Source organism: Cornus florida, unplaced genomic scaffold (genome assembly GCF_030987335.1).
Source record: "Cornus florida cultivar Cherokee Brave unplaced genomic scaffold, ASM3098733v1 CherokeeBrave_3.0.0_Hap2_Chr10, whole genome shotgun sequence".
In the NCBI taxonomy this organism is placed as follows: Eukaryota; Viridiplantae; Streptophyta; class Magnoliopsida; order Cornales; family Cornaceae; genus Cornus; species Cornus florida.
The window spans coordinates 40,850,256-40,922,344 of NW_026775580.1; the positions used below are offsets into that span (position 1 = coordinate 40,850,256).

The window sequence follows — 72,089 nt, forward strand, 5'->3', positions numbered from 1 at the left end:
TGACCTGTAGGTCGAGGATCTCAAGGCGAAAATAGAAGATGTAATGTAGGCTATGAAAGGGAAAGGTTCTGCCGCCATAGGTGACCTGGTACAGAGGATCAACTTTCCGTTCAGCTCCGTCGTTATGAAATGTCCCCTGCCTAGTAAGTTCAAGATGCCCTCGTTCGAAAGTTTCGATAGGCCTAAAAATCCCTTCAATCACCTGGAGACCTTTCAAGCTCTTATGCATTTACACGCCGTGCTGGATGAAATCATGTGCCGAGCTTTTCCTACTACACTTAAAGGATCGGCAAGAGTTTGGTTCAATAAGCTGAAACCAGGAACCATCGACACCTTCAAGGAACTGAGTAAGCAATTTGTGAGCTACTTCATTACAGGTCAGAGGCATAGGAGGACGGCCACCGGCGACTTACCTACTTACTGTGTGATACCCCTAGATTCTAAAGTCATGGGTGATCAAGTCCGAGCACAGATTCAAGAGATACCAAACAATTAAGTATATAAACAAGCATGAGTACAAAAGAATCTAAAGAATAAATAATTAAACTGAAAGAATTCTAAATAATAAGTCCTCAAAATAAATAATGAAATAATTCCATGATCCAAAATCTCCATTAATTAAACAACTCGAGAATCCACCTAGTGAACCCCTAATAAAATCCCAACTGAAAGTAAATAACTAAAATAAAATCCAAAGCTAAACCATGAAGGGAAATCCTATGTAATCGGAAGAGTGAGTGACTGTCTCTGCTCAGCACGAACAAACTCTAAGCCTACAATTGACGAACACCTGAAAAATAAGAGTGGGTCAAGCCCACGAGCAAGTTCTACTCTACTACAATCCAAACAGAGACCCAATGCGCATATACATCCTAAACAACTCAACAATAGCTAAATAGTCCATATATGTATAAATACACACTATAGGATGCTCATTAGATCATAGGTTTGTCTCAACCTGAGTAGAAGGTAACATACAAATCGCACATAAAGTGGGCATGGGTATCTAGACCTAACAAGGGACCAGATGTCTACTATGTCCAATTATCCATCCTAAGCGATATACGCACCCTAACCATGATCCTGAGACTCAAGCTCACATCACAGTATCACAATTATATATTTAAAATCCATCCAAACCAAGGTAATGTCATTCGACTATTTGTTGACCTGATATGAATATAATTATGACTAACTTTTATTGTTATTCAGTTCCCTTATTCCAGAGCAGGTAGGACTTAACGTTTCGAACTAATCCATCCCTAGTATGCCACCGTCCCATACCGGTGCATACAATCCATAAATCCACTAATTGATGAAATAATTAATAAGTTAAACATCAATTAAATCCAAACAAGTATAATAAAAATATGTAAACTAACATGATCTTATTATGCTGAAAATACATGATTAAAACGGTATAATCACTTACAAAAAATTGTTAAAATAAAGCTAAGCAATTTACATCATTCATATCTAGTAACAACCTGCAGATTTGTTAAAAACCCCGTATTGTTCAAATTCCCAGCAAGGCACAATTTATTAATCGTTCTGGAATTTTTCTAAATTATTCAAATTCCCCTAAAGGAGTCCCTAATTAAATTTGGAACCTCAACACTCAATTACAGTAGCTAAAACTCGCCGAAAACCATTAAAAATAAAAAAAAAATAAAATAATAAAAATAATAAAAAAATAAAAAAAAATAAAAAATAAAAAAATCAGCGAAGGAGCCGGCTCCCTAACAACGGGAGCCGCCTACTCCCTAACAACGGGAGCCGCCTACTCCCTCATAGAGCCTGCTCCCTTTGCTAGGGAGCCACCTCCCTACAACCTAGGGTAGGCTCCCCACTAAGGGGAACCGGCTCTCTCCCTCCTCTGCTTCGTCTTCCACTTCTCCGGCGACTTCCACACATCCAGTTCCTTTCTGTTAAGGTTCTTAGCAGTCCTAGCTAAGTCCCAAAAATATATTTAAGTTCATTATGTATTGCTAACACTAATTTAAACAACTATTTAAGCAAGAAAACACAAGTTCGAGCATATCAAAAATTTATTAACATTCATACTGTTATGATCAAATTTAACATGCCTAAAAGATAAATTCAACAATTCAATTACTCCTAGAATTATTTAGGCATTTAAAGAACACGAAGCCTAAGGGAGAGAGTTAGATATAGAACTTGCCTTTAGATTTCAGTTTGAAACCTTACATCGTCATCTCTGAGTTTTCCAACGACTGCCGACTACTGTCAAACCTTTGATTGCTCTGGTTCAAACCCACAAGCAATCCCTTCCTTCCTCCTTGGTCCGACCTTTAATCTATGGCCGAAACCCTAACTTTTCTCTCAAACCTCTCTGTGTATCACTCTGCCTCCGTGTTTACGTGACTAGGGTTTATAAACCCTTGGCAAACATATAACAACATATATATAGGCTTAAACCCAATTCTAATTATACTTAGAGAAGGGAAAGAAAAATAAAATAAAAATATAACTAAGTCGGCTAACCCTAATCCAATGTGATAACATATATATATGTATAAGCCTTTAAAATTATATAATATATAATATATACTGACACTCACAATATAATGTAACTATTAATAAAAATTAATAATTAACAAAAACCAGTATACACATATATACCCATACATATATGTATAAATATCCATAGATAAAACCAAACCCATTTATCTCCTAACCAAGTAGTCCATGAGACCTAAACGGTTGGTCCAGTACTACTATATATCCAAGCCCAACTCCATTTAATTTAAACAATAACTTTAAAAGTTCACATAAGCATATAATAATAAATCAATTAAACAATTAAGTAAACAAATAATCAATTAAACAATTAACCAATTAAACAAAAAGCCAAATAAACAAATAATGAAAATAACAATTAACCAATTAAAAAAATAGCCATATAAACAAAAATAATTGCAATAAAACCATAAAAGAAATACCGAGACTATCATTTTAAAATTAGGGGTATACCTGCTTACTGTGAAGTAACAAAAGGGAGAGTCGATTCGGGAATACATTACCTGATTTAACACAAAGATGTTGCAGGTAGAAGTGGTGGACGACAATGTGGCTTTGACCGCTTTCATGGGAGGACTCCAAACCTCCAAATTCTTGTTCTCCTTATCAAAAGAACCTCCCACTAGCATGGCAGAGTTGTTGATTAGAGCGCAGAAACACATGAACGCTGAAAACGTCATGAATGCACAGTAGGGAAATAAAGGAGAGGACAAGAAGAGGTCAGCCCCTAGCGCCAGGGATGAAAAGGATACCAAATATAAGATATCATTCTTCAGCCAAAGCGATAAGACAAATCGTGAGAATGACTCAGATAAGTATGCTGACTACACTCTTCTCAATATGTCAATTAACTATATTTTCTTACAGATCCAAGATAATGCGCCTTTGAAATGGCCATAAAGGATGAAGTCTAATCTAGCGAAAAGATCTCGAGATAAGTATTGCAGGTTCCATCAGGATCATGGGCACACTATGAATGATTGTTTTGACTTTAAGAATCTGATTGAGAATCTGATTCAAATGGATCACTTACAACATTTCGTTGCCAATGAAGGCACAAACTCTAATAAGTGCATTCTGGGGCAGCAATCAATTAGGGAAATCAGTATCATCTCTGGATAAGTAGACCTGGGAGAATCCAACTGGGCTCAGAAGGCTAGCGTGATAAAAATTGTCTTACAACTGGAATTAGCCTTATCAAGTCATTCAAAATAAAGACTGGGGGCATCTCAGTTAATCATTTTAAATTGAGGATAACTCTCTCACATGTTATTTTGTTTTCCAATAAAGTCACAATCACCAATGAGATAGATGACTCTTATTTTTTACGCAATAAAATATTATGTTTTCAGTTATCTACCTATGTGGTAATTAATGTTTTACAGAAAGTTAACAAAAAATCAAGCTCATTTACTAAAGGGACGAGCTGAGTGAAGCTCATAAAACCTAATTCCCTTACTAAAGGGATGAGCTGAGTGAAACTTGTAAAAGTTAATTCTCTTACTAAAGGGACGAGCTCAGTGAAGCTCGTAAAAACTAATTCTCTTATTAAATGGACGAGCTCAGTGAAGCTCGTAAAATTTATTCCCTTACCAAAGGGATGGGTTGACAGAAACCAATAAAGTCTACAAATAGTATATTGGATTTTCAAAAAAGAAAAATCCAATTTTACATCACTAAAAGTCATTGACCATGGGTTTGAACCTGTGCCCTTCCAAAACAGAACCTTGATTTGGTATCTGTATTAATTCCATAATTGGGAATAGTACCCAAGGGAAAAGTGCCCAAGGGTAAAAAAAATAAAAAAAATTACCTGCGGGAACATTACCCAAGGGAATAGTGTTTGAGGGTAAAAAAAAATAAAAATTTACCCGCGGGAACATTACCTAAGGGAACAGTACCCGAGGGTACAAAAAAAAAAATTCTTACCCGCGGGAATAATATCCAAGGGAAGAGTGCCCAAGGGTAAAAAAAAAAAAAAAATACCCAAGGGAACAGTGCCCGAGGGTACCCAAAAAAAAAAAAAAAAATTGTACCCGTGGGAACAGTACCCGAAGGTAAAAATAAATAAATAAATAAATTTTATATTCCCAAAGCCAGACGAGCAAGTTTGGGAATGGGGGGCAACTGATAAAGAGAATTTAAACAAGAAATAAGATGACGTGGTTCAATAGGGAAAGGATAACATTGGCAGAATTTGAAGTTCAAAGGGGTAAATCATATCCCCAACAAATCTGGCAACAAACGAATCTCATTTGATCTCGCAAACGAACTGAAGGAGAATGGCTATAAGAATGAGATTCTACCAGTCAATCAGGTATGACAAAAAATGATTATTAAATCCTTGCCTTTCTTTTAGACCTTCGGTGATTGACATGATCTTCGGAGAGCTCTTGGCAGGCACCACACTGGTGCCGTTAAGATTCATCGATCTTCTACTCTCTTTTTTGCAGGAAAACGGTGTCGTATCAAGCCGCGTGGATTTCTTCCCCAACAATATATATATATATATATATATATATATATATATATATATATGGGTTTTACCTCTTTAGCTTTCTGCATTTTCTTATTCATCTTTTTTCTGATCTGAGCTTCGATCCAAGAAGTCGATGGAGAAGCTACTTATCGCCGCCAATGATGGCCTGACCGGTGTATGCCGCACCACCGTCAAACTTGAGAGTGTGTATTAAGGCGAGGGCCAAGAGTTTTACATTTATAGAAGCCACTATTACCTTTCACTATAAATATAGCTAGGGCGAGTAGGGATCGTCCCAAGGGATTGTGAGGATCGAACAAGGTCGTAGAATTGTTATTAGGGCTAGTAGGTCGAGTGATCAAACAATTGGTTGGTTGGTTGATTAAATAACAACTAAATTAAACTAAGTGATAACAAAATAATGCAATTAAGAGTAAGTAATAAAGAGAGAGAGATCTTGGGGTTTAGAGATCAACACCAAACTATGCATTTCTATACCATTGACAGGTGATTAATGAGGGCTAATGGTGTGTTGCAATATTGGTATGTGTGTGTTTGGTTGTTTCAATAAGCAAGGATAACTAGTTAAGCATGTATTGTCTAGACATCATGTGAAAGGTACAATATATCTAAGCAATGTAGCATATATTGTCTAAACAACATGTGAAAAACACAATAGATCAAAACAAGTCATTAATCCTTTCATTAAGCTCACAATCCAAATACAACACAAGGATAAAGACATATGCTACTTGCATTCAAAAGCTTGGATCATCAAACAACAAGCATAGATTGTCCTCCCATTTAACACTACACTACAACTACACTACACCTACACTACTAGCATGAAAATAAACTAGGGGAGAGGCACAATCCTTCAAGGAATAAGTATGAACCATCAAGAGAATCATAAGAGCATTCCTTTAAGCACTATGTTTTGACAATCTCCAAATCTATAGCATCAATACACATAGCCAAGCATCAATAACACAAAATGTAGAGACAAGCACATGAACACCTATTCTAGCATACATAGACATATGGATAGAATGAAATGATCAATTGGAAACATTAAACCACATAAATCATTGAATAAATAAGATCTATATATATCAAAGTGTCAAAACATCAATTACAACACTAATCCCTCAATAATACACAATATTAAGATATAGAAAGCATGCTTGGGGCTAACTCTAGCCCCAAGAGGATGTCTAGCCACTCATGGTGATGTTGCTCTAACCCTTAAGCGCTAACTCCATGGTTGAAATCTACTCCTTGTTGATGAAGAACTCCAATGGTGTCTCTAGCCTCCTCCTCCTCTAAACTTTTCCTCCCTAAGAGATTAAACCCTAGAATTGTATATATCTCAAAAAGTGCATCATATTCCTTTTATAGGTAGGTCAACTGGCACACAAAATGAGCTGGGGTCGTGCAAAGAATATTCTCTAATGATTGGATAGAGGACGGATTGCACAAGTTGAAAATTTAACTTTTTCGCACTGGAGGAAGTTCGATCGATTGAACCTTGGACTTGGATCGATTGAACTTGATGAGATCCATCGAACTCAGGCTGGATCGATCCAACTGGTTGAGTTTTCTGAGAAAAGACAAATCTGAGATATTTTAGGGAGATATTTTTGGGAAAAGGACAAAAGTGGTTAGTGGGTGGTACAGTTGTGGATAGGATCAATCATTTGAATAAGGACAAAAGTGTTCGATCGATCGAAGGGTGGTATTGGATCGATCGAATATTTGGACTTTATGCTTTTGGGCCAAGGCTTAGATCTATCTTGAAGTGCTGAGATCAATCATTGTTCGATCGATTGAACTTTGAGCTTGGATCGATCGAACTTTGCTGCTTCCCACCTTTGGCTTCATTTGCTTTCTTCTTTCTCCACTTTGCTCCTTTCTTTGTTTAATCCCAGAATTATTTCAATTAAGCTCTTATTTGGCTGAGTTAGCTTATTTTCGGGATAAGTGTCTAAAAATGGAAATAATACGAAATCAATCTAAAACGGTAAGGTAAGATAGATAAAGGTGCTAGAATGCCTAAGCTTAAGGGGTTTAAATACGCGCTTTTCAGCGCTCATCACACTTCCAAACTTAAATATTGCTAGTCCCTAGCAATGAACTAGAAAGTAAAGAAATGAAATGAACAACTATACAACTATGAACTAGAAAACAATAAATGGATAACGCCACTTTCGTAGGGAACACGATTGCACTTAGCATATGCAACAAGCCTTTTAAACCCCTAGGCTACCCCTAGTGGACGAGTGAAGTCTCATGAGGGTTTCCAGAAATGGTACGCACAAACATTAAGCTCATTCTTTCAAAAGAGGCACCAATATTGCAAACAAGCATGGGGAGAAAACTACCTCAAGTATGCAATATTTCAAACATTTCTGAGCAATCTCCCAAAATTTCAACATCAAGCAAGCAAATATGGTCCTCCACACATTAAGAAAATGATCATGCAAATCAAAACAACTCTAGAATCCTTTTTGAGTGGACCGGCATCAAATGTGTTGCTATTTAAGCCAACTAAAGAATTAATCACATCATTACCCTCAAACTAACACACAAATCTACTACCGATCATCAAGACAAAAAGTGGACCTTTTATTAAAGCTTTGTTGTTCTAGGTGCGCTTATTCTTTTCACTTTTATATATATATATATATATAGGATCAAAGATGGAAGCATGGTGCAATATGTTGATCTATTAAGCTTTCTAGCGATTCATGAGGTCGAGCGTTAGGTCAATGACTCCCAAACCAGATGGCTTTAGGGCACTAGGTGTTCAAACACCCTTATGGACTTACAAGCTCAAATCAACTAGGCTACAAATCAAGACAACCTCCATCTAATCATTTCCCACTTCTCCTTTTTTGGGAGAAGTCCTCACTTTTTTTTTTTTTTTTTTTTTGGAATAAATAAGTTCAATTATTAACCTAGAGTTTGGGCCCTCCACCTTTCGGCACAAAAAGTTCAATGCTTAATGAGGTTAGAATCCCGGCTATTTAGTGAAAAGGGGTTGTTATCCACCTTTACCAAGAATGAAAGCTTTCAATGCACTACTAGCTCAATTGGGATATAACCAATTCAATAATCAACAAAGCATGTACCCCACAAATGAATGCTAGTGTGCGCCTGTGCTAGTGTAGAATCCTAGAATGAATCTCAAAGCAATCACAAAATCAAGATGATGTGGACCACAAGTGTAAGCAATATATCAATCTTTCGAAAAATTTACTCCTAAATGGCATCCCTAAGGCATACAAGGAGTATTGGACTCTCAAGTCAAATAATTTTTAAATTTTAAGCAATATAGTCCTCAAAAGATCAAAATCACAGCTAGATATGGACGAATCATAGAAATATCCCTCAAATACACAAGTCATGCTCAAAATTTTGAATTTAAAACTAACACTGTAAAGCACCATTCCCCCCAAACTTAAATGGCACAATGTCCTCAATGTGCAAAGAGAACAAAGGAAAGAGTATACCAGTGCAACTAAGCAAGAATGATTGGGACTGAAGTATCCGAAGTGGGTGGCATGGCCCCCCCAAACTTGGGATTAATTGTGGTCCTGAAAATTGGCACTTGGATAAACTCATCAGATAACAAAATGGGATAATCAGTGCATAGTGGACATGCAAGTGTAAATGGGATAGACAGATAAAGAAATGAGAGAAGTATAAGGGTAGTCCTGAAAATTGGGTAGCACTCTTTCACTGAAGTCACTATGATGCACCTGATGGAGTCAAACATACAGATATGAGAATATAATCATATGACTTCTATAGCAAAAACAGATATATAAAATAGATAAAGTGCAGGTACAACAAAAATATCAAAGCCGACAGACCGGTTGTAAAAATAATAGTACTGTACAGTGACAAAAATAAAGTATCAATAGGAGAGAGGGATCATGAGATAGAAAGGACTGGGAGCTCAGGAGGATGAGGTAGGAAGGGCAGGTTGGGCTCCGCGGATGTCTCTGGATAGATCTCGGAACATGGTCGCGACATCCGTGTGGAAGGCAGTAAAATCAGCTCTGTGGGCTATGAGATCAGCTCGGATGGCAACAACAGTATCCTCAAGCGTCTGCAGACGTACTCCAAAGCCGGGGGTCAGATCTGGAGCCTCAGGCATAGATGAATCAGAAGAAAACTCCTGAGTCTGCTCCTGCTCGTGAATGGGCGACCTGGCTGGAGAGTCCTGCTCTGCGTCGTCTGCAGGGCGCTCTAAGTCTATATCTATATGCTCTGCAGCTGGATGGACAGGTGTGTCATCCGCTGCGGAATCTGCTGCTACTGCCTATGCCTCTGCCTGGGCCTCCTCCTCCTCTAACTCCGCTGCAGCCACTACCGCGTGGTCCTGCAGTCTGGTAATAATGGATCAGTAGCTCTTGTCCCAGTCCTTCTTCAGGAAGTGACAGGAACCTCTCTCGGGGTGCTCCCTAGGATGGATGGGGTAGCGTTGATCTATGAGAATCTGGGTGATGAAGTGGCTGAAAGGAAGAGACTTAGCCCGTCCGGGCGTCTCCTTGCTGATGCACTCGTCATACAGCTTCCTCATCACGCTCCAGATAAGCGCGGGAAAGGACACCCAGTGCCTGGTGTAGAAGGCGTAGAGGGCTGTCAGATAATCGCCCCTCATCTGAATCTTGTGCCCCGCCATGTATATATTCCGATAGAGAATGGAATCGGTAAACCAAAGGTCATCTGGAAGGAATGTCCAGGTGGTGAAGGTCTTGCCACCGACATGGTGACCTGTAAGAAAAACCACCATATCGGCGTATGAAGGCCTGAATAGCCTCGGATATGTGTCCTGAAGCTCCGGAGGACATCTGTGTGGACAGCGGCAAGAGCGGGCTAGTGAGTCCACTGTGATGGTGATCTGATGGCCATCTACAGAAGTGACCAGCTCGGCTGTGGTACGTGGGGACGGTCGAACGTTCTGGTAGAACAACCGTACTAGCCGTGGGTAGACCGGCTCTATGACGGGGGCAAGAATAGCGGCCAGGCCCCTCTGTATGATGTCATGGTAGGCGGATCGGGTCAGCACCGATCTAGAGAAGAAGGTCGTGTCGAACACTGACTCGTGGTCGATCGTCATATGCGCGTATCTAGGCGCTGGCCTATCACGCTCCAGATGAGCTGGCTGAGCTGGTATAGGTGAATGCTCAGCTCTAGTCTGCGGTGGAGATGGTGATGGTGTAAAAGCAGGATGAGCCGCAGAGGTGGATGGTATATGGTCATCCTCAGCCTCATAAGATGGTGACTGAGGTGGGGTAGCCTATGCTGGCTCCTGCTATGCATAAGAGGGCTTTGCGAGCTCCTCTGCACGTGGTCTAATGTGTCAGTGGGGCCCGTGTTGCCTGTTGGCAATGGTCTTCCTCTTAACCATGGCCTGCAAAAAGAAAAAGAAAAACTTGCAATGGAAGTTAGTACCAGAGTAAGAAATTTTAAGCACGATATAGAAACATGTATGTCAAGTAAAAATAGACAAAATAGATATGACATGAATCTATGCAAGTGGCAGGATATGAAACATGCTAAACAATATAAGTATGAAATGCATCCAATGTGGAATATCACAGGCATTAGGCATATATGAGATAACATGAACATAAGATATGATGAATGAAGTATGTGTGTGAGATCTGTGAAGTTCGATCGATCATAAAAAGGAGTGAGATCGATCACAAAAGTTGGATCGATCAAAAATAAGTGAGATCGATCTCACAACTTCGATCGATCGGGGACATAAGTTCGATCGATCTCTCAAGATCGATCTGAGATACAAGACGATAAAAACTCAAAGGTCACAGATCTGTGACTTTGGAAGCACGGGGCCCACACGAACATGTTCGTGGGCCCATCAACACAACAAATCATCCAATCCCATCACCTAATCATGGCTCATACTCCCAAATCGAATCAAAGCATCAAAAATATATACACATATATACACAAATGCTTCAAGCTTCAACAATGGAGGATTTTGTCATGTATATAGTTTAAAGCATGTATGCACAAGATTGAAGCTTAAATCATGAGGGACATTCTCGAATCTTACCTCAAACAATGAGAGAAATGGAGATGTGGAAGAGTGAAGATGAATCCGAGAAGGGAGAGTGAAATTGATGCTTAGATGCTTGCCGAAAAGTTCACCGGAGGTGGGAGAGGTGATGGTGATGATGCACAGTGACGGCAACGAGAGAAGGGGGTTAGGGTTTGCAGAGAGGGTGAGATCGATCAAAGGTATCGATCTAGAAAACCTTCGATTCTATTTTTAAAAACATTCCCGACAGAGTTCGATCGATTGAACTTTAATTGAGATCGATCGAACTTTGATGAACTCTCTTCAAAGTATTTTTGGATTTTTGAAATTTTTGAAAAATTCAAAATTAAAATTAAAAATTGGAATTAAAATTAAAAATTATAAAGTAAAATAAAAATATATATATATATATATTTTTAATTGAATAAACAATAATAATTAAAAACTAATTAAAATTTTTCTAAATTTTTGAAAACTTTTTTAATTATAAAATGAAATGAAAATAAAATAAAAGTGAAAATATTTTTGGATTTTTGAAAATTTGAAAAGTCAAACCAAAGTCAAAATAATGAAATGAAGAACTGAGATCGATCGAAACAAGAGTTCGATCGATCAGACAGAGAGCAAAAATATGCAGGTTTTTGGCTCAGAAAATTGGTTAAGTGTTAGAACTTGAAGATTGATCGAACTTGAAAGTTGGATCGATCGAAAAACATTCAGATCGATCTTGGAATATTTCGATCGATGAGACAGAGAGGTGAAATATGCAGGTTTATACAGGCTCAAAAATTTTCTAAGTGTTGAGTCATGAGATCGATCGAACTTGGAAGTTGGATCGATCGAAGGTCTCTTGATTGATCTAAGAGTTAGTTCGAACGATGGGACAGAGAGGTGGTTTGGATGCAGGTTTCTGTAGGTTGAAAATTTTTCTAAGTGTTGGATGCAGAATGGAGTTCGATCGATCGAACTCAGGCTTGAGATCGATCAAACTATGCAGAATGCTCAATACTAACATGAAAGCTCATGCAATCCTCACCAAAGTTCCTTTCAATGCATATGAACTAAAAACAAGTATCTAGACTTCGCAAGAAATGAAATAAAAGATAGAAATGGGGGAGGAATAGGGTTTTGACACCCTACGAATGTTTTTGCAAGTCTTTAACGTCTCTAGCAAGACATTGGGCTCTTTTAGCCCGGATCAAAGATCTTATAATGCATCCCCTCTTTATTAGGGTGATAGATGCTTTGAACTCCACCTAACAAATGGTTCTTTGAAGAACTTGTTGGATTAAGCTCAAAAGAAACCTTTGGTCCCTTGTCTATGCAATTATAACTTTTGGGCTTCCATGCCCTTTCAAAGCAAGAATTTGAAACAAGATTTTGAGAATGCAAGGTTGAAAATGATCCTTTGGAAATTTTGGTTTTACACAAAAGTTCATTTCCTTGACATTGAAGATCATGACATTTATTTACAACATTAACCTCTCCTTCATATTTGTCAAATGAATTGGGCGTGGGATTAAAGATATTCAACTTCACCTTCATGTGGCCAAATGAGATCTTCATTATTCCCGTCCTACAATTGATGTTGGCATTGGCAGTTACCATGAAGGGACGGCCAAGGATAACGAGAATTTGGCTCTTAGGATTAGGAACCGGTTCCGTATCTATGACAACGAAATCAACAGGAAAGAAGAATTTGTTAATTTTAATCAAGATATCCTCAATTATACCCCTAGGCTTCTTAATGGATCGGTCGGCAAGTTGCAAAACTATCGACGTCGGTTTCAATTCACCTAGGCCCAATTTGATATAAACCGAGTATGGAAGAAGGTTAACACTTGCTCCTAAGTCAAAAAGAACCCGATTAATAATATGATCACCAATAATGCATGATGTAGTGGGTGAACCGGGGTCCTTAAACTTTGGAAGAGTGTTATGTTGCAAAATTGAGCTTACTTGCTCGGTCAAAACCATTTTTCTTGGTGCTTGGCTCTTGTTCTTCCGCTTTTGGGTGCATAAGTCTTTCAAGAATTTGGTATAAGCCGAAATTTGCTTGATTGCATCCAATAGTGGAAGATTAATTTTCACTTGCCTGAACATGTCCATAATTTTATTGGTTTTTGCCTTTTGCTTGTCTTTTGAAATGGACCCTTTTAAAGCATCCGGAAATGGAACTTTTGGTTCAAACACTTTTTCAGAACTTTCTTTTGAACTCTCTTCAACAAAAGAAGTTTTTAAATCATTGAGTTCCAAATCATTTTTCAACAAAACCTTTTCAACATCATTTTTCAAGACTTTCTCATTCACAAGGTCATGTATATGCAATAAAGGAGGAATGGGATGTGAAACGGGACGGGTGATAACTTGAGGTTGCACCGGTTCACTCTCTTTATTGGACATTCCAACTTGATTGTCCACAATCCTACCACTTCACAAGGTAGTCACCGCATTAACATGTTCAATGGTGTGGCCTTCCGATGAGGAATGGGTTTCCACAACACATTGTTACTTAGGTGGGGCATTAATAGGCATCTTTCCCTTCTCTCTTGCATTGAGAGTGCTTGCTATTTGCCCTACTTGGGTTTCTAGTTTCGCAGTAGATTAAGAGTGAGAATGAAGCAATTGAGTGTTAGCCTCTAAAGTGCCCAAAGCATTCAAAACTTTTTCTTCAAAGGCGGGACTTCTAGTATTACCTTGGGAATAAGATTGGTTGGGAAAATGAGAATTAGCAAATTGATTCCCTTATGATTGATAAGGTCTATAACCTTGGGATCCTTGGTTTTGAAGTGGAGGTGGAATGTACTTCCCTTGAAAACCGCCTTGGGAAGGGTTTGAGCCCTCTCCTTGGTTTTTCCAAGAGAAATTCGGATGATTCCTCTAACTTGGATTATAGTGAGTACCATAAAGATTGTTCCCTTGGTTCACAAAAGCTGCATTGACTTGTTCATTAGGTTCATTTTGCACTTATCCGTGAGGACAATGAGAAGTAGAATGAAGAACACTAGAACAATTCATACATGTTTCATTTGATGCACGATGAGAATGGTTAGGAAAGGAAGATACTTGGTTCGCCGAGTTTTGGTTAATAAAAAATTGATCAAACCTTTGAGATAAAGACTTCATTTCGGCGGCTATTTCATTTGAATGGTCGACTTGATGTAAGCCAACACTCTTCCTACCTTGTGAATTTCTACCATTCTTGGATGATAGTATTCTATGCAAAGAATTTTCACTCATGCTCTCATAAAGACGCCACACGTCATCCTCATGCCTATTAATGTATGAGCCACCCATGGAAACATCAACCATACCCTTATAGTTGTCCGATAAGCTCTCAAAGAAATATTGAACTAATTGTCATTTGGGCATGTCATGATGTAGACACTTCCTAAGCAATTCATTGAAGCGTTCCCATGCCTCATGAAACGTTTCTCCATCCCCATGTGAAAATTCTCGAATTGAGGTTCTCATGGCATTGGTCTTAGAAACCGGATAATACTTTTTTAAGAACTCTTGTTGCATTTTTGCCCAAGAAGTGATTGAAAAAGGCCTAAGATTGTTAAACCAATACTTTGCCTTATCTTTTAAGGTGAATGGAAAAGGTTTGAGTCTTAAAACCTTTTCCGGCATGTCCGTATATTTTACGGTGGAACGTACTTCAAGAAACTCATCCAAATGCTTGTAAGGTTCTTCACTTGGAAGTCCGTGATAGTTAAGAAGCATTTGAATGGTTTGTGGCTTGATTTCATAATGATGTGCTCTAAATGGAGGCAATTGGATGCATGTAGGTGCATTATACTCATTAGGCACATAATGGTCTCTTAAAGTAAGAGGTGGATTAGCTACTTGAGGTGCAACATGAACACCTTGGTTTTGAATTCCTTGATTGATGATGGGAGGTTGTGGAGTATACATTGGCCTTGGCATTCCATATGGAACTTGGCCTTGTTGTTGTGGTGGTTGGTGAATGAATGGCCTAGGCATGCCTAATGGTACTTGTATGTTCTCATTGTGCACATTGGGATGAATGATACCTTATTGGTCTATGTGGTCAAGGTCTTCAACATGATTATCATTATGGCCATCCATTGATAGATTGGCTCTATTTGAACTTCCTCTTCCCCTAGGGTTTCTAATGATAAATTCAAGATGCAAATCAAGAGGGACAAGAGTTGGTCTTAATGAACGACGTCCATGCATGCACAATGCAAAACACAGAGAATGACAAACACTATGCCATCACAACAATTTCAATTAGACTTCTTCCACAAACACTTAATTCATACTCCCATGCTTTAACAACAATAATGCAAAGAACAACTAAAAATAAGCCTCCACGCGGGCCGACGTTTTATTTAAGGGATTGAGTAAAGAAAGTCTCACAAAGGTCTTTTAGCACTTCAACTCCAAATTTAAAGCTTAGCTTAGCAAAAAAAATTTTATTTTTTTATTTTCAGCAGTTTTCCTTGCTTGCTTAGCTTGAATGTTCATTTGCTTGCTTTCTCTCCAACAATGCACCTAGTTAAGTAAGAACAACACAATAAGTAACCAAAAAGAAAAATAAAAGTAAAGTAAAGACACAATCAAAAGAATACTAATCCTAATCAATTCCACAAATCCGACGTTGCCTAATCAAATCCCCGGCAACGGCGCCAAAAACTGACCGGTGTATGCCGCACCACCGTCAAGCTTGAGAGTGTGCATTAAGGCGAGGGTCAAGAGTTTTACATTTATAGAAGCCACTACTACCTTTCACTATAAATATAGCTAGGGCGAGTAGGGATCGTCCCAAGGGATTATGAAGATCGAACAAGATCGTGGAATCGTTATTAAGGCTAGTAGGTCGAGTGATCAAACAATTGGTTGGTTGGTTGATTAGATAACAACTAAATTAAACTAAGTGATAACAAAATAATGTAATTAAGAGTAAGTAATAGAGAGAGAGAGATCTTGGGGTTTAGAGATCACCACCGAGCAATGCATTTCTACACCATTGACAAATGATTAATGAGGGCTAATGGTGTGTTGCAATATTGGTGTGTGTGTGTTTGGTTGTTTCAACAAGTAAGGATGACTAGTTAAGCATATATTGTCTAGACATCATGTGAAAGGCACAATATATCTAAGCAATGAAGCATATATTGTCTAAACAACATGTGAAAGGCACAATAGATCAAAACAAGTCATTAATCCTTTCATTAAGCTCACAATCCAAATACAATACAAGGATAGAGACATATGCTACTTGCATTCAAAAGCTTGGATCATCAAACAACAAGCATAGATTGTCCTTCCATTTAACACTACACTACAACTACACTACACCTACATTACTAGCATGAAAATAAACTAGGGGAGAGGCACAATCCTTCAAGGAATAAGTATGAACCATCAAGAGAATCACAAGAGCATTCCTTTAAGCACTATGTTTTGACAATCTGCAAATCTAAAGCATCAATACACATAGACATGCATCAATAACACAAAATCTAGAAACAAGCATATGAACACCTATTCTAGCATACATAGACATATGGATAGAATGAAATGATCAATTGGAAGGATTAAACCACATAAATCATTGAATAAACAAGATCTATATATATCAAAGTGTCAAAACATCAATTACAACACTAATCCATCAATGATACACAATATTAAGATATAGAAAGCATGTTTGGGGCTAACTCTAGCCCCAAGACGATGTCTAGCCACTCATGGTGATGTTGCTCCAACCTTCAAGGGCTAACTCCATGGTTGAAATCTGCTCCTTGTTGATGAAGAACTCCAATGGTGTCTCTAGCCTCCTCCTCCTCCTCTAAACTTTTCCTCCCTAAGAGATTAAACCCTAGAATTGTATATATCTCAAAAAGTGCATCATATTCCTTTTATAGGTAGGTCAAGTGGCACACAAAATGAGCTCAGGTCGTGCAAAGAATATTCTCTAATGATTGGATAGAGGACGGATTGCACAAGCTGGAAATTTAACTTCTTTGCACTGGAGGAAGTTCGATCGATCGAACTTTGGACTTAGATCGATCGAACTTGCTGAGATCCATCGAACTTAGGCTGGATCGATCCAACTGGTTGAGCTTTCTGGGAAAAGACAAATCTGAGATATTTTTGGGAGATATTTTTGGGAAAAGGACAAAAGTGGTTAGTGGGTGATACAGCTGTGGATAGGATCAATCATTTGAATAAGGACAAAAGTGTTCGATCGATCGAAGGGTGGTGTTAGATCAATTGAACATTTGGACTTTATGCTTTTGGGCCAAGGCTTGGATCTATCTTGAAGTGATGAGATCGATCATTGTTCGATCGATCGAACCTTGAACTTGGATCGATCGAACTTTGCTGCTTCCCACCTTTAGCTTCATTTGCTTTCTTCTTTCTCCACTTTGCTCATTTCTTTGTTTAATCCCAGAATTGCTTCAATTAAGCTCTTATTTGGCTGAGTTAGCTTATTTTCAGGATAAGTGCCTGAAAATAGAAATAATACGAAATCAATCTAAAACGGTAAGGTAAGATAGATAAAGATGCTAGAATGCCTAAGCTTAAGGGGTTTAAATACGCGCTTTTCAGCGCTCATCACGGCCCAAGCAAGTTGTTGGACCACGCACTCTAAGGTTTGAAGTCATTCGAGCGGTGCGCCGTCGATGGCGAGCCGAGCTTGTACTTAATGGTGGAGACTTACTGTAATTCGGGGAGGTTAGTGCTGGAGAGGGCAATTAAGGTTCTAGATGTGCCAAGTTTTTTTTAGGTATCGGCCTATTTTAGCATGGTGGTGGGCAGAGGCCATTGGAGACCACATGAAGATTCTAAGCTCAAAGAACTTGTTACCTAGTTTGGTCCTCTTTTAATTAGGCATTCTTCGGTATTGACCTCAGGATGGACTGGTGATGAATCCGCTGTAAGAGAAGTGAAAAAGAAAGAAAAGAAACGAGTTGAGGGTAAAAATGTCTAACATTTTTTTAAGAATAATAATGTATTTGAAATAATGGAGGGTAATTTAGGTATTTTATTTTATCATTTTAAAAAGAGGGGGTTTGAGAGCTAATTAAACCAAACGTTATTAGGTGTATTAGCAACTTTTACTTAGATTTAATATGTGAGCAAGAAATTGAAACTTCAGAGGGTGTGAGAGCATTTAACCTTATATATAATTGCTCAATTTGGGCTCATGTTGAGTATTACCTTGGAGGTGAAGCTGGGTTTGGATTGATGGTTGACTCTTCAACTAACTCATCTTACCCGATTTGCAAATTTAAATTTATTTGAGAAAATATGCTAAAATAAGCATCTCCATAAGCCCCTTTTCATCATTAAGCCTAATACGGGCTCTACATAGGGCTATAATTCGGGCGAGTTGGACGGATTTGAGGTATAACTTAAGCCTAACTCGCTATATGAAATACTAAAGCTTAACTCTAACGCTAACCTTATATTCAACCCGAGTCCGACTCATCATTCTATTTTTAAATTCGGACTTGCAACTCAGGCTTAGATTCCAGGTTAAAAATTTGGGTTACTCATATGACAAATTATAAACTAGGTAATCATTATTTAAAATTTAATATGATCTTGAATTAGTTTTAGATTAAATTATTCCAAAAAGAAAAAAAAAAAAATCTAAATTTATAATAAATTATAAACAAATTTTTAGAAAATTAATTCTTCTAAATGTTAACATACCAATAAGCCAAGATTTAACAAAAGATGTTGAAAAGAAAAAAGCCAATCATAATTTAAATATTATATATAATGTATTTAAAATAAAAAATATATATGAAAATAATATTAAAATTCGAGTTCGGGTTGACTCGGGTTGTTAGCACCTCAACCCAAAACCAATCATAATTAAATTCGAGTCGAGATTTTTCAACCTAGGCCCAACCCTAATTGTAAAAATGACTGTCTAAGCTCACAAAAAATCAGACTGGGTTCGAATTGGTTCAGGTTGTCCAACGCAAGTTGCCAACCCCATGATTGAAACAAACTCAATACAACTAAATCATGGTCCTCCTGGAGTCCAAATTATAATTTACTTCAAATCGTAGTGCTAATTTTAATTTGATTAGTGTAAAACTCATAGTTTAAGTGAAAATATTATTGGTTGTGCACTTGTGACACTTACGAATTAGTATAATTTGGGCTTTTTGATTTAAAAAATAGGTCAGTATATTAATATATGAATAATGCGAGCATGAGAATCTCTTTACAGACATGCAATCTCTTTATTTAATCAATGAATTGGGATAAAATATGTGACTAGTGTTATTTAATGAATATTTTATTTTATTAGTTAGGCAATGAGAGGTCAAGATTGAGGCTATGAAATTGAAATCCTTAGAATTGAAAATAAATAAATAAATAAATAAAATAAAAAAATTTCAAATTTTACTAATTTTAATTTTAATTCCAAAGTTGTAATAGATGACCGCGCAATAATTTATCGTGTCTGAATTAATTAAACCAAAATAGACGACCGCTGAATAATTTCTCGGGTGCCAAACTAATGATGTCTTTTTAGTTTGTGAAGTAAAAAAATTTAAATTTCTTGAAATATCGGAATTCTGCTTGCGAACGCATCTCCCTGCTGTCTATTTGGATCTCTAAGTAGAGAGAGAGAGAGAGAGAGAGAGAGAGAGAGAGAGAGAAAGAGGAGATGACTGTGTTTCACTTCTTCAACTGCGCAATTCTAACCTTCGGTCCTCACGCCGTCTACTACTCCGCAACGCCCTTGTAAGTTTTCGTCTACATCTTCGAGTAAATTTTTTATTTAATCTTGTTTCTGCCGGTAATTATCTGCAGATCTGGTGTCAATTTATTTTCATCAATATCTGCCGCAAAAACCCTAAATATGAATTGTGTTGTTATTGGGCGCTAAAGATCAATTTGAGAAACAGGGTGATCCCTTTTCCTCTGTTCTTTTGTCATCAGTATCCAATTTATTTGCATTTTATTACTGGTTCGAACACTAAGGCACACAATAGCTATTACATGATTGTCAATACATTGATGTAAAATGTTGAAGAAGGAATTAGATATTATGAATAGTAGAGATGTGCCTTTAGCGCCAGATGATTTGATATAGCAACGCTTCAGTGTCTAGATGGAGTTTATATGATGGTCATTGTGATATATTACGTATAGTGTAGGGGTTATGAATGTAGTAATTGACATTAGCAAAACGTTGTGGTCGCCGGACTTTGTAGACCTTGCGCACATTGTGATATATTATGTATAGTGTAGGGCTTATGAATGTAGTCATTGATATTAGCAAAATGGTGTTTACGAGATTACTGTGGTCGCGGACTTAGGAGCCCTTGCGCAAAACAGTGTTTGTGGTAATATTATCAAGATTATGGTTAATAATAATTCAAATTCCTTGACTAAGTATGTTGCATGATCGAGGTATAGTAGAAGTGCATCTGACATGACAGTTTTTCATTGTTGTTTACGCGGGCATACCAGTTATAGCTGCAAAGACCGATGACCTTGCCGTGTTGAACTATTAATGGTCCATCCATGCAACTCAAAGTATACATTTTTTAAATACTCCAGCATGTCACACTATCACAGTATTGTCCAATTGAATTATTCTGTACGCTACACATGTGAGTTCCTTGTCAATGGAAAATTTGCGTTATTTCCCAAATAAGTAAATTTTTTGTGGGTTTTACTTGATCTCAGTGTGTATGTGTATATATTAAAATATTTTTTTTGATAAGTAAAATTTCATTAAAGGCACTGCCGTCTTGAGCACTCCCAAAGAAATGTGTATATATAAATATATATATGAGTCGTGTGCAAAAAACACCCCTATGGTATGCATATAGTGCATATAACTCCCTACGCGTTCCAAAAACTCCCTAACATTCAATTTAGGTGCAAAGAAGGGCCTGACATCACTTCACCGTTAACAAAGATCTGAAAATACTAATATACCCTTAGTATAGATGACAAATTAGAAAATAAAAAAAATAAAAAATTAGTAAACGACAAAAAGGGACAACACAACACGATGTCGTATTGGATTGTCCTAAAAGGCCGGTCGCCAAGTCGCCAAGTCACCATTAGTGGTGGTGTGCCGGCGCCATTGGGTGTTAAGTTTCTTGATCTATATATAAATATGTATGTGTAGGCGAAGCTAAATGCATAGAAATATATATATATATATATATATATATATATATGAGAGCCATAACTTGATCAATCCATACCCACCAACCAAAATCAACACCAATAAGACGAGAGCATAAATTTATGAGAAAAACCATGTCACCTCTGGTTTTCACAGATCCAGATTGTTTGTCAAGGTCTTGACCAAGTATCAAAGTGAAGGTGATAGTGCCGTTGTGAGGAGAAGGATTGGAAGGTATTGTGATTTTCTTCATTTTGTTCATGAATTCCTCATCCCCACTTTCAACAAACTCTTCATCCCAAACTAAACCCACTTCATTTACCCAAAAAATAAACCCACATCAGAAGTTAAACCATCTGCTTCCACAAGTGATGGATAACTAATTACATACATACATACATACATACATACATACATACATACATATATATATATATATATATATATATATATATATATATATATATATATATATGCAAGAATAGTTATATTTCATCGTTCACAATATATCCACACTCTTCAATCCATCAAAACAGAGCGAGCAGGAAATATAGTTATAATTACATACATGTGTGTATACATATACATGTGTGTATATATAATTACATACATGTATGTAAGTACAACAATCAGTCCTTCCCCTCAAAAACTGAGGAAAGACAGAGCTAGGCCTCATAATTCTTAGTTGATCCAGAGAGACAGAATAGAAGAAGGCCTCATGGCTTTGCAAAGGAAGTATCTCATATGGTGTTGCTATGGTGGTTAGCAGTAGCAACAACCACACAAGCATCCCAAATAATTCGACTAATGTTAAGTTAATCTTGGAACCCAATTTGAGAGGAGAGAGAGATAGTAGAGACTAGAGAGTGGTAGAGACAGTAGAGAGAGAACATGCTTAAGGGTATTTTTGGAATTTCAAATATTAAATATGTCATGTGCAACGCACATGACTATTTAACCGTCATTTTTTAACGGTAAGCCCTTGTTTGCTATATTTTTTAAAATTTAAGGGACTTGTATACACAAAATAAAAGACGAGGGTGTTATTTACACAAAAAGTTAACCTCGGGTGTTTTTTATACTTTACCCTATATAGAAAGAGAGGAGAGAGAGAGGACATCCTTTTGTAGTATATGTGCTACAGCCTATATGTATATATAAAATGCTTCCTTAGTACATTAGGTGTTTTTGTGCAGATCGGAGTATGATACACTTGGTACTTCTGTTAAAGCTGCTCTTGTTTACCTTGGAACGGCATTAGTGAAGGTTAGTAAACAGGCTAAATACACAATGGTGCAATGCTGCCATGACTTTTCATTTGATTAATTGAGTTTGGATTTCTTTTTAGTGATTTCATCTTGTATAGCATGCTTCTTATTCCCATTAACAAGCTACTTTATTGTTATTATTTTTTTCTTTTCTTTTTGGCAGCTTGTTTGTTTAGCGACCTTTCTCAACGTATCTGAAAATGACAGCTTTGACCCATATCAGGTATTTTGTGCCTGCTGTTTTGAATTATTTTATACCCTTTTGACTTCCTGTTTATTTTCCTTTTACAAATAAAGCGTTCAAACTTTACATGGTGGACTACATATGAGAAATCCTTGTGGGTGTGTGTGTTTTTATGCAAAATCAGCTTTTATTTGCCTTCACTTGTAAAACTTTGAACTGCCAATATGTCATATCTCATAAAAAATATATTTATTGCAATCCCATTTATTTGTTATTTGGCTGAAAATTACTTATCAAAAAAAAAATAATAATAATTATTATTATTTGGCTGAAAATCCATCTGCACCTTGTAAGTAGATTACTTGGTGCCCCTTGTAATTAAACTTCTTGTTACATCGAGGTGTTGTTTGAGAACTCAAATCAGCACTTAGAACTAAACAAAATAAGTGATTAACTAATTAAGTGTGGAATTTGACACAATTAGAAAATCATTAAAAAAGCTCACTTTAGAGGGACTAAAATTTTAAGTGATTGGGACTTCTCTGATTGCTGAGGATAGAAAACACTAAATGGTGAGGGTTGTAAAACATTATTCAAGTGGACAAATATACCATAAAATAATATCATTCCATCCCCTCCATTATCACCCCTGCATCGTGCTGTCAATTTTCCTGTGATGAAGGCTGCCCAACATCACCTTCCATGGATATTTTTTTGCACCAGATCGCATCCACATTCATCAATTACCATTATCATTGCCATTACCTTCGATCTTATCAAAGTAGAAAGAGAAGACTCATATATGAACAACCAAGATTTGAATCAGAATTTCTAAAATTAATCTCTCTCAAATCCAGTTGATTCTTCCTCTATATGTATATGTTTACAACTTCTTATCTTGGTGATTATTATAGCAGTTGTAGCATAATAAAGAGCTATACTCTTTGTATCTCTCTATCTATCTTTTTCTGAGTTAAATGTGTCTTGTTTGTAATTCACTTTGGCTGAATCATTGTGAAATTCTAGGGTTGCTTTCTGCATGGTATTTTTTGTGAAGTTGGGGTGGGATCTAATGTCTTCAAATACCTCATCTTTGGGCCTCTAAATATTGTTTCTGTTGTGTGAGTGCATAAAGATTTGGTTATGTTCATGTTACAGCTGATGGTCAATGAGGCAAAGTTGAATCTTGTAGATGGAGAGATTCAGGATAAAATAAAATAAAAGATCTGGAAGTGGGTACGGGTCATGGTTGGAAGTAACAAGTGTTTGGATCTGTTCGCCTCAGTAGTGGTCAGAGAATGAACGAAATTTGAATGAATGATATCAAATTCTACAAGTCTAAAATTATTATTTTCTAGGGTTAAGTGCATTACCCCCTACATTTTTTTCTCTCTCTCAAAAAACCCCCCTGAACTATCATTTTGACACTTAGAAATTTAAAATGCCAAAAGTGACCCTTATGATTTACTCCGTAAAAGGTTATATATAAAAATACGTATACATATACAAAGAAACCAAACAAACAGGCGTAAAAAAATAGCTGTTTTAGACAAACAAGAGATTGAATCTTGTTCCCCTTCCTTCCATGGCCTCTTGGTCATTTTTAGTTTTTTAAAAAAAAAACCATCTGTTCATCTCAATCACTATATTTATATATATAGGCGTATGTTATTTTGTGTATATATATATATATATAAGTATATATTTGACGATCGAGATAATCTCAAAAACCTCCAATTAGAGCATTGATTCATTCTCTCTTTTCATCTTCATTTTTGTGCGTCAGTGTGTTTTTGTACAACGCATGCCAAACAGAATGTAGTACACAATCAGAGCAATTGAAACGCTAGCAATTTGTTTGGTATACAAAGTTACGAACAAAATGTAGTACATGATCATATCATGAATCAAAGCATTTAAAAAAAATTAATTAAAAAAAATAAAAAAAATGTGATAAGGCTTAAGCACTGACCTCTACAAGATGAAACCCTAGAAATTGATAGATTTGATGTGTGTGTGTATATACGAATTGAAAAGTGGAGAAGTGAATCAATAATTTTCACTCCAATTCGTTATCAAGACCAATTTAAACCGTAATTATCCCTCTCTCATTTTAACAATTCACCATTGACAACGATTCGATCTTAAGACCACAGGCTTAAGTTTTGTTCTTTACGTCAACCCCTTTCAAACACTGACCTCTGCAACCTTCTTCAACACTCTTTGGCAACAGATCAGAGTTTGGTTTCAAGTCCGAGAATGGCCTGGTCTTGTACTGGATTGATCCAAGCGCTAGAGCTTTTGGCCATTGTAGTGATTCGACTCCAGAATTGGGGAAAAATAACAACAGAGAGATAGAGGAAGGTGTACTAAAAGAGAAGTGTTGAAGCCTTTTCAATTTGTATAATTTGAGAATAAACGTATAGAAAGATAAGTGTTGAAGCTTTCTAAATTTGTATTATTAGATAATAAGTTTTGATAGAGAGAGAGAAAGAGGAGTGCTTATGAGAGAGAAATGATGGCGGCAGAGACGGTGGTGGTAGGACGGTGGCCCAGACTTGTCTGCTGAAGAGAAGAGAAGTACGATCTTATATAAGTAAGATATTGTATACTCGGTGTACACACAAATTTCGTAGTCTGCAAATGAGAACAAAATATGGAGCAAATAGAATTTATTAATTTGGAAATTTTGGAGTACAATCCTATATAATAATATTCTTTACAAAGAATAAGGTCCTCTGATTCTATCTCCTTTTTGTTGGTTGGATCCAAGGGCTGCACGAGCTTGATCTTGAATCACCGTGGAATTTGGATGAAGAACGACACGATTTGATGTGCTTGTTGATCACCGTGGAATTTGGATGAAGAACGGCACGATTTGATGTGCTTGTTCTTCTTCTTCTTCAAAGAGGATTTGTTGAATTTGGTGAAGAACGGTACGACTTTGGATGTGCTGGTATTCTTCGCCTTCAGGTTTGTCCTTTGGATTTCTGATTCTCTCAATTTCTGGACCTTCTGGATTTCTGAGTCTTTGGATTTCTGGACTCTGAATTTGTGTCTTCTTTCTTCCTTCAGATCTCTATTTATAGGTTTTTTGGATTAATAGGATGATGACATGTGTCATCTCCCGATAAGGAAAAAATCATAACTGGCCAGGCCGGTTATATTATGATAATTATCCTTAAAAATAATTATTCCAAATATATTTTTTTAGGAATAATTATCTTTCCATTTAATCATCTAGGCTGGGCTAATTAAATAATTTAAGTGGACTAAGCTTGGGCCAGTTAAATAACTTAATTAAACATTGAACCCATATTTGATTGGTCAATTTGTCAAAACCAAAGCCCACTAAAATTTTAGAGTCTACAAATTGCCCCCACTTCGAGTCCCAGGTTTGACAGGACTTGTCTCCTTTCTTAAGTGGGACTTGGAGTATCCAACTTGGTCTTTGAATTTGTAAAGTTTCATTTTTTGCTTTTCTATCCAACTTTGGATTGTAAGATTTTTCTTTCCAATTTGAATTGAATTATACAAATCCTAGGAGATATTTTGTTGCCTATATATACCACCAATGTTATAGGGTTTGACATCAATTCTAATAGAATCTGAAGACTTGTCAGATTACAATCTCTGAAGACTATGTTGGATTGCGGCCTCTGCTCGAACAAATACCACAAATAATTGGTATGCCTTTTGTTTTTTTTTTTTTTTTAGCTTTCTTTCTTTTCTTTTTTTTTTTCTCCTTTTTTTTCATGGTATTTTTTTTCTTTCTTTTCTTTCCCTTTTTTTTTTTCATGAATTTTTTTTCTTTTTTTTTTTTTTCACGAATTTTTTTTTCTTCTCTCTCTCTCTTTTTTTTTTTTCATGATTTTTTTTTCCTTTCCTGCTTTTTTTTTTCTCTCTTTTTTTTTTTTTTTCATGATTTTTTTTTTTTTTTTTGCTTTCCTTCTTTTTTTCTTTCTTTCTTTCCTTTTTTTTTTTTCACGCATTTTTTTTCCTTTTTTTTTTTTTCTCTCTTTTTTAAAAAACTTTTTTTTTCCTTTCCTTTCCTTTTTTTTTTTTTTTTTTTTTCTCTCTCTTTTCTCTTATAGCAACTTGATTTTGTCAGCCATAGCAGATATTGAAATCCTCCTTCTAGACAACACCGATCGAGCTTCAAAATTTGTTTGTTGTTCCATCATGGTGGTGTTTAAATGTTTCGTAAAGCAAAAGATAACTATCTTAGAGAGCGAAAATAGTCGAAGAGGCCAAGTAACCACATTAAGTGTATCTGACTCACTTCTTGGTCGCAATGCCATTCAAGTGCCTGATCCTGACAATGAACATTGTTCATCTCATTGGACACGCACGGCCACATGCAAACTCACCAACTTTGGTCTTGATCAGATTAATAAAGAATCTATTGTCTCTGCAGCCTTAATACTAAATTCTTCACTTCATGAGAGAGTTGTTGAAGAAAACTAGTTTTCACTATTGGGTCTCAATGTTCAGGCAAAGGAAGTATTATGGAGTATTCCCTGTATACTTTCTGCTGCATTGCCACACACCGAACTATATTGGGAGTGGTTAGAAGATGTCTTGGCACGTTTCCACGACTTTCTATCATAACAACAACTATATGGTGCTCTATTCGCCTCCCTATTTTCATATGATCGCCATGAAGATGTATTCAAAGCATTCCTTGAATGTTGGTGCCCAACCACTAATATTCTTCATGGTTCTATCGACAAGCTATCTTCATACGATCACCACGGAGATGTATTCAAAGCATTCCTCAAATGTTGGTGCCCAGCCACTAATATTTTTCATAGTTCTATCGGCGAGCTGTCTTTATATGATCACCATGGAGATGTATTCAAAGCATTCCTCGAATGTTGGTGCCCAGCCACTAATATTCTTCATGGTTCTATCGGCGAGCGAAATTTTTTCTTCGACACCTCAGCAGAAAGCCAAAGATCTTTTTCAACAATACCTCGGCGGCAAGCAGAATTTTTCTTCAACAACACCTCAACGGAAAGCCAAATTTCTCTTTCAGCAATACCTCGGCGGCGAACAGAATTATTTTTTTCTTCAACGACACCTTAACAGAAAGCCAAATTTCTCTTTCAACAATATATCGGCGGTGAGCAAATATTTTTTAGCAATACCTTGACGGAAAGCCAAAATTTTCTTTCAGTAACACTTCGGCAGCGAGCAGAATTTTTTTCCTTTCAACGACACTTCAGTGGTGAGTCAAAATTTTGTTGCAACAACACCTTGGTGATGAACCGGATTCTTCAGCGACGCCTTGGCGACAAGCAAAATTTATTTTTTAGCAATACCTCGGCGATGAATAGAATTTTTCTAGGCAGCTACAGTCTGCCGACGAACCAATTTATTTCTTCGCAGCTACACTTTACCGTATCAAAATTTCTTTTATAGTTACAACTATGACGACAGACTAAAATTCTTCTTTGCAGCTACACTTTGGCAGCGGGTCAAATTTCTTCCTTGCAGCTATACTTTGGTGGCGTGCCAAGTTAACAGGTGCGACGAGCACTTTTTGATATCGCATGATGAGTGACTTTGCCATTTTGCAACTTTGAGGAGTTTTTTTCTTTTTTTGATGGTGGACTGAACTTGGAACAGGCCTCCAAGATGCCTATGTACCTTGAACAGGGATCAAGTCATCACGTAGTTCAATTTTTTTTTTCTTCTTTCAGACAGTTTATACTCATATCAAAGAGTTCTTGATTTTTTTTTAGGAGACAGTTTACACTCGTATCAAGGAGTTCTTGATTTTTTTTTTTTTGTTTTTTTCAGGTAGACAGTTTAAACTCGTGTCAAAGAGTGCTATCGACAGTTTAGACTCGTATCTGGGAGCACCATCGATAGTTTAGGCTTGTATCTGGGAGCACTTCAATTTTTATTATTCTTCAACTTTGCAAGAATCAGACGACAATCCAAACTTTTGCTGAAGGCTACGGACTATCTCGTCGTCACTTTGAGGATTTTCTTCTTGGTTTGCTTGACTTAATGCCCCCTGTGATTTATCACTTTCGGTTGAAGTCATTGTTGTAGCATGGTGCGTTTCTTGATGCAACTTTCTCGAGATGATGCTTATAATGAAAGCTGAAGCTACTTTGTCATCCGAGTTAGGAAGTATATTGTCTTCTTCTTCGGACTCACTTCTCTCATCTTCTTGAAGGTTGTCGGATATATCAGGAACATCTTCTCTAGCACCATGATTTTCCATGCGAAGCTCCATGTCGTGGGCTTAAGTAACAAGCTTTTCAAATGTGCGAGGCTTAATCCCTTGTAGGATGTAAAGAAGCTCCCAGCGCATGCCTTGCATACATGCTTCAACTGCAGAAATTTCAGATAAACAATCCTTGCAGTCAAGACTTAGAGCTCGCCAACGGTTGATGTAGTTAACCACGGGTTCACCCTTCATCTGTTTTGTGTTTGTAAGCTCCAGCATACCTACAGTACGACGAGTGCTGTAGAAACGGTTGAGAAATTCTCGTTCCATCTGCTCCCAACTGTCAATACCTTAAGCTTTGAGGTCTGTGTACCAATCAAATGCATTCCCTTTAAGGAAACGAACGAATTGTTTGACAAGAAGATCTTTGTCTGTACTAGCATTACCGTAAGTTTCTACAAAGTGTGCGACATGTTGCGTGGGATTGCCTTTTCCGTCAAATTGTTGAAGCTTTGGAGGTTGATACCCAACCGGCATTTTTAAGATGTCAATTCTTTTTGTGTAAGGCTTTGAGTACATGTGAGCACTTTGAGGAACGCTACTGTATTGTTCTCTTATGCAATTCACTATCATGTCTTGAAGTTATTGGACAAAAAGTGAGGTGACGGAGGTAGCTTCAATTGTTGGATAGGCGGACATGTCATTGTGATCGCCAATTGGAGTGATTTCTGGCATGGAATTCGAATGAGCAATTCGGCCTTTGCTTAACTCAGCATTGTCGTCACGCAATTTTAATTTTTCTGTCAGCGAGGTAATTTTCAGATCTTACTCCTTGAGAGAATGTTGTAATCTTTCAATTGCACTGGCTATACTCGTCAATTGCTCTTCGTATGAGGTAGTACTCATCATCATGACTAGCATAGTTATGGAGTCAGAAAAAATCTTTGGCTTTGAGTGGACTAGCCTTGAACTTGAACTTGTGACTGGAGCAACCTTTGAGGTTGTAGGAATCTTCCTCCTTGCCCCCAGTGAGGTGAAGGCTGTATGAGTTTGAGTTGTTCCTTTGACAGATTTAGCAGAATTGACTCTCATCGCATCGTGCTGTCTTTTGGCAGGGACGGATGATTTGACCATGCTCTACATCATTGAACTCCTAGAGGTGTTTGTACCATTTGACGAAGTTGCAACCTTCTTGCCACCTTTTGTGGGGGTATTGATGTTGTCCGTCATGACTGTGATGTCTTTGGTGGTATTCTTGCTCTTCGTCTGAATCTTGTTGGAAGTTATAGAATCTGATGATGAATTTGTTGAGGATTTGATGTAGGAGAAAAAGATGAGAGGCAGAGGATGTCCCACCAGGTGTGCCAAAAATTTGTACACAAATTTTGTAGTCTGCAAATAAGAACAAAATATGGAGCAAATAGAATTTATTAATTTGGAAAATTTGGAGTACAATCCTCTGTAATAATATTTTTTACAAAGAATAAGGTCCTCTGATTTGATCTCCTTTTTGTTGGTTAGATCCGAGGGCTGCACGAGCTTGATCTTGAGTCATCGTGGAATTTGGATGAAGAACGACACGATTTGATGTGCTTGTTGTTGATCATCGTGGAATTTGGATGAAGAATGACATGATTTGATGTGCTTGTTGTTGATCACCGTGAATTTGTATGAAGAACGGCACGATTTGATGTGCTTGTTATTCTTCGTCTTTAAAGAGGATTTGTTGAATTTGGTAAAGAATGGCACAACTTTGGATGTGCTTGGTGTTCTTTACCTTCAGGTTTGCCCTTTGGATTTCTGGCCCTCTGGATTTCTGATTCTCTCAATTTCTGAACCTTCTGGATTTCTGAGTCTCTGGATTTCTGAACTCTGAATTTGTGTCTTCTTTCTTCCTTCAGGCCTCTATTTATAGGCTTCTTGGATTAATAGGATAATGACACGTGTCATCTCCTGATAAGGAAAAAATTATAACTGGCCGGGCCGGTTATATTATGATAATTATCTTTAAAAATAATTATTCCAAATATATTTTATTAGGAATAATTATCTTTCCATTTAATCATCTAGGCTGGGCTAATTAAATAATTTAAGTGGACCAAGTTTGGGCAGTTAAATAACTTAATTAAACATTGAACCCATATTTGATGGGTCAATTTGTCAAAACCAAAGCCTACTAAAATTTTAGTGTCTACACTCGGTATATGTATTTTTCCACTAATTGAGTTTATGAGATGTCCAATTTTCATTGGACATGGATATTACAAAAGCCATGTCAGCGTATTAAGTTAGAAAAACTTTGCAGTTTAACTTAAGGGTAACGAGTAATTTTCTTTTTCTGTTAACGGCTCCTTAGCAGATTGTTGGTAAGTGCAACATTTTCATAGTTTAGGGGGGTTTCATGCAATCAGCTCATAATTCAGGGGGGTTTAATGCACTTAACCCTTATTTTCTAATAGGGTTCATTATTTGGTGCAATTGTAAAAAATTTGGGACATACAACTTGAGAGTTTGACTTTGAGCATACAGAATTAATATAATTATATAAAAGACAATACCAAACATTACTTATCAAATATAAAAATAAAAGACAACACCAAACATGATCTTAAACGATAATGCAATTTTTACAGTGGCACATTATTTATTTTCAAAAGGTCAAATTATGTTATTTTATTTATAAGAAAAAAAGGTCAAATAATTTCATTACACGATCCTCAGGGTAAAATTGAAAATTAAATAATTTTCATATATTGGCTAATCTTGAGTATCAAACAAATCTTAATAGATATAGTACCCAAAATTCAGATAGCAAACAAACAAGTTTCAGATTTGCAGATTCAGTACTTAAAATTCAGATCTAAAGATTTCAGAGGTTAATTTTCAGTTTGAGGAATTATTTTGCAAACTTCTTAATTTTGATGACTGTTCATTATAGACTGGGTATCTATGACATGTGAGAATTGTTACATATAAAGTTTTCTTTTTCCATCAACTGAATCCTGAAGGTCCTAGTCTACAGCCATCAAATCTTTCTAGTTGTCGAATAAATGAGCTAATGGGTGGGGGAATGTGTTAGGGTTGATTAGTGTTCAAACAGTAAAAAAATTGGGTTTGAAAATAAGGGTTCTCTTAAGGACAATACTTGTGTCCAACGACTCAAACCCAGGTTGGATGACGTGGCCCAATAGAATTGCGACAAGTGTTTAAAATGAAAAAAAAAAAAATTAAGTTGGGCATTGTCCGTCTATTTTCGGGTATAACCCATTTATGTGAGATTTTTTTTTTTTTTTTTTAATGATTCTATCCTTTCTCTCTCTACAATTCATCTTCAACAACCTCATCTTCTCTCCAACATCGCACCATTTATTCACCATCACCACTCCCTCTCTTTATTCACTTTCTTCTATAATACCACCCCTCTGCCACTCCAACTACCCACCACCTACTGCCTCTAATTATCTCTAAACCAAGAGAATCAATTAATGCCACAACCCAAAAATTAGTTAATAATCACCACAACCCCACCGTCCTCGACCACCATTCATCGGCAAATTTCTCTTTGGTGAGAGTTCCGAATTGGGTGAGGCGGAGAAAGATGCGGCGATGGCGATGGCCGTAATGGTAGGTGAGGTGATCCAACGGTGGCAGCCACCACTCTTCTCGTCTCTTCTAATCTGCCGCCGCCGCCGCCTTCTTCCTCCTCCCCTTCACCGATGAACTATGGCCGACGGCGTTGGAGAGAATGGAGGATTAGCACCCAATGGATTGGATAGAGGCAATTTGTGAAGGGATTGGATCTGAGTTAGAGATGATTTGGTTTCTGGGTCTTTTGTATTTTAGGTATTCTGCTATTGTTGAGCTCTCTGCAACAACATGCATGATTGGATTGAACAGGATAGAGAGAGAAAGAAAGATGTCACTTTGTATGGAAGTTGAAGCTCGGAGCCTGTATTGCAATCGCCGAAGAAGAAGGTGCGCGTGAAAAACGCGTTAGATCTACTCGCATGAGCGACTGATGGCGAGTGGGCGGAGAAGTTCAGTCCGGTGACGGTAGTCTGTGCTCAAAGGGACTGCTATTTAGGTATGCATGGGACTAATTTGGTCTTGCAGCAAGAGTTTAGATTTGTAATTGGTGATGGTTGTGTTTGGTGGGTGAGCAGTGGTGGTAATTGGTGATGGCTGTGTTTGGGTTTGTAATTGGTGATGGTTGTGTTTGGTGGGTGAGCAGTGGTGGGTATGTCCAAGACTCATTTGGTCTCGCCGCTGCTATGCGTGACACCGGTGAAACGCCCCTTCGGTGAGACAAAGGAAAGAAGGTGCCGCTGCAGATTTTAGGAGAGATGAGAAAGAAAGAAAAAAAAAAAAGGGGGGGGGGGGGGGGGGGGTTATACCCGAAAATTGATGGGCAATGCCTAGTTTAATTTTATATTAATTTTAGACACGTGTCATAATTTGATTGAACCACGTAGTCAGGTTGGATTCATCCAACCTGGGTTGGACCCAAGCATTGTCCTTCTCTTAATGCTAGGAACAGTAATTTGAGAATAATAATGTGGGTTAATTATAATGACACCCCTTGAGGTTTGGCCAAATCTTACACGTAGAGAAATTTTGAAAATAACTTTCACTCACACAAGGTTTGGTCTGTCTTTCACTCACACCCCAACCGTCACTTGCACATGGTATAAAAGCCCTGACACCATGTAAAATGACTTGGATACCCTTTGACTTTGTCAAATGACCTCTTTAGCCCTAAAGAATTTGATATAAATACCAAAATACCATATAAATACTTCGTAACTTTACAATTATATCCTTTATATATATATATATATATGTATATCTTTATTCTTCTCTTTCTTTCCTTCTCTAACCCTTCCTATGTTGATACTTTTCTCTTTCAATGACTTCCTCTGTGCCACACCAACCAATATTGTTAACATCCCCTCATGGAATGACCAATTTCAGAGTCTTACCCATCCAAATGAGAGTTAAAAGGGGAAACAAATGAAGGTGACAATGGCTTTGGACTAAATAAAATGATTCGAAATAAATGAAGATGATGATGGACTCCATAGAGTTAAAAGGGGAAAGAAAAAAAAGTCTTAATCTTTAAAGTTGAACTGGTTATCAATTGTCTTCCTTGAGGAATCAAGTAAATTGGGGAGATTGATTTTTATTTTATTTTTTTTCAAGAACATTCAATGTTATACAATTGCTACAAATTGATGGACAACTCATTGGGGTGAAGGTAAATAAACAACCCAGCACCCTGAACCAGCGTGATAAAATAGAGGTTGAAATCACTCAATTTGCTGTTATATGCTATTATAGAATTTATTAGCGTTTTGGCTTGAAAATAATTCCAAAAAAACACACTGAATTTGCAAAATTAACTAAATCACATCGGTTCATATCAGACCTAAATGCAATAATAAAAAAAGGACCAGTAAGTATATCAATGAGCATTCAATGGTAAGTTTGCAAAATATCTAAGAACCAAATTGCTCAGATCTTATAAGTGAGGAAACAAATTCATTAATAACTTGTGATATATACATTATGGATAGTAAGGTGTTTTTCACTCTGATACAACTCACATGACCGTAGGTACTATCAAACAAGTTTGAAGGGTAACCAATTCACCATGTTTTTCAAGTACAAACCCCAGCAAAGTGGAAAACAATAGGAATGCCTTGGCTCTTCCTAAACATATTAAAACCACTCAAGAGGCTTACCATCTGGACCACATAGCATTTCCGAACTAGGATAAAAAAATATTTAATGTATTAGAATAAGCCTGCATATCACTCACAGAGTCACAGTTCACCATCATTATACAGAAAGAGAGATTCTTAAACAGTTGGAGCCACTTTCAGATGCCACTTATAAGAGAAATCACAGATCTTATGAGACTTCTTGAGGGAAAACAACGATGCATTTAAACTAAATTTCTAATACAATTAAAACAAATTTTGATGCTCTTTGAGGAATGCCCAGTGATATTTGCATTCTGGGTTTTGTTTTCGGTGTCTCTGTCTCTTGTCAGAAACCTGAAATTTCGACGTTGAGGACGGTGATGGAGACGGAACGAAAAACAAAATCTTTAAATTATCTATATATATCAGATCTAATTCATCATCAGGATCACAAAACTTGAAGTGGCTGGGATTAAAGAGCGACCAAAACAAGTACATGGTCCAGTGAAGATGAACACCACACAAATTCAAATTACCGGTGAAGATAGAAAATTATTCCATAATTCGTGACGCAAAGAAATCTCCCGAATGAAGTCAAGAACGAAATCAGTCCATAACTCCGGCCGATGGTTTGGCTGAGCACCGATAGGTCTTCCTTGACACCACCGTAGGCGGAGGGGCTCTGATCGTCGTCGTGGAAGGGTTGTGATCGTTGTCGTTGGAGTGTTTGGTGGTGGAGATGATTTATGGTGTGGCGATCGTCCGTTGGCTCGTTCTTTTCCCAGACTTTTTCGGATAGCCGTGGACAGACATGCTTTGGTGGCGACTGTTATCGGCTTGATAACATTAGGCTCACGTGGGATGTGCGTTTTCAGCGTTTCTTTCAGGATTGAGAGATGGATGATGTTTCTGGTTGGTTGGAGTTGTTGTATAGATAGGAGGTGGATGGTGGTGGCACTGACTCCTTGGTTTGGGTGCCTTCTCCTCAGGGGAGATTTAAGGTCCGCTCATTGTTCCGCTGTCTCTTTGACTTTCATGGTTCTAATTTCCCTTGGAAGATGGTTTGGCGATCTAAGGCTCCCCTCAGTGTGGCATTCTTGTCTGGACTGTTGCTTGGGGCAAGATTTTAACACTTGATAATTTGAGAAAGAGAAGACAAATATTGGTGTTGTATGTGCAAGAGGAATGACTAGTCCGTGGATTGTCCTGTGGCCTACGACTGTTGGAGCCTTATTTTTGGTCTTTTCAGCGTCTAATGGGTTATGCCTCAGTCTTCGAGGGATTTGATGGATGCTTGGTGGGGTTGCAGTGTGGGAGCCTATGCCCGTGAGTGTTGGAGGGCGGTTCCCCTTTATGTTTGGTGGTGTTTATGGAAGGAGCGAAATTGAAGATCTTTTGATGGGGAGGAATCTTCCTTGAAGGCTTTGAAGTTCCATATTATTAGCTCTCTTTTTAGTTGGGTTTTGGGGAGAATTGTACATCTATTGATGAGCTTATTGATTTTTTGGGTTTTGTGGGTCCTTAGGACCTTTGTATAGCTTGCGGGATGCGTTCCCCTTTTGAACGCTTTCTAATTCATACTTACGAAAAAAAATTTGTGGTGCAGATCAGTCCTGATTGTGGTTCATCTGATTTAAAAAGGTTGGGGAGAGATACAGCGCCAAGAAGACATACACATCTAATATTTATATAGATTGATTATATAGTAGATGATGGCGAAATTTCAATGTACTGTTGCTGGTTGGGGTCAGTGTAATTAGTGAGGGAATTTTAGTAATTTTAGATCTATGATATTTTGGATTAAAATGGGGGTAAAAAAATCATTTCACGCACTTTTTAACGGAGTCATTGACGTAAAGCTGACATGGGGTGTGAGTGAAAGTTATTTTCAAAATTTCTCTGAGTCTGAGATTTGACCAAACTCCAGGGGGTGTCATTGTAATTAACCCTAATAACTTAAAAGGAATCGGAGGAGGAGGAAGGGAAAAGATGTAGGAAAAGAATCTTGGAATCTTGCCTAAAGTTCTTGATGCTTCAACCTCGCAAGGATTTAGCTACATCACAAAACACAATCTCAAATTCTCAAAACTGTATGTGTTGACATTAAAATCATATACGAGTAGTTATTTATAGGCTGCTGAGTTTTCTTAATATTACTAGGGTTATGACTAGAACAATATAAAATAGATTTTTTGACTACTATGGCTGCTATTCTGGACCTATTGAAGGCTCCATATAAAGAATAAATGGCAAGACTTAATCCAGAATATGGTCCATGGATACTTATCAAAAAAAAGAATATGGTCCATGGACTGTTGGTACGCCATGCATATCCAATAAATATAGAAAAGACAAATCACTTCGACTAAAAACTTCAGAAAATATAAATAAATTTTACTGGCAGCCGACTAACTTAAAATAAAATATAATAAAGATTCATAATCAACTCATTACTTGATTACACAAGGTCCAAATCATGCTCCATGCAAACTTCATAATTTTTCTTTTTCTTGTTCGTATGCTCTGCGACGAGCTCATAGCTTTTTAGGGAAATTAAGGTGAGGATTAAGTGAAGTTTTGGTTTGCTGGCTATTTTTTGAACATAAAAGAAAAATTATTTTGTTGTTTTATATGAATAAGCAACAGTATATGGTTTTGAAATGCTAAACTTTGATCATAAATTAACTTGTATGAGATACGATTAGTGAAATATTAACCCTTTACTTTTCAGGAATTGTTGAAAGCTGTAATTGGCTTTATAGATGTTGCTGGGCTTTACTTTGCCTTGACCCAATTGACTCACAGAAACATCTCTCAAAATCATAAATTCCAAGCTGTTGGACTTGGTAAGTAAAGCTTGGCCTCAATTCATATGCAATTCTGTTGCTTTTTCTTCAATATCTAGAATAAGTTTTTAGTTATCCCATTACTTGGGTTGATCTCAACAGTTTCTTTTCCATTACTTTTTGCATCAAAGTTAATTGTTTATCCCTTTTTTAATCTCGAATGTGTTACAATAATCTTTGTTTTCACTTTGCCCTTATGCTTATCATAAATTGTTATCTTTACATGTAAAACTCAGTACATCTTTGTTGCTGAAGTCCAAATTTCGTCAATGAAGCCTCCTCTTAAAGCCTATATGAGCCTCAACCTGGCTTGAAGGAAGAGGGAGATTATCAACTCCTGAGGTGACTAATGCCCATGTGATGACCACCTGTTTCAATTTCTTATCGCATTAAATGGCTGCCTTATTGTATTTAATAGGCCCCCTCCAGCGGCAATGATCATGAGTAATGCCCATACCTGGTCACTACCACCTAATTGAGCAAGCAATTTTAGGTGCAACATGATGTTTTCTTGTCAAGCCAGAAAAGAGAACACATGTTCTGCTTGATCTTCTCCTCTCTGTCAGTTTAAAAACCATATAGCCCTTACATGGAGGGTAGGCCAGTGGGGGAAAAAACTTGTTAAGAACAAAACATAGCCAAAACGCATATCATGACCTCAAAGTCATTACCCTTGAATTCAGCTCAAGGAGGCAGTAGACCTCTCTCTCTCACTATGGATTTTATTTTCACCTAGCTCAGCCTTCATATTTTAAAGAGGGTGCATGTTCCGGTTGATCTTCTCCTGTGTCAGTTTCTTGTTAGTCTAAACACATATCATGACCTCAAAGTCATTACCTCGAACTCAGTTCAAGGAGGCAGTAGACCTCTCTCTCTCTCTCTCTATCTCAGGCCTTCATATTTTCACCTATCTCAGGCCTTCATATTTTCACCTTACCAAGTATAATACCTTCATTGTCTGATTCAGCATCTTAAACCCCCATTAACAGTGGCAGTGGTGGTGAGTCTTTGTTACAAATTCTGTAAAGATGCCCAGTACATGTAGTGTAGCAGTGTACTTGGTATTTGGTAATGGAGATCCTGATGATAATCAGGATACTGGTGGTTTGTTCGTAATAGAGATGGTACCATCATCATGGTAGTGGTCTTCGTAAAGTGTTGCTTTCTTTTTTTTTTTTCTTTTATTTATTTATTCAAGGAAGCAATTTTTATTTTTATTTTTTTAAGGAAAAGAACTTGTTTGCTTAGAGATCTGTGAATATGAGTGTGGAACTTTTTTCATTCAAGGAAACAAGTTTTTTTAAAGGAAAAAGAGCTTGAGATCAGTGAATATCAGTTTTCTTATTTTTAAAATCTGTTGGTTTGTTGCAACTCTTCCATGAAGTTTTCCCCTTCTAGGCCGATGATCTGTCCATTCATTGATGGTGAATTGTTTCTTTTGAATTAAAATTAACTAATTGGGATATTTTTTATTACATTGGAAAATTGTAGTCGTATTGATCTGAATGTTTATGGGTAATATTTATTCAACCTCATGTATAGCTTCCATGTTCCATTTGCAATCATAATGGCTGCAAGTATGCTCAGTAGTGAAAATTGAAGGTGATAAGGTTCTGTAGAAATCCTTGCCTGTAGCTTTTTCGTTCGGTAGGCATAGTTATTTTCGTCTTCCTTGGCATGATGGCTCCACTTTTCTGTGTTGGCAGGGTGGGCTTTCGCCGATTCCGTTCTGCATAGATTGGCACCTCTTTGGGTGGGCGCTAGAGGACTAGAATTTACTTGGGACTACATTCTGCAAGGCCTTGAAGCAAATGCAAACCTGGTATGATTACTCTCATCATGTTCAGAATTTTCATGCTCTGGCAGGTGATATTCAGCATGTTCATATATTTTGATCCTGGCAAAAGTTTTACGCTGGTTGTCAAGCTACCTAACGCAACTCCCCTCCTTTTTTTGGGCTTGAGATCAGCTTTGTAAAGATAAGGCACTAAACATTTTTATACTTCCAACTTATGCATGGAAGTATAAAATTGCATATAATGTTCTTATAATTTTTTGATTCCAATGGAAATTCAATTAGGCCAATATACTGGCATTGAGATTTTGAGCAAGAATTTTTCTTCCACTCTTTTGGCTGTCTTCTAAAATAAAATTTTCTTAGTTTGTCCATTGGTTTTAGCTTCTTCCTTTTCTTGATTCAGGTGTTGAGTATATCCCTTGCAGCATTGGGATCTTTGATGTGGCTTCGGAAAAACAAACCCAAGACTTTGATTCCCATAATATATGCATGTGCAGGAATAGTGGCAACAATGCCTTCGATCACAAGGTATTTATTCCATCGAGCTTCATCATGCCTATTATTTTGAAAAACATGCATGTTTTTCAAATTTGAACACATTATTGTAGCACATTGAAATTAGGTTTGCCATACTGATCTCACAACATATGTTTTTTTCTTTGGCTAAGCAAAGCTACTCCTAACATTTGATTTCAAATGTGATAACGTGGTGCCAAAGTGACCATATGAAAAATGGGTTTGGGTCAAGCATTTTTTGAACATTAGTTTCTATTTTCCCAGTCAATTTGAATATCAGCACGACTTATCAAAAAAAAAAAAAATTAAATATCAGCACTTGTGCTTAATGTTTTGAGACATTTTTCGCCCTTTAGTGGTTGATGTAAGATGTATAGCAAAAATCAGGGATGGACCTCGGATGTGTTCCTTGTGAGGTCAATTATAAATGTGCAACCCCAAGACATTAAAGGTTTAAGGGCTCGTAGAATATTTATAGAGTTGGCTGGGGCTGTATAGGGATTTTGTAAAACCTTGGAGGACCCATGGTACTTCATACATTCACAATTGCATAAAATGGATAACTACTAGATACATGGAGTATTTTCAAGGCAACAATTGGGTTGCGAGACTCATTCGTTGGATAATTGTTGCTATTTTTTCTAAAGCGTCGTCGTAAAAAAATTTCTGCATTTTGCAGCTACCTGAGGCGAGGCTTGGGATGGCATTTTCCGAAGGTGGTAGGCTTTGAATTGTTCACCTCTTTGGTGATGGCTTTTATTAGTTTGCAGCTCTTTTCTGCATGTCAGAGACCATCTAGCTGAAGAAACGAAAAAATTACCTCTAAATGCTGTGGAGTTCATTAGAAGGAAGGATATTAGAGTGGCGTAACTGCGAGGTGATTTATTTTTAATTAAACATTTTTCTGAAGGTGGCTGTTGTAGGATTTACAGAAATCCAAGGTTGATCTGGGCTCTTTTTTCAACATCTACAAACACGAATGTGGTTTTCTTTGCTGTTGAAGTTCTGGAATTTGTCAATGAAATTTGAGTTAATTAGTTTTATTTTCCATTCATCTCCAACTTACATGCATCTCTCATCTGATGCGACCATACAAACTTGAATGGGATTGGCGTTGATTGAGACGCGACGGGAAGACTTCATTGAAGTCCACCCCAAGGACTTCATTTGGGCCAAGTCCTGCCTCTTTCGATTGAACAACTAGATTCTCATTTATGAGATCCGATTGTCTGCATGATGAAATTTTGATGAACTTAGTGTTGTCTCACCGACAAACCAGATTTTATTTTATTTTCAATGCATACTCTCATTTTGACCCACTCGGGGCTTGAACTCACGACCTCCCCTTCAAGAAGTGTTCATACCACCCCGGCTTGGAAATTTATTTTTGAAAACAAGTGCAAGCAATGTGAGGTAGAATCTACATACAGGACATTTACTTTATGCATGCAGCAAATACAGGGTTATAGATAAGCTTGTGACCGCAAGTTGTAGCTCATTCTCTTGATTGGTCTTTCTACCCCTCCAGCGGACAATAGAAACAGGCCTGACAGCATAGAAGAGCAACCATCCGATTTCATCAAAGTAACAATTGCTTATAGCTCTGTTTTTCGCGAGATGATCAGCACATCGTTACTCCTGTATGGATTGTACTCAGCATGATGAAGTTTCTGTATATTCACATGTTACTAGGAATGAAAATTCTCGTGTAAAATTGTGACGGTTTATCAATGGTTAATGTCCAAGTCACATGAAGTATGGGCCAGAGCAAATTCGAGAGTGGAAGAGTGAGAGTGGTAGAATTAAGTTATAAGCAGTGAAAATTTGAATAATAGCGCGTGGAGTATGAAGGGCTCGGATCGTGAGGTTGAGAATGATTGTGTGACTTAGGTTTCTCTTGCTAATATAACCAGCAAGCTCCCACAGACACCAAAAATCAAAAATTGCTCTTCAGAGTCCCACACATTCCTGCGCATGGTTACATAATATATATATATATATATTCTCTTGTTGGCAAGAGAAACACGCTTATATACCCGCTTGCCCCGTACGAAGGCTAACAACTATTACTAGACTATAGCCGTTGGTTTACAAAGTTATTGAACTAAAAGTCCTTATTAATAACTACAACAACACAGTACAAACTGCCATAATTTTGCATAGAAATCAGTAATCAAGCAAGTACTTATATGTTCACAAAAATTCTCAGTCATCAGATTCTTCAACAGCCGCTTCTATTCGGAGAAGAATGAATCCGACGGCCACGCCGACAAGAACAAGGCCGTTCATGATGGCAGCAATCTTGAAAATCTCATCAGTGGCATTGCAAGTGGAGGACAGTGCACTCCCACCTCTTCTTCCCATTGCTTTCAGTGAGTTGACAACCTTTGCAAAGCACTGTTCTGTGCATACTGGAAGGCCTAGAGAGGCCACACCATTGTGAGCTTTTAGTCCTCCAAATGAGTTCAATCCATTGATGAACACCACCTTATTACTCACTCTCTTCTGGGCTTTCTCGCCGGAGTTTGCGACGCCGGTGGCGCTCACCGTTGCCGGATAGAGGACAGTTGATGCCGTTGCCATTTGTAGCTCGCCGGGATCTATAAGTTAAACACAACTTTAATGTAAATTAAAGTTAATAGTATCACATAAAAGGCTGTAAAGAGAGTGAATTGAAATGGTAGACTAGTGGTTGAAGGAATTTTTAGAGAACAAATGAGAGAAATCCAATCTCAGTTTTGTATATACATAGAGAGAGAGACAGAGAGAGAGACAGAGAGAGAGATTGTGGATAAGGTGAAATGAATTGTGATTGGCTGAGATTGTGACAGACAATGAAATGAGATAGATGCCCCCCTCAATTTCTCTCACGAAGGTATGGATGGGGTCCAATGAGATACATTGTATGGTATAATAAAAGTTGCTCATTTCCTTTTAAGTGAAGGATGTTTTTTCTTCAATAATTTGAATATATATTCCAATGTAATTTAGTCACATGAAATAAGCATAGTAAATGAAGAAAGTAAATTATTAATGATATATATATATATATATATATACGAATTTTGATTGTTCTGATATCCGGTATACCAATGTTAATTGAAATTTACATCGAAAACAACCAGTCTTCTGACATCTGATTTAGTAGGTATATCAATGTGAATTGAAATTTACGTCGGAACCAACCAGTACAACCAGTACAGTTCGGCGGTTCGTCTTTCGAACTTGCCAATGTTTCCAATTTCAAAGCAAAAAGTTGGTTTTAGGAGAGAAAAAAAAAAAAAAAAATTACGATTTTTGTTGTGGAAACGAATATATATATTAAACTTTTAATAACGCCAATGACTTAAAATTCATTAATAAATCATTATTTGTGTTAAATGGTTTTCAAAATTTAAAAAAAAAAAAATTATTAAAATTCACTAAACATTTATTTTTATTGAATTATGTTGTAAAAAATTAAAGCAAAAAGTTGGTTTTAGGAGAGAGAAAAAAAAAAAAAAAAAATACCGAATATATATATTAAACTTTTAATAACGCCAATGACTTAAAATTCATTAATAAATCATTATTTGTGTTAAATGGTTTTCAAAATTTAACAAAAAAAAAATTATTAAAATTCACTAAACATTTATTTTTATTGAATTATGTTGTAAAAAATTGTGTACCGGTGCATTTTGAACCCATTGTGTGAAAAAAAAATAATAATAATAATAAATAAATTCACTACTGCAATAACTGGGTTCGTTATGTAATGGTGATACAAGCCCGATTCCGTTATACCGCATTCACGACTCTTACTGCAATTGCATCTAAAATTTTACAAATTACATCTTATTTTCCACCATTTAAGGAAAAAAAAAAAAAAAAAAAAAAAAAAAACAGAGTTAATATCTACCATTCGGCCTACCTAGGACGACAAAACCCGACATCTTTGAACCGAGCAATTGATGTGACACTGAATCAAAGACTAATCTGACTCTAATATCAATTGTAACAAGTGAGCACTTACTCCCTAACCTAAAAGCTTAAACTATTGAATAGTATTTACATACATTTATACCCATTTTACTTCCCATTCGCAGGACACCTTTAACAATTTTCTAGGAAATAAATATGAAAAAGAAAAAAAAAAGCCTACCTTGCATAGTCCTCATGGGTCTCAGGCCCGTCCGTGTGTTTGTTACATGCGCTATTTAAGTTGGCGTATAATACGGGTTCACAACTTAAGTTTGAAAAGATTTTAACTATCCGCTTTCAATAGATTACATGTACAAAAGAGGATTGCCATATCGAACAGGTGCTAGGAATTTCTTTAGTCCGGTGACAATTTAGATACAATTATTAACAAGAAACAACAGCATGAAGCAAGCCTGACAGGAGTTGCAGAACTAAAAAGTAAACCGACACGCATCCAACCCCATGTCCTAATAACTTCCCTTGGTTCATTTGAAATAGCACAACGAGCTGGATTATGCAAGCATTGCACCTGCACATAAAGAATATCCATTACTATGACTGGCTTTTTGAACAAAAGAGAGAGAACTAATAAACCTACATAAAAAAATATAGTTTGCAATAAGCAGTTAGAAACAAATTAATGGCAGCAAGTCAAGAGGTAACAGAATGCTGCACTTACAAGTTTGAACTGAATCAGGTATGAGAAAGTGAGTGGCAAATCAGTTACCAAGAAAATGATACATAAAATTAAGGGTAAAAGGCAATAAACCCCCCTGAATTATTAGAGAATTTCACAAAACCCCCCTGTATTTAACAATTGCCCCCCTCAACTATTAAAAATGTGCAATTTAAGGACAGTAGTCTAACAGCGGTTGACAGAAAAATGAATTGACCATTTTGCCCTTACAACAAACTGGTATGTCATTTTGTTGTTTTTTAACCTTCGTCTGCTGATGTAATCCCTCTTGCCAACATTGACAGCACATCAAGTTTTATCACATATTACTGTTATGTGTGCTTTTTGCTAAAATTCGCGCCAAACAATCCCTATCTCTTTGATCATTGAAACCCTAAATTTGTTGCTCTGACCAGTGACCATTGAAACCCTAAATTTGCCAAAATCAAATAGTCATAAGCAACCAAATGCACAAGAAGAAAAACATTTAAAAAAAAAAAAACCAAAACAAAACCAGTAACAGGGCAAATTTACACCGAAAGCCAGCAACTAAAAATATCCCAAACATCACAGTGTTATCTCTCCTTCGATACAATCTCTGGCTATGAATTGCAATCATCGGCAACCCAATCACAAAACCCCAAACTCTAGCCGCAATATCCAATTATAAAATTTGCCAACCCAAGCACAAAACCCAAGATTATGTTGTCAATCATCAAGTAATCCCAATCACAAAATCTAAAAAATATGTTGTCGTCGATCAACAAGCAAACCAATCGCAAAACCCCAAGAGTGATCACCAGGCAAACCCAATCGCGACCGTAAAATTCTCAACCCATCATCGCCAAACCCATATAAGAGAACTTTCCCTGAAACCACTGCTGCTGCAACAGGCACGTTGGTGGGTCTCGCCGTCGAAACACCATCGCCATCACGATCGCCGATTATCAGGCTTTATCGTCGTTAGTTCAGACTTTCAACCTTGTTGCCACCGTGTTGATTCTTGCTGTCACCATCAGAATCTATTGCTGTTATATTCCTCGGCTGATCTTCGCCGTCATCGGATCTGCTGGTAGGATCTGCTTGAGAACAAGAGAGAGAGTTCTGGTAGAGAGGAGTTTCTTTGACGAAGCTGACTAGATTTGGGAGTTGGAGTGGGTTTTAAATCGAGTCAAAAGACAACCCGATTTAAATGGGTAATAAGGTTATTCTTGCCATTTAAAATTTATGCTTAGCTTATGTGATGTCACACACCACTTTAACGTTGATAATTCACCGGAATTTGAACGGAATTGGGATATTTGCAAAAAAAGTGATAGTTTAGGGGGTTAATTGTAAAAATAAAAGTTTAAGGGGGTTTCTTGCTAAAGAGAGCATAGTTTGAGGGGGTTTATTGCCCTTTACCCTAAAATTAATGACATAGCCATCTTCTTCCCCTGGCGTGCCGTAGCTTAGGATTCGTGTCATTGCTATTGTTTAGTGGTGGAGAAAATATAGATAGGGCATCAAAATCGGCCTTAGCTGAGGCGGAAGAAGGATAGACCTTTGAGATCTGGAAAGGTTAAAGTGGATTTCGACCATAAATAACTTTAAAAGGACTTCAAGATGTAGTTTGGCTTGTAGTCTGGTCGTATGCAACTTCTGCTTGAGCCAAAGTAGATCTCATTGACGAAGATTGCTGCCAACTAAACTCCTTAAAAGAGATGCAGGGCTAACCAAGACTGGTAGTTTTTGTAAGACTAGAAATGATGCCCGGACTTCAGATTGGTGTCATCTCTGAATTCTTAGGACAGGAATCCAAAATGAAAAGATTTAACTTCAATAATTTGGTTAAGATAAAGTTGACTTTCATGATTTCCCAAAAAAATCCAACTCCTTTGCAACCCAAATAGACGATCAGCATCCACTAGATTAAATTTAACAAAATTATGTGGTATCAGATATGCTGCCCTATTACATAGCTCCACTAATTTTGTTGATAATAGTTTTATTCAAGTCAAAATTACTCTCAGAAAAAGGGAATTTTTTATTCATGAGCATATAAAGGAAATCATAGCAAATTTCCATGACCATGCCCTGATGAACCTCTGAGGTGGGGCAAATATAAAAACCACTATCATGCTATGTTGTACTATTGCAGGAAATATCTCCATTAGAACAAACGAAGAGCAACTTTCAAGTAAATCGGTGTTCGTTGAAAATATGAATAATAAAAAATCTAAGTTGCTCAGCACAACATAACAATTCAGAAGTGCAATAACAGTTGATCAACAACATTAACAAAGATGAATCATATAAGAATTTGCTATAAGCAGTTGAAACAAGTTAATGGCAAGTCAAGAGGTAAAGAATGGCATTTACAAGTTTGAACTGAATCATGTTTGATTAGAAAGTGAGAGGCAAATCAGGTACAAGAAACTGATGCATAAAACTAATGACATATAGCCATCTCCTTCCCCTCACGTGCCATAGCTTAGGATTCGTACTATTTCTATTGTTTAGTGGCGGAGAACAATAAAGATATGGCATCAACATCGGCCCCAGCTAAAGCGGAAGAAGGATACGCGAGCATTGAAATAAGGCACATTGTTAGCTTTCCCTACGCTTACCGTTTAGCATGTTCGACTTGCATGTGTTAAGCATCTAGTCAAGCGATCATATCTGAGCTATTCATTGATGTCAAATCTTAGCGATTTGCAAAAGAGTTTCAACTGACTGACTACTTAATAGAATACATATTAGTGATAGAAAGCTTTGCCTTAGGATATGAATGGGAGAATCTGCGTGAAGACCTTTGAGATATGGAAAGGTTAAAGTATAAGAGATAGAAAGTGGATTTCGACCATAAACAACTTTAAAAGGACCTGAAGCGGTAATATGCAAATTCAGCTTGAGCCAAAGTAGGATCCCATTGACGAAGATTGCTGCCAACTAAACTCCTTAAAAGAGATGCAGGGCTAACCAAGACTGGTAGTTTTTGGAAGACTAGAAATGATGCCCGGACTTCAGATTGGTGTCATCTCTGGATTCTTAGGACAGGAATCCAAAATGATAAGATTTAACTTCAATATTTTGGATAAGATAACGTTAACCTTCATGGTTTCCCAAAAATATCCAAATCCTCTGCAACCCAAATAGATGGTCAGCATCCACTAGATTAAATTTAACAAAATTATGAGGTGGTTATCAGATATGCTGCCCTATTACATAGCTCCACTAATTTTGTTAATAATAGTTTTATTCGAGTCAAAATTACTCTCATAACAATCCAGAAGTGCAATAACAGTTAATCAACAACATTAACAAAGATGAATCATATATCACTCATAAGGCAAGCAAATGGGATGGATTGCCAGCAACCATGGCACACGAACTTAGTAGCGTAAACCATACTTATGCAGAATCCAAACAAAATTAAAATATGATAGCATGTGCTTAAATGGCAAAAGAATGTTGGAATACCAATAACTCACCAAAATATGTGGCCAGAGTTCATGCATCTTCTAACAAAGGGCGGTTGCTAACAGAAAACCCAATAGTTGATTCATTGGACTCTGCTTTTCCACATTGATAGTCTAGCCCTTTCTTCCCAGGCCCAGATATGTGCACGCGCATTTCACATTTACCAATAAGTTCAAAAATGCAGATATCTCCCATCTGGATGTCATTATCACGCACAAACGCCATCCACCCACCACAGAAAGTATGTAATGATTGGACTTTTATAGTTGGGATCGAATTCACAGTCCAACTCTGTCCTCTTAGATTACGAAGGACAACCTCAGTTTTGCAGTTGGGAAGGTTTGTCATAGAAAACTGGTACGGGATTTTCTGTACAATAGAAACTGAAAACCAGTCAATAAATTAAAATTGAAGGTAAAAACAGACTGCGGAAGAGAACAGTACACATAATATAGTATGGTGAATTCATGTCGAGGAGAAGCCGTTAGGCTTTAACCCCTTGATAGCCTATCATTGTCCCAGGAAAAATACAAACGCAAGTCCTATAAATGATCTAATGACCACATCTCAACCAAGTTAGGAAAAAGGTATTTGTGTGCCACTACACCCATCACAAGGGCCTATTAGTTCCAGATTCCATAATATACCCTGCATATGCTAATTCCCTGAAGACAGTGAGTTTGTACCTTTAGCCTCGGAGTCAGACCTCTATTGAACATGTTCAGTTACTCCTCTAATTTTTGTTAATAATATTTATTAGTTTAATTTTTCATAAGGTAGAATTTGGTTCTATGATTAAAAATAAATTGATAAAGCCACTTAGAATCAATTGGCAAGAGGTCAACGATTATGTGAATTGCTCAAACAGTCCCAATCAGACCCCCATTCTGTAATGAGTATCTTTTTTAAAAAGAAATTTATTACATCAGTAATTATTACAATAGAAAAAAATTCAAAAATCCTACACGTGCATATAGAAGAACTCAAATAAAAATAGTATTCTCATGCAATAACAGATCTTGATCAATAAAATCCAGTGGGTGAATTCAGGAAAAAAAAAAAATCCAGTGGGTGAGACTATCTAACAAAAACTAAACCAATTGTTTGATCACATATAGTAAAATATCCTTGGCCACAGTTTACATAAATTAAAACTCAAAAGGAACAATGGGCCTTATTATTTCTTTCTACATATTCAACAAAAGAGGTTTTCACTTTGCAATGCTGGAAGCCAAGAAACAAAACAAAGCTAGCGGACTATGCTTGAGCATAGCTCAGTTCTGGAGACTACTCACCAGAGTATATGAGCCACTGATGTTGAACTTCTTCATGATTCTCACAAAATGAGGAAGACTGGATATAAAAGACTGAGCTGCTCTTTTTTCTTCAGGTGCTGACTTCATTGACATACAAACTTTACTGAGAGAACCTTGTTTCTCATCAAAGTTGACTTTTGTCTGGATCACTGTTTTCAGTTTTGTAGTTCAGAAGCTCATTTGAGTTAGGAAATCAAAGACGTTAGAACGAGTCATATAAATAGATGTGCCTCAATGGAGAATAATCATAACCCTTACCCTGTTTTCCATTGCAAGCTTTTGACTGAGAGTATGCAGAACGCTTTGATGCACTATCATGTTTCACTTTTTCATTGGAGAAAGCAGCTTCATGACTACTTTTAGTCTTAATTAACCTCTCATGGTCAGATTCTTTCTTATCAGATACTTCGACCATAGTTTTCCGTTGTAAATTGGCATTATGAGATATTTTCTTTGGTACGCATTGAGATATTTTATGTGAAGTAGCACCACACCCATTGTTTAACCCCTTCAAACCTGCTTTCCCACTTGAGCAGTCTACACCCCTTTTTCCAACCCCAAAAATTTGCACGCGCATTTCACACTTGCGCACTAGTTCAAAAATGCAGATGTCTCCCATCTCAATATTATTATCACGAACAAAGGCCATCCACCCTCCACAAAAAGTATGAGATGTTTGCACTCTTGTAGTTGGTATTGAATTAACGATCCAACTTTCTCCTTTTAGATTATGAAGCACAATCTTTACTTTGCATTTGGGAAGATGTTCCATTGAAAACTGATATGGGATATTCTGCATGACAAAACCAACCAGTAATTCATAGTTGAGAGTAAGCACAGTTTGCAAAAGAGTAAAAATGACACGTTCTAGTGAGGCTAGTGAGTTCATCCCAATTGAAGGAGAAAGAACTGCTGAAATCCCAAGTATCACAGCCTGCATACCGACAAAGTTCCAAAAGGAAAAAACAAAGGTATATATCATGAATGCTACCAGCTTCCTTCTCTCAATAAGGCTAGTCATTGTAAACCATAACAAAAAACTAAAAGGTCCCATATTTCTATAGTAAAACAAGAAAGCACTCTCATTCCCCAAAGAGCAGCACCAGCCTACAAGATGATAATGGCCAACAACAGGTAGATGATAGATAATGGCCAACAACAACAGGTAGATGATAGTTAAAGGCCAACAACAAGTAGATGATATTGGCATGGAGTTCCGGCAAGGTCAAGGTCGCCTTTCTCCTGTCAACTGCATGTGCATCATAAAAATGGTTCAGCTTGCATGGTGCCACTCACTCCAAATAACCAAGAGAAGCCTAGATGCTGTTTGAATGCCATTCAAGCAAGGATCCACGAAGGGGGAAACTATAATTAGCACAACACAGACTAAGGACAGGGACACAATACGAGATATGACACAGATAGCCGACACATCGAATCGTAAAAAAAAGCCACATACATGATTTAGAATACGGACACAGTTAAATATAATTTCTTTTTGTTTATATCCATTTATTGTATATGATAATTATTAGGACTTTAATTAAATTTTAATCTCTATATTCAGAGTTACATAATTGAGAAGATAAAGTTATTTGAATATCATAAGATTATTTATAAAATATATATGCTAATACTATCCTACTTTACTATCATGATTATATTTTTGTCATATATGGAAAAGTAAAAAAGAATGCTTGACTTGTGGTGACCATGTATTTAATGTCATTTTTGTTAAGGAAAATATTTAGACATTTTTGAACGTTGTTCATATTGTTCCAAAATTGTTGGGCGTGGCTCTTAGACGTGTTTTGTGTTATAATGTGTTAAAAGACTTGTGTTAGATAGTGTGAGATATAAGTAGCGGTCCAAGTGTTCAGGATGTGTTCACTAAGTGTCCTAACTAATTTTTTTTTTTTTCAAACTATGAATATGTCAATGAGGAGTGTCCATGAAGTCACTGCATCTGATACATTTCTAACATGGACATGACACCTTCATAGAAGTGCCAAGACTTCTTAGGATGATGGCCTGTACTTTCCTACAAGAGAAAGTGCCTAAGGAAATACAAGTTGTCTTTGAAGAATGCAATGACATCATGCCGAATATACTGCCTAAGTTGTTGTCACGAAGGAAACATCACAAAAGTGAGCTAGAACCAGGTGTTAAACCCTCAGCCTTGACACTCCTATTGTGACCGCTTCGCAGTAGCTTACTTCAACGAAATAGTGCTTTATAGCACCATGGAAGAGCACTCAAAAAGTCTAATGAAGTTTAATTGTTACGATAAAACAAGGTCACATCAAGAAAGAAAAATATCACTTGCCCAAGAGAAAGTATTGTTCTTGGGCACAAGATTAAAGATGGTAAGCTCATCATTGGATGAAGATAAAGTGAGGGCCATCTAAGAGTTGTAGCCTCCAACTAAAATGACAAAGTTGAGGCCATTCCTTAGTCTTGTGAATTACTATTATCGATTTTTAAAGAGCTACTTAGCAAGAGCAACCCTTTTAATGATCTTCTCAAGAAGAATGATGATGGTTGGATGGATCAATGCCAAAATATTCTTTGAAACTCCAAGAGGGTGGTCAATAAAGAACCTATCTTATGCTTTCTATACCACTCCTAACCCTGCAGGGTATGCATAAAGCCACATAATTTGGTTGGGGCGTGGTTATGTGATGCATGACAGTTTTATTAGGGTTTTATTTTCTATTTATATTTATTTTTATAATTTTTAGACAGTTTAATTTTAGGTAATTTCTTTATATTTTTAGTTTCCTTATGTTATTAGGTTAATTTCCTCGTGTTTTATAGTTTACTTGAGCAATTAGTTTCCTCAAGTTTTTAGGTTTCTTAGTGATCAAGTTTCTTATTCTATTTATTTGTAATGCAAAAAGCATTATATTAATTCAATTCAATTATCAATAATATTTCAAAATTCTTTGCGAATTTTCTCTACTTTGTGGATTCAGAGTATCCTACTTTGTGGATTCAAAGTAACTCATGTTCCTTGTGAACAATTTCACAGCTTTCCGCTACGTCAATTGATATCAGAGTCTTGATTTACCCTGGTCTGATGGTGATTGATTGTTATGGTAGCAGCCATTTTGTTGACATTGATCACAGAGTGAAGGCCCCTTGGGCTGCCATACATACTTAAGAATGGGAAGCAATTGGTTTTGTAAAGATTGGCAGGTACGTTTGTGGTGCAGTTCGAGTTCGCACTGATGATGTTTCTCGCAGCCAACCGAATATGGGTTATGTTCCTGTATATCCACATAGGCCTTTAGCTTATGCAGATTATTTCGATGATGAGGAGTTTCGATACAGTGATCGAGATAGATGCAACAAAAAACGTAGATATTCGGACAACCGTGAATTTCAGGTAAAACTTAATCTACTTACATTCAATGGAAATATTATTATTGAAGATGTCTTGATTGACTTGAGGAAGTTGAAGAAATTTTAAGAAGTATTTTGATGTACCTGAAAACAAGCAAATTCCGCTTGTTGCCTTCAAGCTTAAAGGATGGGCTTCAATTTGGTAGGAACAAACACGGATTGACCAGAGGAGGCACGGAAAACTGTTTGTGCGGTCGTGGTACAAGATGAAACGGCTATTGATGGCTAAATTCCTACCACCAAATTATGAGGAGATGATGTATCAAAAATATCATAATTATCATAACAGAGTTCATCTGTCAAAAAGTGTACAGAGAAAATTTACAAAAAAGATAGTGCTATCAAGGATAATAATAATTTTGTTGAAGCAACGACTAATATTATTGAGGTTGATCACCAGCCTAAATAAGCTTGCACTTGAGCTGATCTCGAACAATTTCTGAACAAATCAGTTTACTTACAGTCCTACTAAGGCACTAATGAACTAGAGAAGTGCCAACTGACATGATTGATGCAAGCGCCTTCATGTAACAATCTTGTTACGACTTGCAAATGAGTGATTCAACCAGCCAAACTCCCTTTGAAGTTGCCAGTGGATGGCAACCTATGTCGCCTAATGCATGGCAATCTATGCCACTTAATGCAGTATCCTCATGTTATAGAGGCAAGAGCCTATTGACTACAAGTTCGTAAAGGTGTGCAGCATAAGCAAACTGGCCTGGCTTAAGCATAGATTGACATGACAACTAAGAAATTAAAGGAAGTGGGCTTAATAATAAAGACAGAGCAAGTGGAGCTTGAGATTGGAGGCCAGTTACTTGTGCAGCTCTTAGAACATCTCAATATCCTACGGAAAGTGGAAACGGTTAGTGAGGTACTATGAAGGACCGTTCTCTACTTCTAACCGTGTAGGCAAAATCTTGCAAAATCTCTTTCAGGGTACAACTTTCACTCAAGCTCAAGATACATATGATGTGCATTTTAGTTTCTAAAACCATTCCATTAAGATGTGGACCAAAGCTGAAGCATGTCAAAGAGGTCACTAACCGCAGTCATAAGAAGCAAGGATGGACACGGTCACACGGATACGATGCGGATACGCCGACAAGTCAAATTCCAAAAAAGTAGGACACAAACACGGCGCGGATACAGCTAATATAAATATAATTTTCATCTATATATCTACTGAGTAAGATAATTAGAGAACTTAGTCACTACCTCTGTCCCATATTAGTAGTCCAGTATTCCTTTTAGGGATGTTCCAAATTAGTTGTCCCATTTCCTTTTTGAAACAAATTAAAAGCATTCTTTCCATAATTACCCTTTAACTTTAAAAATATCTCTCAACTTAATAATACATATATTTAAATTTAAAAGGACAACTTCGTAATTTTAAAAGGGTACAATGCAATAATTGCATGTCCCCTTAAAATTTTTACTCCCTAGAATGGACATCTAATATGGGATGGAGGGAGTACTTTATAATTTTTATGCTAAAGTTACACGAGTTAATAGGTGAAGCTATTTGAATATCAAAAATAATATATTATATTATATATGATTTTACTACTATATTTTGTCCTTGTAGCTATGTTTTTGTTCATATTACATACTATTACATGTGTTAATGTCAATTTTCGAAAGATAAAGAGGTTGGACACTTTGATATATGTTCACAATGTGTTTTTACAACTACCATATGTTTGTTTTATATAAGACGGGGTGTGGGATATGTTGCCGAGTGTCGGCCAAGTGTCTAAATAATAAAAAATATTTAGAAATTATGGCACAGTCATAAAGTGTTGGACACGTGTTCAGGAGTGTCCATGAAATGTTGGTGTCCGACACGTTGTTCGGCTTAGACAAGGCACCTCATAGCCGTTGTTAAAACTTCGTTTGACAAGATGTATGGTGCATCCATTATATTAAGGAATCCAAAAGAGAGATCCAAAACACAAAATACTTAATCAAGGGGAAGAACTTTTGGATAGCAAAGTAAGCAAAAGCATATACTCATTGAGGCATTTTTATGAAACATATCGAATAGTTCAAGGATGAAAGCAGAACGAGGGAGTTTGCAAGTGTGCCTAAAAGTGTGCTTGTGTGCTTAAGATCATCAAGCCCATTACATAAAGCTTAACAAAGAATGAATAATTGGAGTTTGGATTGTTTGGAATTCATTGGGTCATGCCTCGGACCTCTCGGGAGTTGTTGGATATTTGGAGGGGCCAATGGGTGGGGGCTTAGGCGAGAGTCTTCTGGAGGGTGACCCCTTTTTGCATTTGGTGGAGCCTTTGGAAAGAGCGGAATTGTAGATCTTTTGATGGGAAGGAGTCCTCTATTGGGATGCTGAAATTTTCTATTATTTGTACCCTTTTTTGTTGGGGTCAGGGGAGAGATTACTCCTCTCTTGAGGAGATTGTTGACTTCATGAGCTCTTTGAGTTCATAGATTTCGTTTTGTCTTTGTATAGTTTGGGACGCGTTCCCCTTTTGAACGCTCTTTAATACATTTTACTTATAAAAAAAAACAAAGAATGAATATGGGCAAAGACTTTTAAAGTGTGGATGCACAGATAATAGATAAACTTGGCCAACTTTAACAACTCCACTCATTTATTACTTCAAATTAGTTGATCTCTTAGCCATGAACTAATTTATGGCAGAAATGAATCTTACCATGGCAATCAATTGACACACAACACATGGACCTTTTATAAGAAAAAAATATGCAAGTTTAAATTAAGAACAAGCAAAAGGAAAGTACTCACCAGAGTATATGAACCACCGACATTGAACCTTTTCATTATTTTCACAAAATTGGGAAAAGATGAAGTAAATGATCGGGCTACTTTTTCTGCTTCAGCTGCTGACAACAATGGCATACAACCGCTAGCACATGAGACTAGTTCATCTTCCTTGTTGGTTCCATTTGGAACGGCTACCTCTGTTTAAATTTCAGAAGCTCATTTGAGTTACATATTGGAATGTGAGAAAGTCATATAAATAAAAGTTACATGAGTTTAAGTACACTGTGCATTTGCATCAACACCCAGTTTTATTCTCCCAATAAATAGTTACATCTTTGCAAGCAGTTGGTCAGATGGTAAAACAAATTATCTGGTGGCTTACATAACTTCCTCTTATATTGGAAGCCAATTACTTTCTGTAAAACCCAAATGGATGAATTGTCAGCATTTTTACCTGAGTTTTCAGTGAGCATTATTGATTGCAAGGGCATAGCTAAGGTGAGACTGTTCTTTGATACACTGTCACAATTTTCTCTTACACTGGGTGCGGCTGCTTGATAAATATTAGCTAGAGTAATGCATTCCACATGGACTTGAGAACCTCTCCTTTTCTTTGGAATGCTTTCAATAATGTCATCCAAACAGGAAGTTCTGTTTTCTCCTTCTCTCTTCCTTCCCATATGTTTATCAGAGACACTTGGATCTTGACTGCATATGGCAGTAAATGCAGCTTCTTTCTCACACGAACTTTTGTCAAACACTTGCACAGTGAAATGCAAATTACCATCATATCTAAAAACCAATGAGTCACCATGTTCTATGAAGTGATCTTTCACAAACGCTGCCCACCCATCATGAAAGAATAAACAATCACTGTGCTGAATCAAGTCAACATGCCAGGTACTCCCACTAGGACCCACTAATGAAACAGATCCAGATGTTGTGCCTCCCATATGTTTGATGAATTTTGAAGGAATTTTCTGTAACAGAAGCACCAGATTTGTGTCACCATCCAGCAATGCATTGTAATTCAACCAAAAGACTATACAAGATACTTTAAATTAAGGGCAAATTTCTCAAAACCCCCAAAACTATCAAAAAATGATCATAAAACCCCAACAAGTTTTAAAAACCCCCAACAATATAACAATGTTATCATTTTACCCCAACTCTGTCAATTGGCCCCGTTAACCCAGCGCGTGGTTAACAAATGCTTTGACAAAATGACTTTTGTGACGAAAATACCCCTACTGTCACATGTGCCAAAGAAGTGATGTGTATTTAAATGTGTTAGACCGAAAATACCCCCAAGCATCTCTTCTCTCCTCCATGCCTGACAGTGTTTCAGAAGCCTAAAATCGGCACCTTGAAGAAGAAAGTAATTGTTTTGAGTCCTAGCTTAAAAGTTGAGCAATTGCTTTTCACTATTATTTTTTTTATCTAACCGCCTTCATTAATTAAATGGGATTTGAATTACTGAATCGTTAAATTTAAATTTATTTTTTTAATTACAGAAAATTTTAAAAATGAAACCATCTCTTTCCACTGATTTCCCTCTGCAACAGAAATATTTGGGCGACGTTTTGGAGAGACAAACTGAGAACCTATGGACTGTTGTGCGATATTTCGGCGACGTTTTAGAGAGGACAGTGATGGTGGTGGCAGTGGCGACATTTATATATACACATAAATATAAATATAAATATATATATATATATACACAAACAGACATATATATATATACACACACACACACACACACAAACACAGACATATATATACACAAGCACAACACCACCACCAAGAGACGGCGGTGCATTAGGCGAAGGAAACAACGGCGGGGTAGGCGAGTAGCAACGGCTATGATGTCGATGCAAGAGATCGAGGACGGCAGGGCAGGCGAGATCGAGGGCAGTCTTGGCGAGGACGACGACATCGAAGGCGTCGTCGGGGAGGGAGAGGTTGATGTCGGACTGCGCCGCTGCTCGTTGCCAAAGAGAAAATCAATTTCTAAAGTGATGATGACTTATTGAAAGAGAATTCTCTAATTCGCAGATGGTATGTTGAAAATTCTCTTGAAGACAATTTCTTATATCAGAGAGAAAGAAAGAGAGTTGTGGAGAGAGAAAGAGTAAGATAATATGTTTGTCTATCTATGTGTATATATGAAGATAGACGTAGAGAGAGAATTTTCGTAACCTCATCTTCTCCGGCTATCTTAATTACAGGGCTAAAAGGATTGGGTTTGGGTTAATATATCAATAATAATGAAAAATGTTGGGCTTGTGCTAAAGGATAATATTGTAATTTCAAAAATATGATTTTTTGGTTTTTTAAATAAAAGGGAATAAATAAAGATAATTTAGTCATTTCACATACCCTTAACAACCAATTGACAAAGTTGGGGTAAAATGATAACATTGTTATATTGTTGGGGTTTTATGATCATTTTTTGAAAGTTTTGGAGGTTTTGAGAAATTTGCCCTTAAATTAATATAATTAAAGACCAATAATCTTGAAGCAGATTATGAAATATATAAGGTGGCATTTAACTTTCAAGAAACGATACGGATGATCAGAAGACCAATTGTTACTACTCTATTCACTTACGTATCGACCAAAGTTATTTCAGCAGTTACACTCTAGCATGCCACATTGCTTAAACAATGTTTAGCAAACCTATATCTAGCAGCCTATTTCTAAACACAGTATGCTATATTGTTGAGAGAAGTTATCCAAACGGTAGAGTCTTTATGGAACAATGGGCTACTACCGTTGTCTCATTTTCAACTTTCCTTTCTGAAATATTTAGTCATAGTTTTCTAATGCACTTTTTAATATCTGAAATAATTCAGAAGAAGAAATAAAAAATAAAAAAAAAATAAAAATAAAAATAAATAAAAAAACTTACAACCGCATTGGACTGGATACTCTAGGATAATAACTCCAACTTCTTTCTTCTTATGTTTTCTTGGCAATGTTTGAGGGAGAACTGGAGAAGAAAAAATGGTGATTGCTGATACTTTTTTTTCTTTTTCTTTTTTTAAAGAAAAAAAAAGATGGTAGCTGATGGTCATCTGACTTCAGTAAGCAATTTTGGGAACCACACACAACACTATACATATAACTCTAATTTTTCAGCATTGAAATGCATAGCATTGTTCCACAATTAATTTGCATTAGTGAAATAACAATATAACACTTTTTATTTATTTATTTTTTCATTGTTTCTCTACCTGTTTTACAAAGTTAAAAGAATAACACTTGTGTGATAAATGGACACCAAATGGCACAATAATTCAGTATAGTGAATGCCTAACTTGGCTTTCTCTACTACAAATAAATTTAATTATGAAAACCGTATAGTGCCACTAAACAGTCAAAACATGCACACAACCAATCTCTAAAAATGTTTTCCATCTATTTCCAATCTATGCTTAAAATTTAAGAACAATTTCTTGCAAATAAAAAAACCTAATGCATGTTTGTATTGAAGGAAAAAAAAAAAAAAAAAAAAAAAAAACCAATAAAGCAGGAGGAGGTAAAACGGAAATAGAAGAGAGAAGAAATTACCAGAAGCTGAGAGCTTAAAGAAGAGTTAAAAGCCTCAAGAAAGTGAGGCCGCTTCGCATTCAACATCTCTCTTGTTTCCGTCCACACACTCTGCTCAAACCTATTTTTGTACAAAACCCTAACATACACTCTCCTAATCACATCTGGAGATGTGTACTCAGAACGAATAATTCTTCAAAGGCAGTGAAAATTACATACTTATGAAGAGAGAGAAAACACACACAGAAAAAGAGATATATATATATATATATCTACACACACACTACGTATATTATACACACAGGTACGTATATATGAACAATGCTCTAAACAGTAAACAAAAGTAGACAGGTTCGATTGGATTGGATTTAACCCGTGCAGGGATGGCAGGTCCATGTTGATGCAGACTAGCTCATTTTGACATAATACCATTAATACCCCTACATGGAGGTATACCATTACGCGCGTATTTGAGACGTGTGTTTCACGACAAAAGAGGGCTTATTTATTTATTTAGAAGTTAAAGCAAACGAGTGATGGAGTAGGAATTCGAACAGGAACCTTTTGCCGCAACCCGAACGTGTCATACTGCTGAACTATCGCACCACACCCAGAGAGCTTAATTGTTTAGGTGGAATAGTGATATGTGCTTCCACGGTTCTTGACGACTCTCTTGCAATAGAGAAGAAGATCCAAATGGGTATTTACAGCGCAATTGGATCCAACTGGACATCCATCCCACGAGGTCATTATCAATGCTTTTTCACTTTTGCCCTTTCTTGCTTACTTACGGAACCAAAATTTCAGTTACAGGTCAGTTTGGTTCGATTGCAAATACGGAGTACTTTTCAGGGTCCAATTTGACTTCAATTTTCATAAAAATATTAAAAATGGTTTGGTCCTCATGCACATCAAAAACCAGTTTAAAGCCTAAATATTATTCTCAATAGACAACACAAATCCATTTGTCAAAATTTTGGATAACAGATGTTCCACCGGATAAGGATGATATGGAATGTAGCCATCAATTTAAGCCCAAATCTATTAAATTGGCTAAGTTAGTTTATTAAGATTAAATTATTTAAATATTTAAATTTAAGTGAATGAATCAATAAAATCCTGTTTTTTTCCTTTATCTTCTCTCTTATTCCCTCTTCTGTTTGCTCTCATTTTTTTTTTTTTTTTTTTTTTTATTGTTATTCAAAAATAATTATACTAATAATAAGTTTTTATCTCTTTCTATTCTTGTTTTTATCTGTCCTCCCTTTCTCTGTCTTCTCCCTTTTTTTTCTCTCTCCTCATGTTCTCTCTTCTCTCCGTTTCTCTCTCCTGTTATTATTATTATTTTGTCCTGTTTTTCTCCTCCTATTCTCTTCTCCCTGTTTTTCTCTCTTCTCTCCATTTTTCTCTCCTCCATTTTCTTTTATTTATTTATTTATTTATTTATTTTTTTGACAACTCTAAAAATAAATTGTATAATAACTTTTTCCCAAAAAAAAATAAATAATAAAAAAATAAAGGAAAAAAAATTATAACTGAATGAGATCAAATAATTAATAAATTTAATATAAAAATATTTTTTTATATTACATTTAAAAATATTTCGGTAATTGAGTTAGATGTATGTTAATTAGTTCATTTAATACACAACACTTTTATCACCCATTATAGATGAGTTGATAATGGGTTATTGATATACTATTGATTCGTCCATTAATGTCAGTCTAAAATTTGCCCAAACCCACCCAATTACCAGCCACACCTAATGGAATCCTTCTTTCGATCCAAGATGAAAAGTAAAAGAAAAAGAAAATGAGGTGAGAGAAATTAAAATAAAGTTTAAATAAGTATTTAGCTAATAAGAAAAATTTTCAAAATAATTAAAAGAAATTGTGCTTACCAACAAAAATTGTGTCCCTTGAAAGTTAATAATAATAATAATAATAATAATAATAATAATAATATTGTGTAATGGATGATAATACCTCTCTTGTAATTCAAAAGGGGGAAAAAAAAAAACAAACAAACAAACACAATTTTATTAGTTTTAATTTAAGTGGAGCATTGGATTATGGCACGAGTGAGAGATAGTCTTGTCTTTGACATTACATCAACTTACATTGTAATAACAATGTTAGGAGCTGGCTGAAAATGAATGGACCTATTCATGAATACTTCGGGCCCTATATATATGTGCTTCTAGGAAATGTTTTGTGCATGCAAAAGTTTATAATATTATATAAAATGATATACCGTCCAGCCATATCCAACAATTTTATGTGAGTGGTATACTCTCACAAAATAGTGGGACGGTGAGAAATTGTTTTTTTTTTTTTTTTGGGTACGGTGGGAATTTATTGTTAACCATGAGAATTTATGAATTAAAAACACCCTTCGAATGAAAGTGCAGAAAAGTTGAACATAGACCAAGGGATATTATTTTGCACAAAAATTTAAAACTCAAAACAACAACTTACCATTATCAGAACAAGTTTGTAACACTGCATGCTTGGTTAAAACCATAAAGCATTAAGCAAGAAAAAAAATAATGTGAAACCACATTAAAAAATAAAAATGACTACATTTTTAGAGATCAAAAGAGTACGAGAACCGCCAACATCAAACAATTTCCACAACCACCTTAAAAAGTCAGAGCTAATATCAACCAACACAACCCCCAAGTACCAAAAGGAAAAATGCAAAACCACATAATCAAGTACTAGAAAAGCAGGGAGTGCTTAGATTGGAGCCCGAAAGATTTGAACATCCAAGAAGACATTTTTAGCTCTTGTTGTTGTATGATTGAGTTCAAAGGCGCAAACATCTCCTTCTTTCAGCTTATGGGAAACAAAAAACTCATGCCAACCATTTGCCAGGTACCAGTAAGTTCTTAGGGATGAATTCCGGGATCGAACTTCCACAAGCCACAGTTTTCCAGAAGGATCTCGGAGAGTAACGCTGCAGATCTGACTGAGGTTATTTGATTTAATAAATTCTAGCGGGACATTCTGTAATGCACCAAAAGAAAGATGAAACACAAATTTGTTCATACCACTTCTGAGGAATATAATTGACACAAGCAAGTTGCTGAAATTCACAATGTGGACTAATAGCAATTAATTTTTGCACACAGCCACACACTGTTCAAATAAACAAAGAGAGAGACTCTGAAATAAATAGATTCAAGAGGTAAAAACTCACCATATAAGCTCGATGGTGTATCCCATTGGACGGTTTAATTGTTGATTTAAAGTGGGAAATTCTGGGGGAATTGGATGCAGCTTCCTCAAGTGGCCTTTCACCTAAAGAGATTACAATGACATAGTGAGCATCCCATCATTCCCGACACAGTTAATAAGATTAAAGTTGGTAATAATAATTAATCCTACGATTCCCAAATTAGGATTCTTTCAGTCCCTCGCACAAGGCTGTCAAAAGTAGCACCATCATATTCAGTGAACATATTCCATTCTCTATGTAAATCTCCGAAGTATCAAGAACGAGTAGTTTTAAACCTATTTAAGAATAAATATTTTCTCAGGGTAGACGTGCCATTATCGTATCTACATTTTATATCAAAACTCAAATACTTGCAGAATCGTGCCTATTTCTTTCTAAATGCATTGATAGGAATCATTTTATCTTTAAACACACATTAGGCATCTCTTGGATTACTCCAAATCATGCAATATCTCTATTATTAAATATAATAGATAGAAGAAACATAACAAGGGTTTCAAGTAGTAAACCATTTCTTAAAGAAGCAGATTTGAGATAAAATGAGGAAAGAGTGTTTTAATTTGGTCCCACGTCCATATAAACACAAACTAACCCTCAGTTTTTCTCATGGAAATTTTAATACTATATATCTTATAAACCTAAAATATTTGAAAGACTTGTTTAGAGGGGAAAAAAAAGGTTTTGTTCAAATGCATAAATATCACAACAAAAAATTACTTTTTCAATGTTTATACACATACAAGCAATCGCAGATATATTCAACCAGACTCACAAATTTGTAGCCGAAGTTTTAAACAAATCCCATAAAAAACTAAAATAAAACAATAGTAAACTTTACCAATGTCCAATTGATCTTTGTTGCAAGAATGATTCAAATCCTCATCTACAACTCATGCTTCCATGACGTAAAACAGAAATGTTAGCAAAAAGAATTCCAGAAGCCCCCATAATGCAATCAACTTCTATACCAAGATCAATGACAGGGACACATAATAACTGCACTTTGTAAAATGGGTTACTTTGTGATATTGACCATTTAAAAAAGGAACCAAAGGATGGGTCAAAAGCAAGTCATTCAAAGGACTGTTCATTTTTTTATGTTATGGTGCTGGCCAAAGGGACCTAAAAACTACCTTTTTTTTTTTTTCTTTCTAAAAAGTAAGAACCTAAAACTACATGGGTATATCATTTGCAGAAATAACCTGATCAGGATGGAAAACTAAAAAACTACTTCTTTATGTTTGTTTTTTTCTCTCTTTATTTACTCCTCCAATTCTTTCATTTTGCTCATTCTAAAATATGACTTCATGGTTTCAAAGGACATAGTCCTATATATATTAAATGAGTGATTAGTAGTACACAATTCACCTTGTTAACAACTATCTACTCCAAAAGCTTATTTTTTTTTTTTTTTCAGAAATTTACTCCAAAAGTTTAAGCTGTTAGAGAGGATGTAACTTTAATATTTATATCCTTAACATGCCAACACGCTCCCTCACGTGTGGCCTTCTTTTGGTCCAACAAGTGCTTTTCAATTTTTTATTCAGGGTCACACAGATAGCCTATTTTCCCAGTGGTACACATCATTCCTAGAGTAAAAACATCCAGGTGCTCAATGTTGAATATAGCTAATTCATGCAAGCTAGTAGATTGAATCACTTCAACTTTCACAAACACACACACACACACACACGCAGTTTATTATACTTCATGATCACTAGAATAGATGAGATAGAACTTACTTTTAACACGCTTGGCATGTAGAGGAATGCTCACTCCATTAGATTCTCTTTTTATGCCATGAGCCAACTTCAGGGGAAACTCTTTCGTAAGAGCAACTGGTTCTCTCTTTATTGTCCCACGAGCCAACTTCACAGGAACCTCTTTTTTTTTCTTGCCAGCAACGGGAACAAACTCTTTCTCACAAGCACTATTATCAAACACATACACATCGAAATGCATCTTTCCCTTGTGCTCAAATACAGCAAAATCTCCAAGATTAAGGCTATGGTGCTGCACAAAATTGTTCCAGCCCTCAGTGAAATAGATAAATCCTTTGCTGCATTTACCAACTTTAACATGCCATGATCCTTTGGAGCTCCTAAGAATTGCTTCTTCCAATTTCATTCCATATGGTAGTTTTCTACAGAAAACTGATGGTATGCGCTACACAAATGTAATATTTAGGGGTGAAAAACTTGCATTTTAGGTATCATACAAGTATAAAACGCCTATCATGTGTGTCCCTTTCACTAAATATGAACTGACCATCATGCACAAATATATGAACTGACCATCACGTGTGTCCCTTTCACTATATAGGTTTAACAAGCACTACTTGTTTTCATAATTAGGTTAGATAAATTTCTTCCTTGGGGATTTTTTTTTGTTGATAAGCAAGCAGAATTATATTATAGACACAAACCCATTACAGAGTTACATGGGGCACACCCCACAATCAAAGAACAAGTCCACCAGTCAAGAATGAAAAACCCCCAAAAAAAAAAAATTTGAAAAACAAAAACAAGCCCAAAGGCAGCTCAGAAATATAGCAGCAAGAAGGAAAAGCTACAAAACAATGCCTAGAGGATGAATCAACATAGCACAATGAAAATATAAAGCTCCAAGACAGAAACAAGCTACTACAAAAGGATTATCAACCCAAGCCAATCAAGTGACCAAATCCAGAGGCCAGACAAAAAGCTAAATCCAGACTCAACCACCCTCTGCTTCAAGCAAAATTGAGGCCAAGAGATCAACCAAAAAAAGCACCCCCAATAAAGCTCATTTCAGTGAATGAAGTCTTAACACAAACAGTTCATCTGCACCCTTTTGCGGCATCACCCAAATCTACACTATTTGAAAATGTACACAGACAGGGATAGAGAAAGAAACATAGACATACTCATAAGCACACACACAAACACATTCTCAAGTATATAAATATATATATATATATATATATCGAGAGAGAGAGAGAGAGGAGATACAAGTTTTGTGCGGAAACCAAGAATCATGACCTTGAAGAAATGCCTGGTTATAGGAAGCTTCCCATCCATCCCGGAGGAGGACATATTTTCTCCTAAACAGAGAATTGTAGACCCTTTCAATGGCCAAATTGATGTTGATAGTGATATGGGTCATCTACTACTGATCAGGACTATAAATAATACAGAGGTCAAGTACTTTTGTAAAAAAAACAAAGGTACTTTTGTAATTCACTTAATACAGGTTAGGCCAAGAGTTGCCGAAACAACTCTTTGGTTTCCCAGGTTTGGATATGTATAATGTTATTGCACAAAGGAAACTGCACAATGGACAAAGCACTCTTCGGGAAGGAAACAGCAGGTAGAGGGAGAAAACTATAAGAAATGCTTTATCATTAATGGAATTAAAACGAATTTAATAACTGTATTTTAAGACTTAAGTAATAAAACTTGGAAATTGTTTGCTTATTTTTTTTTTTTTTGAATAAGAATACTTTTTTAAATTTTAATTAGTAATTTTAACCCATCTAAACTAAAACTAAATTTTTAAGTATAAAGTTATCGAATACATATTTATTCATTAAATATTATATTAAGTTAACAAATACTACGAACACATTAGTCATTAAATATCATCTCTCTCTCTCTCTCTCTCGTTTTCTATCCCATCAAATAATGTCATTTGGAAAAAAATTATTATTTTGTGTTTGGATGGTCCCGATTCACTCAATATCTTATATCTCTTGAAGTGGATGATGGTATAAAACTGTGTAAAATAATATCCTGGATGAGGTTGCATCTAAGTCTGTAGAAGCACCCTAATAAATGAATTATTTCCATTACTTGTGAATTTTTTACTTCATATTTCTTTTTTTTTTGTAAAAAAAGATAATTATTTTTTTCTTAAAAAAAGATATGTCAATTTGGGGAGGAGAAAGAGGGGGATGGTCAGCTAGGCCAGTCAGATCTGCTGTCGGCGTGGGGGTGTGGAATTCCATTGGGAAGGTTGGGCTTAATTGGGCTCGAACTTGTCATGGTATTAAAGAGCTTCGGTCCGGCTTGGCTCGTTTAAGAAATTAAATTGAACTCATGTTCAAAATCAGCTCAAGCTGGCATGAAAAGTCTTGATAAAGCCACTGATAATGTCTAAATAGGGATGATTTGGAGGGATAGGAAAAGAAAAGAAAGGCTAGGTCTTAAAGGCGTGTTTGGTGTGGTGGAATGGGCGGGAATAGAATGCCCATTCCACTTTCTGATTCCCCTTCCCTTGTTTGGTTTTCCATATTTAAAGTGGAATGAGAATGCCAACTAATTCCCTGGAATGCTCATTCCAACATTTTGTTGGAATCACCGTTCCACTTTTAGACTAGTGGAATGGCTATTCCATTCCTATTTAGAATTAAATTAATAACTTAAAAAAAAAAAAACCCATTTGCCTTATTTGATGCATCTCATCTGTTTCCTACTTTTCTCAATGGACAACACATTGAAACTAAACTAAAAGTGAAGCTTGTAGGTGTGGGATGCGGCTCGCCGAACTAACTTTTTGGTTTGGCCAGGTCACTGGTCTCGCCGGAGCTATTCACAAAATTTGTCGGAACTGTTGGTCGTCGTGACTGAAGCACGCTGAACTGATGTTACATGCAATTGAAAAAAAAAAAAAAAATTCTTTTGTAAGGGTTTCAATCTTACATGCAATTCAAAAAAAAATTCATGCAAGGATCGGATGTAGAGCAACACCATGCTCGATCTCTATTAATTGAGAAGTTCGATCACGAATGCCCACTCCAAATTTGGAAAAGCCTTTTGACAGTACTATGATGAAAAAATATTTGGTGCAAGATCGAATACAAATTTGAATGTAGAGTTGCTAGATCAGAGGGCCGATATGGATTGAATAGAGGGGATTTAAAGGATATTAGGAGTTCTCAACACTCCAATCTTTTAGGCTTTAGTTAATAGAGTGGTTAAACAGACCAATAGTTTAGGCTTTAGTTACTGTAACAGAGTTGTTAGTTTCCTATTTTTATGTATATTTAAATTTTGTAAACCTGCCTATATATATTACACGGCAAGTGAATGAAATATACACTCACAATACATTTTCTTCCTCTCTTTATCGAGTTCACCTTTTAACATGGTATCAGAACAGTAAACAAGATCATTTTCTAGCCTTATATTCACATTTTTTTTCTGTTCCTTCACCATGTCTGACGAAAATATTGCCACCAACACCACCACACCATCATCAACACCCTCATCAACACTAATCAAAATAGCTCCTTATGCCATTCATCACTCAGATAGCCCCTCTACTGTTCTTGTTACACCTCTATTGTTAGGAGACAATTATGGATCATGGAGTCGTGCAGTAATAATGGCACTTCGTGCAAAAAGCAAACTTGGTTTTGTTGATGGGTTATTCCCAATTCCAAAGGAGAAAGATGATATTTCCAATTGGGAACGATGTAATGATTTGGTTGGAAGTTGGATTCTAAATTCTGTCTCACCTGAGATCCGTCCAAGTATCCTGTATGCTGAAACTGCAGCACAAATCTGGACAGATTTGAAGGACCGTTTTTCTCAATCAGGGTCATCATCATCTACTTCCGCTACTTTTGCTAGTCAGTTGACATCTAAACAATACAACAAGCTCCTTGCACTTCTGGCCAAAGAGGAATCTGGTGGATCATCAGCCCATTTGGCAAGTACAGCTCTTACTTGTTTATCCTCTTATTGGATTATCGATTCAGGTGCTTCTAATCATATATGTACATCTCTTTCATTTTTTTTTTTTTTTTTTTCATATTCTACTGTTCATAAAAATATATCAGTTCAATTACCTAATGGTTCTCAAGCACATGTGACACACATAGGCACTGTTCATTGTTCATCATCACTTATTCTCACGAATGTTTTTCACATTCCGTCATTTAAATTCAATTTGTTATCTATTTCACAATTAACAAGGTCAACAAATTATGATGTAATCTTTTCATCTTCTGAATGTATATTTCAAGACCGAGCAACGAAGAAGAAGATTGGTTGGGGTAGTGCTCGAAATGGTCTTTTTTATCTCGATGCAGATTTAGGTTTTAGTTCTGCTTTTTCTTTCAAGCATTGTAATAAATTTGATCTATGGCATTCTCGCCTTGGTCATCCATCTAAGTCCTGTTTTGATTTCATGGTTAAGAATTCTTTGAATATTATTGCAAATAAAGATTTTGTTTGTGATGTTTGCCCGTATGCTAAACAGTCGCGTCTTTCTTTTTCTCAAAGTACATCTTGTTCTTCTCATTGCTTTGAGTTAATTCATGTTGACATTTGGGGTTCTTTCTCTATACCTTCTAAAAATGGATCACGTTTTTTTTTTTTTTTTTTAATTTTTTTTTTTAACTATTGTTGATGACTATTCAAGGTGTACTTGGATTTATTTAATGAAACTTAAATCTGAAACTTTTAACACGTTAATTCATTTTTTTAATCAATTCAATCGTCAATTCAACATGAAAATCACTCGTATCAATTTTGGAAATGGGGACATTTTTCTTCCTCAACTCCAAACCATTCGTTTAGACAATGGTTTTGAATTTCTTTCTAAACAAATTCAAACATGGTTTCATGACAATGAAATTATTCACCAACATAGTTGCGTTGCAACCCCCCAACAAAATGTCGTTGTAGAACGTAAACATCAATATTTACTTGATGTTTCTAGAGCTCTACGATTTCAAGTAAACTTTCCTCTTTCTTTTTGGGGTGAATGCATTCTCACAGCTGCTTTTCTTATTAACAAACTTCCAACTCCGATCCTTCAAAATAAATCACATCATCTTTTCTTGGAACTATTCCATCATATTAATCTCTTCTAGTTTTTGGATGTTTATGTTTTTGTTAAAAATATGAATATTCAACATAAATTTGATGATTGAGCCAAACCTGGTATTTTTGTTGGTTATCTGTATGGTCAAAAGGGATATCGTATATATGATTTCAAAAGTCACCAAATTTATATTTCTCATGATGTCATATTTCATGAGTCCATCTTTCCATATCATGATCTTCCATCTTCATCGTTAAATAATTCAATTACCATTACTCCAATCAATGATGATGGAATATTTGATTACATCACTACACCACTGGTTGTTCCCACAGATAATTCTTCCAGTGATTTTATCACTCATAATCTAGTTGATTATTCCTATGATTCTTTAGTGACTATTCCCATATCTTTTCAACTTAATAACTCAACCAATTCTCCATCTATCTCTGTGGACACTCCCTCCACCAATTACCCTTCGGTGGCACCTGCTCTTATCATTAACAATCGTCCTTAACAAAATCGTCACCCATCGGGTCATCTCAAGGATTATGTTTGCAATCATATTTCATTCTCAACTGATTTTCCGCTTGTAAATTATTTTTCTCTATCCCATCTAAGCCATTCTCATCGTGCTTTTCTAACTAATATCAGTGAAAATTAAGAACCAAGATCTTATTCCCAAGCCATGAAATCTATCAAATGGCATAATGCCATGGCTAAAGCCATTCTCGTCAGTAAGGTAGCATGACAGTATAAGGCACTAGTTCATAACATGCCCCAACCAGGTCAACTCTGAAAACCTATTGATACAGATGACATCAATGTCGGAAATGATCATTACCAAAAGCACTATGGAAACCAGGCACTTTGTGAGAGTGGGGTATGGTCCAATGATGTTCGGCCGGACCATCTTGGCTAATCCCAAAACTCTAACAACCATATCATAAGCACTGCTACGCTTAAGGCCTTAGATCCACAGTGTAAGTAGAGCCAGCAGCTCCTACATTACAAAACACCCATGACACTCCCCGACCTCGTCATAAAGCCACAAAGGAAAAGGAAATGAAACGGTACCTCCCTGGCCTGCGTCTCACTTCACCAGACAAAGACTGCGATTCTATGTTTACATGAGCCTTACTTGCATCAACAGACATACTAAGGTCCCAAAATACCCAATCAAGAACACAGATAAGAAGGTTCCCGACATGGGTCTTTATAGGATGAATTTCTCCTATCCAAAGAAGAAACTCGTGAAACAAGAATGCATCCAAGGGATACAACAGATCCTGAGAGACGATGTTAAAACTAGACATGAAAGCAAACAGCTAGCACACAACATAACAACAAACTATCTACTTACACAAGTAGTAAAAATTACGTAAGACATGTCAGTGTATGCAGGAGAAGAACGTAAAACACGACGATATGCTGCATATAATCATGTTAAGATGAACAAGCACATACAATATACTCAGGAAGATAAGCATATACCACATACTAAAATAACTAGCAGGTACCATGTACTAAGGCAAATGTGCATATATCATACGCTAAGACAGTCAAGGTAAGCTTCTAAACAAGTTGCCACATAACCAAATAGATATGTTATCAAATCAAAACATATTATCAAGAAGCATGTAAGTATATAGTACGATAATACACGTGAATAAAAAATGCAAGGTATGCCGACATACGTCGCATATGGTCATGCTAACATAAGCATGCAGACATAATATCACACCAGGATATGATAGCAACCCAGACCATGTTATCAAGAAGCATATATTCACATAAAATATACTTAGCAGATAATAGATGTCTCAAAATACCCGAGCATGTGAATATGTTATCATACAAGACATGTTATCAAATAAGACATGTTATCAAGATACAAATGACATATCAAAGCAAAACAACGTGAGCATGATATGCACCCAAAACCCATCGTCCAAGGTATTCGAACCCAGACGCTCTGATACCACCTATGACGACCCTCAATTTTTCAACCTAGTGTGTCCTGTGATGACCCGAAGCGGATTCAGAATGCGAAAGCAAAATGAAAACAAGTCCATAGAGATGTACGTTATCCCTAGGACAAAATAATGGACTTTCAAAGAGTTTCAAGACTCAACAGAAGCAAAACGGAGACAAGGGTATCAAAACCCTACCGAAAGAAGGACTAAGGGTAAAATGGCCATTTTACCCTAAGAGGAAGGAATTTGAATTCCAACAAGTCAAATGAGATCAAAAACATCTAAAAACATACTTTGGTAACTTCACATGAAGTTCTAAGGCCAAAGAAAGAGAAATTCCAGATGAACCCTATCCCGGTTCGAACTAAATCCGACACCCTCTCACTAAAATAAGGATATCTTGAGCTAGGAGAAGAATATGAAACTAAAATTGGTACCATTGGAAAGATTATTTCGACGCGGTCAGTTTAGACTCAAGAACGGACCAATTCGGAGTTAAAACAAAGAAGTTACGTTAGATTGAAGTCGAAAGTCCAAAACTAAAATCTCTGGAGGACTTGAACTGGTTTAACATGGGCAGTACGTCCATGCTAGACCAAAATTGACATCTTGAACTAGTTCAACTACATCAGAATAGTAAAAATGCAGCAGAAACAGTACAAATGCAGAAAATTGAGTTTGGAACGCCGTTTTCAAGATCAAGATGACATTTTTCAGAAAAATGTCGTGAAGAAACTCCCCCCAAAATCACATTTTGTATGTGATGAAGTCAAGAACGGAATTTATCTCCCAAAGGAAATCTCCAAAATTCCTTTAAGCAAGATTATGCAAGAAATTTTTAAAATGAGTCAATAGGAGGCTCAAAACACAAACGAAAGGGTTTTTCATGAAAACGATCATGCACGCAAATGTAAATAGTGATTTTGAGTGCGCGGGAATGGTCCGCGGCTCCCGAAAATGAGCGAGTTAAAATCCGACCCCCCGACGGCCAAAAAGGCGAAAATGAACTTGAAATGGAAATTTTGAAATCCAAAATTATAAAATGGTGTCAAATGACCGTTTGGCCCATGACCACACTTCATACATGATTAATGAGACCCTATGAAGGAATGAAAATGGAATTCCCACACCCAATGCAACTATGGTGAAATAATGAATTGTGATTTTTCAATATTTTTATAATATTTCATGAAGTCAAAATT

General features: G+C 36.5%; 4 protein-coding genes and 1 pseudogene across 8 annotated transcripts; 2 read left to right on the forward strand and 3 right to left on the reverse strand.

Moving 5' to 3' along the window:
• Window positions 1–14,466: 14,466 nt before the first annotated feature.
• On the forward strand, window positions 14,467–14,565 carry LOC132280529 (small nucleolar RNA R71; annotated as a pseudogene).
• A 5,013-nt stretch (window positions 14,566–19,578) lies between these two features.
• On the forward strand, window positions 19,579–40,789 carry LOC132278692 (uncharacterized). The gene is made up of 7 exons (XM_059780540.1): window positions 19,579–19,841; window positions 22,440–22,509; window positions 22,675–22,734; window positions 37,313–37,427; window positions 39,134–39,249; window positions 39,629–39,753; window positions 40,421–40,789. Exons 1-7 carry the CDS (start codon window positions 19,765–19,767, stop codon window positions 40,542–40,544), a joined length of 687 nt encoding a protein of 228 aa, XP_059636523.1. The 5' UTR covers window positions 19,579–19,764; the 3' UTR covers window positions 40,545–40,789.
• Window positions 40,790–41,837: 1,048 nt separating this feature from the next.
• On the reverse strand, window positions 41,838–42,471 carry LOC132278693 (uncharacterized). The gene has a single exon (XM_059780541.1). The coding sequence runs from the start codon at window positions 42,322–42,324 to the stop codon at window positions 41,947–41,949; it is 378 nt and encodes a 125-aa protein (XP_059636524.1). The 5' UTR covers window positions 42,325–42,471; the 3' UTR covers window positions 41,838–41,946.
• A 1,496-nt stretch (window positions 42,472–43,967) lies between these two features.
• On the reverse strand, window positions 43,968–59,479 carry LOC132278691 (B3 domain-containing protein Os03g0620500-like). Of its 2 annotated transcripts, XM_059780537.1 has the most exons (7): window positions 58,883–59,465; window positions 55,764–56,289; window positions 55,331–55,506; window positions 49,414–49,948; window positions 49,135–49,304; window positions 47,851–48,208; window positions 43,968–44,230 (listed from the first exon to the last, which is right to left on the reverse strand). In XM_059780537.1, the coding sequence occupies exons 1-6, from the start codon at window positions 58,946–58,948 to the stop codon at window positions 47,870–47,872; spliced, it is 1,812 nt and encodes a 603-aa protein (XP_059636520.1). In that variant the 5' UTR covers window positions 58,949–59,465; the 3' UTR covers window positions 43,968–44,230; window positions 47,851–47,869. The 2 variants fall into 2 exon arrangements, with proteins under 2 accessions (XP_059636520.1, XP_059636521.1); XM_059780538.1 differs by lacking the exon at window positions 43,968–44,230 and having other exon boundaries at window positions 48,046–48,222; window positions 58,883–59,479.
• A 1,834-nt stretch (window positions 59,480–61,313) lies between these two features.
• Window positions 61,314–65,700, reverse strand: LOC132279336 (B3 domain-containing protein Os11g0197600-like). Of its 4 annotated transcripts, none has more exons than XM_059781292.1 (4): window positions 65,092–65,700; window positions 63,844–64,267; window positions 62,063–62,163; window positions 61,314–61,819 (listed from the first exon to the last, which is right to left on the reverse strand). In XM_059781292.1, exons 1-4 carry the CDS (start codon window positions 65,173–65,175, stop codon window positions 61,718–61,720), a joined length of 711 nt encoding a protein of 236 aa, XP_059637275.1. In that variant the 5' UTR covers window positions 65,176–65,700; the 3' UTR covers window positions 61,314–61,717. The 4 variants fall into 4 exon arrangements, with proteins under 4 accessions (XP_059637275.1, XP_059637273.1, XP_059637276.1 ...); XM_059781290.1 differs by having other exon boundaries at window positions 61,314–61,869; window positions 65,092–65,692; XM_059781293.1 differs by having other exon boundaries at window positions 61,314–61,869; window positions 63,844–64,114; window positions 65,122–65,690.
• Window positions 65,701–72,089: the final 6,389 nt, after the last annotated feature.

What these genes read in the sequence shown, in the direction of transcription:
- LOC132278693 (XM_059780541.1), bottom strand. Translation starts at nt 42,324, where the DNA reads ATGGCAACGGCATCAACTGTCCTCTATCCGGCAACGGTGAGCGCCACC.
- LOC132278691 (XM_059780537.1), bottom strand. Translation starts at nt 58,948, where the DNA reads ATGTTGAATGCGAAGCGGCCTCACTTTCTTGAGGCTTTTAACTCTTCT. An exon ending in AATGCTCACTGAAAACTCAG is followed by an intron (nt 55,507 to 55,763) that starts GTAAAAATGCTG and finishes AAATTTAAACAG; the next exon opens with AGGTAGCCGTTCCAAATGGA. An exon ending in AGCTTGCAATGGAAAACAGG is followed by an intron (nt 49,305 to 49,413) that starts GTAAGGGTTATG and finishes AACTGAAAACAG; the next exon opens with TGATCCAGACAAAAGTCAAC.
- LOC132278692 (XM_059780540.1), top strand. Translation starts at nt 19,765, where the DNA reads ATGACTGTGTTTCACTTCTTCAACTGCGCAATTCTAACCTTCGGTCCT. An exon ending in ATTCCAAGCTGTTGGACTTG is followed by an intron (nt 37,428 to 39,133) that starts GTAAGTAAAGCT and finishes CTGTGTTGGCAG; the next exon opens with GGTGGGCTTTCGCCGATTCC. An exon ending in ACAATGCCTTCGATCACAAG is followed by an intron (nt 39,754 to 40,420) that starts GTATTTATTCCA and finishes TGCATTTTGCAG; the next exon opens with CTACCTGAGGCGAGGCTTGG.
- LOC132279336 (XM_059781290.1), bottom strand. Translation starts at nt 65,175, where the DNA reads ATGTCCTCCTCCGGGATGGATGGGAAGCTTCCTATAACCAGGCATTTC. An exon ending in TTGGTTTCCGCACAAAACTT is followed by an intron (nt 64,268 to 65,091) that starts GTATCTCCTCTC and finishes ACATTTGTGTAG; the next exon opens with CGCATACCATCAGTTTTCTG. An exon ending in ACATGCCAAGCGTGTTAAAA is followed by an intron (nt 62,164 to 63,843) that starts GTAAGTTCTATC and finishes TAATCTCTTTAG; the next exon opens with GTGAAAGGCCACTTGAGGAA.